This window comes from Nothobranchius furzeri, chromosome 10, assembly GCF_043380555.1.
Source record: "Nothobranchius furzeri strain GRZ-AD chromosome 10, NfurGRZ-RIMD1, whole genome shotgun sequence".
NCBI classification, from domain to species: domain Eukaryota; kingdom Metazoa; phylum Chordata; class Actinopteri; order Cyprinodontiformes; family Nothobranchiidae; genus Nothobranchius; species Nothobranchius furzeri.
Genome location: NC_091750.1, coordinates 44,644,640 through 44,714,749, shown reverse-complemented (window position 1 = coordinate 44,714,749; position 70,110 = coordinate 44,644,640). Strand labels below are relative to the sequence as shown.

The 70,110-nt window shown below is 43.2% G+C and overlaps 4 protein-coding genes across 9 annotated transcripts in view; 2 read left to right on the top strand and 2 right to left on the bottom strand.

The window, feature by feature from the left end:
* The window catches only part of LOC107386362 (rho GTPase-activating protein 42), a 48,415-nt gene extending 41,345 nt beyond the window's left edge, over window positions 1-7,070 (top strand). For both annotated transcript variants that reach the window (XM_015960701.3, XM_070555682.1), the window contains 5 exons: window positions 1,449-2,123; window positions 2,213-2,369; window positions 3,734-3,805; window positions 3,896-3,975; window positions 6,818-7,070. In XM_015960701.3, the coding sequence (XP_015816187.1) occupies window positions 1,449-2,123; window positions 2,213-2,369; window positions 3,734-3,805; window positions 3,896-3,975; window positions 6,818-6,906 (1,073 nt within the window). In that variant the 3' untranslated portion in view covers window positions 6,907-7,070. The remainder of the gene's footprint in view (window positions 1-1,448; window positions 2,124-2,212; window positions 2,370-3,733; window positions 3,806-3,895; window positions 3,976-6,817) is intronic.
* A 241-nt stretch (window positions 7,071-7,311) lies between these two features.
* Window positions 7,312-23,754, bottom strand: trpc6a (transient receptor potential cation channel, subfamily C, member 6a). Of its 2 annotated transcripts, XM_054730505.2 has the most exons (14): window positions 23,545-23,754; window positions 21,495-21,814; window positions 20,093-20,225; window positions 17,843-18,143; window positions 15,247-15,432; window positions 14,074-14,238; window positions 13,719-13,965; window positions 13,423-13,644; window positions 12,652-12,916; window positions 11,290-11,485; window positions 10,947-11,147; window positions 10,772-10,828; window positions 8,089-8,164; window positions 7,312-7,767 (listed from the first exon to the last, which is right to left on the bottom strand). In XM_054730505.2, the coding sequence occupies exons 1-14, from the start codon at window positions 23,676-23,678 to the stop codon at window positions 7,637-7,639; spliced, it is 2,634 nt and encodes an 877-aa protein (XP_054586480.1). In that variant the 5' UTR covers window positions 23,679-23,754; the 3' UTR covers window positions 7,312-7,636. The 2 variants fall into 2 exon arrangements, with proteins under 2 accessions (XP_054586480.1, XP_054586481.1); XM_054730506.2 differs by lacking the exon at window positions 21,495-21,814 and having other exon boundaries at window positions 23,545-23,742.
* A 9,313-nt stretch (window positions 23,755-33,067) lies between these two features.
* Window positions 33,068-54,904, top strand: LOC107386361 (transcriptional coactivator YAP1). Of its 3 annotated transcripts, XR_008559028.2 has the most exons (10): window positions 33,068-33,437; window positions 33,797-34,055; window positions 39,223-39,425; window positions 41,165-41,319; window positions 47,436-47,537; window positions 47,824-47,927; window positions 48,047-48,165; window positions 52,288-52,388; window positions 52,613-53,021; window positions 53,628-54,904. XR_008559028.2 is itself a non-coding variant. In XM_015960698.3 (9 exons), exons 2-9 carry the CDS (start codon window positions 33,849-33,851, stop codon window positions 52,792-52,794), a joined length of 1,173 nt encoding a protein of 390 aa, XP_015816184.1. In that variant the 5' UTR covers window positions 33,068-33,437; window positions 33,797-33,848; the 3' UTR covers window positions 52,795-54,904. The 3 variants fall into 3 exon arrangements, 2 of the variants coding, with proteins under 2 accessions (XP_015816184.1, XP_015816186.1); XM_015960698.3 differs by having other exon boundaries at window positions 52,613-54,904; XM_015960700.3 differs by lacking the exon at window positions 47,436-47,537 and having other exon boundaries at window positions 33,070-33,437; window positions 52,613-54,904.
* Window positions 54,905-56,046: 1,142 nt separating this feature from the next.
* Window positions 56,047-69,102, bottom strand: LOC107386360 (Na(+)/H(+) exchange regulatory cofactor NHE-RF4). 2 transcript variants are annotated; one of them, XM_015960697.3, is made up of 10 exons: window positions 68,971-69,102; window positions 66,831-66,846; window positions 66,362-66,426; window positions 66,063-66,274; window positions 62,084-62,288; window positions 61,845-61,981; window positions 61,535-61,739; window positions 61,261-61,457; window positions 60,308-60,463; window positions 56,047-60,210 (listed from the first exon to the last, which is right to left on the bottom strand). In XM_015960697.3, exons 1-10 carry the CDS (start codon window positions 68,984-68,986, stop codon window positions 60,178-60,180), a joined length of 1,242 nt encoding a protein of 413 aa, XP_015816183.1. In that variant the 5' UTR covers window positions 68,987-69,102; the 3' UTR covers window positions 56,047-60,177. The 2 variants fall into 2 exon arrangements, with proteins under 2 accessions (XP_015816183.1, XP_054586479.1); XM_054730504.2 differs by having other exon boundaries at window positions 68,977-69,001.
* Window positions 69,103-70,110: the final 1,008 nt, after the last annotated feature.

Below are 70,110 nucleotides of genomic sequence, written 5' to 3'. Positions count from 1 at the left end.
ATCTGGTCACAGACTTTATTTCAACAAAAAGATAAGAAATGGGAGGGAGAGAGATTGTGTGTGTGTGTGTGTGGGGGGGGGGGGTGTCAAGAATGTGTGTGTGAGTGGCTTGTGTGGGTGTGTCTGAATAAGTGAGCATGCAAAGAGGCATGGAGTAATACAGATTACATTCACTTGATTAAATCAATGATCAAGAAATAATAGACATAAAATTTCCATAACAGTAAAAAAAATCTAATAAAAAGTCAAAATGGAGGTGCAGGGCACCCGGCGTTTCTGAAGCTCCAGATCGTTATGCAGTTAAAGCTACAACAGCAAATTTGGACAACAAATTAGCTTCAAACATTTTTTCCTTCCTCTCAACAGAGTTCTGTAGTTCTAGCCATTGTGGAGATAAAGAAAATAGTCTAAAAACCTCCGTCAGTAACACGTTTTCAACTGAAAGCAGTCATTGGACCATCCAGTTGTCGGCCTCAATGAACCGCCGCGCTTCCCTGGGTCCTCCACTCATCACACACTCACGTATTTATCAACAGAACACCGCCGGTGTGAGGGGTTCTCCGCTCAATAACATCAGAGAAGGAGAAACAGCCGGCTGCTACCGCTTCAATTCTAGTACAAATCATCAGAGTCTCAGAAAGAAAAACACCATTTGAAGTCACGGCAACAAAAGGCGTTTAGACCTAGAAAACGGCGACTGGTGTTTAGCGCTATCTGGTTTCCTCTGGTAATGCGGGTTCCAGGTTCCAGTAGGGACGATACCCGAGGGGAGGGATGAGTTCCTTGATTGAGTTTACATTCAAAACCTAGCTTGTTTTGAATCGCTGAATCAACATGACCAATGAGGACGAGGGTTTTACAAAGGTTTCAGGTTTTAATTGGAAAGAGACCACAGCCTGTCAGCGACGTGACGACGGTTAATGAGCTAAAGTCTGGGAGCTCTCCGGCTCTTCTCCCATCAACAGACATTCCAGGAAGTGAAAACAGGAAGTGGGCCCAAAGATACTGGTGGTCACGTTCTCTAGGATGAACTTTAATTTTAAAACACTGAAACAAAAACTGGATTAATATTCCTCTTCCATTTCTTCTTGTTTTTTAACCGTTTTCTCGCCTCATTCTGAACACTTTTGAGGGTTCTCTCTGAAATTACGGAGCAGTGCTGCAGCTAAATGAAACTTAGTAGTTTTCACGTATTTTACTGAAACTAAGGTCTAATCATGAAGGTGATAAATGACAGAAAGGCCCAGTGAGGTTAAAACAAAAGCAGTGAAATTAATGAACAGCACAGTTTTTTCCTCGAGGCGGTTTTTTATCTTAAGGATTTTCTTTTTGCATTTAAACACTTTGGAAACATCTTTTCCTGCATGTGTCTCTGTCATTTCTTCCTTGTATTATTATTTTTGTGTGCCTGTGATGTTTATCTTGAAATAAACTGTCCTTCCCCTCAGGTGACACGTTCAGTAGCAGCTCCAGCACTCCGATCGGCAGCCAGGAGTCCTTGTCTTCACACTCCTCTGAGAAGAACGTGTTGTCTCAGACCTCTCCTCCGTCATCTCCTGCTGCTGAGACCGGCTTACCCACCACGATGCCGTTGTCTCCTCCTCCAGAGTCCTTCTGCTCACCTCCCAATGGGGAAGACCAGAGGCAGCCTGACAGCTCCCTCTCCACCCAGCTCACGCCTTCCTCTTCGTGGATCTCTGCTCCGCTCTCTGCAGCCGAGCAGGCTTCCTCTCTGTCCTCTTCCACATCCTCTTTACTCTCTGCAGTGGAGAGGTCCTTCAACAGAAACTCAACTGTCTCCTTGTCCTCTGTAAAAGAACCAAGATGTCCTTCTAGAGAGTCGGCGTCCATGGCCTCCACCCAGACCTCCTCTCTGAAACAGGACAGATCTGTTCAGAAAGCTGCTTCTGTCACCTCTCTGAAGAGCGCTCATTCAGACAACCCAAGAGATTCGCCGTGCGCTACCGTCATCAGAAACAGAGGGACCGACTCCACCTCTCCTCAACAACACAGCACTGCATACCGAACTGCCTCCTCGTCCTCGTCCTCTTCCTCCTCATCATCATTGTTTCCCTTCCAGCTTTCTGCATCTTCCTCCCTCACCTCTCTGCACATCTCTGAGGGTAAAAAAGGAAATTCTTGGGTTAAAATGGTCCTTTATTTTAGTAATGCATGTGACTTATTCTGGTCCCTTGTGTGTTTTTTTTTAAAGATTACAAAAGCTGTCATGGATCAGTGCAGAGCCTCATGTCGCTGGACCAACAGGAAGGAACACACACGCGCAAAACACACACTCGCTGTGGTTCTGATCTGAATCCAAAACCCTCCTCAGCTACAGCCAGCAACGGTTACTCCAGACCCGTCTCACTGTGAGTGTAGTTCCTAGTAAACATGCGCTCTTTTCATCCTGAAGATTTTTATGTTTTTCAAGTGTGTGTCTGGGTTATAAATTGTGTATAGCTTAGGTATTTGTGGATGACTACTTGCACAGTCTCAGTTTGAAGAAATTGATTTTTCCTAAAAAAAAAATATATATATCTGAAAAAATAAAATATTAAGGATAGAAATGAAAATCATTTCTGACACGTTTTCATGCAGAAGAGTTTCCTCTTTTCTGTTCGGCCTCCTTTAAAAGCAGCTCACCTGTTCAGACTGGCTTTGGTGTGACTTCCTGTTGGTTTGCTGCTTGTTGCTGCTCGTGTTTCTACCATTTTTCATGACATCGGTGGGAACGAGCCCCTGTTCCTCGCTGCCGTCTCTTCATGCTGATTTTTCTACCAATTCTGTTTTCCTTCACATTTTTCCCATTTTTTATTGCAATATATTTAAAAAAAAAAAGTATAAACATTTTTTTGTTCTTGCGAAGCGCCTCGTGATTTTAATCTCTAGAGGCGCTATCCATCCATTTTCATCCGCTTATCCGACTCACGGGGACAGCAGCCTAAGTCGAGCGGCCCAGACTTCCCTCTCCCCAGCTACTTGAGCCAGCTCTTCCGGGGGAATCCCAAGGCGTTCCCTGGCCAGGTGAGAGACACAGTCCCTCCAACGTGTCCTGGGTCTCCCTTTAGGTCTCCTTCCGGTTGGACGTGCCCAGAAAACCTCACCAGGGAGGCATCCTAACCAAATGCCCGAGCCACCTCAACTGGCTCCTCTCGATGTGGAGGAGCAGCGAGTCTACACTGAGCCCCTCCCGGTTGACCGAACTCATTTCAGCCGCTTGTATCCGCAATCTCGTTCTTTCGGTCACTACCCAAAGCTCATGACTACAGGTGAGGGTAGGAACGTAGATCGACCGGTAAATCGAGAGCTTCGCCTTCTGACTCAGCTCTCTCTTCACTACGACAGACCGGTACAACACCCTTTAGAGGCGCTATATAAAAATAATTTGTTCTGTTGCTAAATGTATAGACTGATGTTCAGTCGTGTTTAGTTCTTAGTTCTGTCGGCCATGAGCTCTGTTTCTCTGAACAGAAGCTGTTTAGGACAATAGTTCATAATTTTTACGCAAAAACTCTTCAAAATGGTAGAAAAATCCACATGAATTTAAAGTAAAGGATCTCAGAAGGAGGTTAAAGGAGATGTAAGAGGAAGATCTGAATCCAAGAGTAATGTACATGTGTGATAAATCCTGAATGTGTTTCAAAAACAACTTACACAGTGCTTTTCTGTTAAAAACAATGAAAAGTGTCTGACTTCTACACTTAAGATAGTATTTTGTTTATGTGTGATGCAGGTTATCAGCCAGACGTCCACAGCGTGAGAGCTCAGTGTTCTCCTCTGCTCTAGACATCTGTCCTTCTGGAAGGTTTGTTCACTTTAAATATTTTCTATGCACCACCTGTGAGAAAGGATGTTGTTTTATTTCTTTAGCCATTAACGTTGCCACACCTTACAGGGACGCCAAAGCGCTGTATTCCTGCGAAGCAGAACACAGCCATGAACTGAGCTTTCCACAGGGGGCGCTGTTCTGCAACGGTAGGGTTTCATTTCATAATTTGGTTTCCTGGCTGGTTTAGTAACAGTTGGGTTTAGGAAAGGTTGCTCTACATTCTAAATGAGCTCCAGTCTCAGCAGGACAACAGCGAGTTTAGATAGAGTTCAACCTTTTATGATCAGGTTAGAATCACAGAAAGAAAACTAGAAAAGATGCTTAGGATAAGGAGGTCTCACTGGATTTCCAAGCATACTTTTTTTAAATCAAAAACATTTTCAGGCCTGGTTCACACTACACGATAAAAAACTGAGGGTGTTTTTCTGCTCACCATCAGACTCCTTAAACCCAAACCAGGTCTGTATAACTGTCTCTTCACCCGCTCCAGCTGCAGCCCCCTGCAATGAATCTGCGCGTTTACAGTAGTACAGACTAGAACATGTTCGCCGAAAGATTTGTGCAACAATCAGATTTTTATTTTACTCCCACAAAATGCAAATTCTCACTCAGAAATTACAGAAATCGGGGACAGTTTGCCATCAAATTTAAAAGCCGTTATTTAAGCCGCCATGTTTGAAATCTGGCTATTGACAGCTTGCTGGCTAATAATGCTATGAGTAAACAGACACGGCAGAGTGTAAAGCCTAGTTCATGCTTCTGCACCGGTGTGGAGACTCGCAACGCCATCATCCATCCTTGCAAATGCTCTCCAGCAGGCTCGCAAGGATGGACAGAGTCGAGCCCACTTTTCTAAACATCCGTCCAACGAGAGACGGAGACACAAAGCAGCTTGGAGAATACCTCAAAAACTCTAAAAATATGAACGTTTTATTCACCCGTGACTGGAGGAGTGAAAATATACGCAGCAAGTGTTTTATTCGTGGACAGAAATGCACCATCTTGAATGCGATACATGACAGGATACCACAGAACATACACTGCACCCTCTTGTCCTGGCAGGGAATTGCTTTGCAACACCCCCCAGGAGACGGAGAAGTCAGGCCCGAGACCAAAATGTCTCTGTCCATGCGTGTGCGTCTCTGCCTTGTGGAGCTGATGCAGAAGCATGAACTAGGCTTTAGCTTTCATGCTCGCTTGTTATTGAAAATCTGACCAAGGTCATCTGGCCCCCATTCATCAGACCTGCTAACTTGCTGCTTTTCCAGAATAAGTGATGTTGTTGAAACCTAATATGGCATTCACATGAATCATATAGATTCGAAGAGCTTTACTTACAGCGGGGAAAAGAAGTATTGGACACATCATCATATTTATCAGCAAGGGTGTTTCTAAGTGAGCTATTGACACAAAATGTCCACCACACGTCAAAATCTGCTCAAGTATTTGTTCCATGCAAAGACATCTAACATTTAAGTCCATAAACTGAGTTATGTGTAATAAAGTGAAAAGACACAAGGAGAAAGTATTAAACACATGAAGATACCAAAGTGCAAAACGGCCCAGATAGAAAGCCAGGAGATCGCCTGAAATCTGTCGGTATTTAGAGAGAAACCCGCCCCCTATCAGATGGATATCAGCTGCTTTAAACCTGATTGATGGCCTATAAAGGCTTCTCGTTACCCAGGAGACACACAGGAAAGACTTCATGGTTGGTCGAAGCATCGAGCTCTCCTAAGATCTTCGTAATCTTATCGTTGAAAAGCATTCTGATGGGAATGGTTATTGGAACGTTTCCAGAATGCTGAATGTTCTGTGAGCACCGTGGGGGGTGTTATCCAGAAATGGAAAGAGCATCGGTTCACCATAAACCGGCCACGATCAGGTGCTCCACATAAGATTCCTTTCTGAGGAGTTCAAAGGAAAATCAGGAGAGTTCTCCGAGAGACGAGGACCACTCGGGCAGAACTTCAGGAAGACCTTAAATCAGCGGGTTCTGTTGTTTCAAAGAAAACTATAAGCAATGCACTGAACCACCTTGGCCTCCATGCACACAGCGAGCGGAGGCTCGACTACATTTTGTGAAACAACATTTGGAGAAGAATGTGGATTACTGGGAAACCATAGTAGGGTCAGATGAGACCAAAATAAAACTTTTAGGCTGTCATTCTACACTCCATGTTTGGAGAAGAAATGGCACTGGCCACCACCCAAAGAACACCATACCAACAGTTAGGTTTGGGGTGGAAGCATCATGGTGTGGGGCTGCCTTTCAGCTAGGGGGACTGGCAGACTTCATATTATTGAAGGCAGGATGAATGGAGAAATGTACCGGGACATTCTGGATAAAAACCTGCTGCCATCTACCAGAAGGCTGAAAATGAAAAGAGGGTGGACATTTCAGCAAGACGATGATCCCAAACACAAGGTTGGTTTCAAAGAAAGAAAATCAAGTTGCTTGAATCAGTCACCTGACCTAACCCCCATAGAACATATATATGGAGATCAAAGTTCATAACAGAAGCCCAAGGAACCTTCAAGATTCAAAGCGTTTGTGGAAGAATGGACCAGAATCACTCCTGAGCACCGCAGACGACTGGTCTCTTCATGCAAGAGGCGTCTAGAAGCTGTCATCACCAACAAAGTCCTTTCCACGGACTAATAAATAAAGTGTGTTAAATACCTATTCCCTGTGTCATTTCACTTTATTTATTAGGACTCAGCTTGTTTACGTAAATGTTCTGATTTCTTTGTATTAATTCAATATTTGGCTGGATGGAAACATCTGGTGGAAATGTGTCAGTAGCCTCTCTGATAAAAATGCTGATGTGTCAAACATGTATTCTCCCTGCTGTGTTTATTTATTTGGGGGGGGGGGGGGGGGGGTCTCTCTCAACGTGATCGGGTCTTATCCTGCCGTGTGAACCGGGCCTTTGGTTTAAGGCTGCTGCTTCATTTCACTGATATATTTTTACTGTGTGGTTGCAGTGTGTCCCTCCGTAGAACCGGGTTGGCTCCAGGCTACATACAAGGGCAAGACGGGTCTCATACCTGAAAACTACGTCACATTTATCTGAGAAACCTGATTACCAACGTTCCGAGTTGGCAGATAAAGCTGAGGCTCTTTTAGACTACTGTGGTGGAACATGAATTATCTGTCTTTTATCACGCTGTGTGTAATTATGTGTTCTTAAAAAGCATCCATTCTGTCTCACTTAGCATATCCGTTCTTTTTATGTGTTTGTGTCCAATAGTACCATGTATTTAGTAAACGTGTAAAAGGTACATAGAAGCAGTATTTTTATTAATCTTAATAATTAATTTTGTGTCTGTGTTCACACCTCCTGGAATAAATGAATTGTTTATTCTTTACTTCTCTGCCAGATTTATTGCTGTCTGAATATAAAGTACATAAGAAAAATGAGTGTTTTTGCAAAGGTTACTATTTTGTATGTAAATCTAAGAACTTCACCAACTCAAAATGCAGTTTTAGGTATTTTGGGTGTTTATTAAACTTTGATAGAAGAAAAACAAGCAGCAAGAATCACGACCACAACACAGACGTCCTAACGTGGCAAATAGAACAGAAAGTCTGAACTAACGGTACGAAGATAAACCCATGAGTTGTCCTCACGCTGTGGTGAGCAAAGGCAAAGCGGCGCCGGATGCCGTTAGAAGCTGAAAACTTGACCTTTTGTCTCCACATCTTACTTTTGAACGTTTCTTAGTAATACTGTATACCTAACGCAGAGATTTTCTTTAGAAACGCCACAAAATTACATCTGAACATTTCCACAGAGCTGTGAGTCAGGATGAAGATGGGCCGATCTGTCCCAGCCTTCCCAACAGTACATCCAGTGTCTCCATGTTCTGGGACTTTTCCTCCAGCAGCTCGTATCTCAGACTAGAGATGTCCTGCTTGATATCTTTCAGCTCTCCTGGACCAAAACACACAATAATCAACAAATAAAGCTTACAGACTTCATTTAGCACTTAAAGCCTGCATATCAAATGTAATAATTAAAGAAGAACACAAAAAGACTGTTCAACTATCAATATAATTTCCCTATTTTTATTAGACAGATAATCAAAATGACTGTAGAAGTTCCCAGAAACCTCAAACGGACCCTTTTAGAGCACGAGATTCGTAACATCTGAGTATGAGATGTATGGAAGCACAAACTGATCCAAACATTTGTTTCTAAATGTATAAAAACGAAAGTTTAGTTCCAGATAAAACAAAGTTCATGCAACTTCACCTTCAGTGATCTCGTCACTCTCTCGGTTTGCTTGAGCTTTGATGATGTAACGCTTGATCAGGCGCTTCATGATCTTCTGCAACAAATAAAAGTGGTTTGAGTAAATAATTAGCTATTAGCTATCAGGCTCCTCTCTTGTGGAACCAGCTCCCAGCTTTAGTCCGTGAGGCAGACACCTTGTCTACTTTTAAGACTAGGCTTAAAATATTTTTATTTGATAGGGCCTATGGTTAAAATCTGATGTTAGCCCAGATCTGGACAAGTGGGGGAGTAGAGGGAGGTGGAGTGTACAGTCGGTAAAGATGGCTCTCCCTTGCCCTGCCTCCAACATGTCTCTATCTAAAAGGCTAAGTTACCCAGAGTTATCTCTGTAGTTATGCTGCTATAGGCTTAGACTGCTGGAGGACATACTGACCACTTTCCACACTCGACTACTTTCTTCTACAATCTGCTCTTTAGCTGTATTATTTCCTGCTATTTCAGCTGTTTACTTTATTTTTTCTCTAAGTGTTTTTCTCCTCAGAAGAAGCTACAATGATGTTCTGCTGAGCTGTGGTGGCCTCATGGAGCCATCGGCTTGAACACTGTTGCTAACTACTTAAACATTCTCCCTCTCCTGATAATAACATTTTACTTTCTATGACATTGAATGTGCTACTACTAGTTTACCAGTTTAATAATAGATTCACTAGGATAAATACAATAAAGTTTATCTCTCACTAAACAGAATATTTACTAAGAAATCACAATGTAACCATAGAAACACTACTTGGTATATATGTTGTGTGTGTGTGGACGTGTGTTTGTGTGTTGGTGGGCTGGTGTTGGTGTGTGTGTGTGCTCTGTCTTCTCCATCCCCAGTGTCGTGGTGGATGGCTGCTTATAATGAGCCAGGATCCTCTGGAGGTTTCTTCCTGTTAAAAGGGAGTTTTCCTCTCGGTCGGATGGCCGCTGGCACCGGAGGGCTGTAGAGTACCGAGGTACCGATTCTTTCAGTCCAGAGGTGTCTCGGGTCACGACAGATGGATAAAACCGAGCGTCTTGAAATTAACTCTGAAGGAGTTTGCGTCAGCTTTGTTCTGCAGGAGCTATCTTCTTGTTCTCAGCTTCGAAAAAGGTTTAAAAAGGTTTTGACAGACGTGTCAAAATCCTTGTGGTTAAAGAGGTTATTCAAAAGATGGCCGGTCTAAAGCTTTTCCTCTAAAACTCTTGAACTGTTGAGCTGTTTGAACTGTTTTGAACTGAACTGAGGGAAAAACCAGAGTAAACTAGTTTAATGGATTGATGTTATCTTGTATTGTCAACCAAAAGTTGACAAGTCTCTTTGATTCGGAGACCAAGAATCTGGGCAAAAGGTTAACTTATGTGTCATGCGTTAACTTACTTTTACTCTGTCCTTGTGTGAGTGCAAATGTTGATGACCTCATCCAGTAAACATGCTAAGCATATATCATTAAGCACAGTTCAATGAACTTTGCATTGTTTATAATTATTATAAGTAGCAATAACAAAAGGTTATTTACTGATTATTTTCAATTTAAAATCTTCTTTCTTCTTCTTCTTGGAATAAAGGAGTTCATTTAAAAGAGTTCCTCTGTGATGGACCTCGGAGGAGAAAATGTTATTGTTTATGTTTTATTATCTGTCAGAGCTGCAGTCCAGCTGGTGTGAGGGAGGCAGGCTCTGATTAAAGGGACTACACGGGAAAATATTGTAGGATGTGTCATAGCCAGGGGTAAGTTGACCTGGCTGTGGATCTGACCTGTGGGATCTCAAAATCAGGCCATTTCGTGATGCTACAATGGTGTTTTTAGTTAAGGGAATTTTTGACCTTGGAACTCTATCCGCCCCATTTCTTTCTTCTTGTTGAATCATGACGTCTAATGTTAACCAAGTGGGTCCTGCAGGGCTTTATATGTTCTTTTCTCTTTTGTTGTTCAAGTTCTGTAGAACAGAGCACATTATGTTGCTTTTTGAGATCTTTTAGCCTGCTTCATCAGTGTTGACGAAAACACACCAGACATCACGTATTGTGTCCGATGGAAAACTTCACATCACCTGACATCTGATTTGACCAACGTGTTTCTCCTCTAAACTTTGACATCAAAGAAACTTCTTCAGCAGCAGCTCCTCCTGCTTGAACCCCCACCACTAATGTTGGAGAAGTTTGAGTGGCCCAATTATCCCAGGATCTATGTCGTTTGGGACGTTTTGCCCCCTGGCAGGGTCACCATGGCAAGTCGAAGGATGAGACAAACTGTGATTCAAAAGATCCTTTATCAGCCTAAAAGTAGAGAATGAGAACCCAGCAGGAAGGTGCGGGGGTCCCTCCCTGGTGCCGGGCCTGGGACTGGGGCCCTGGTGGCCTGGCTTTCACCCGTGGGTTCAGCGTGAACATGGTTATTTTTCCCTCTTCCAATGATTCCAATCTTTTGAAAATCACACGATCGTGCCCGATTTTAGATCACCTGATTGGATCAGAATAGCTTGACTTTCAATTAAGACAACAGGCATATGTGTTGCTAGCTTAAGTGCAACACCATTACAACACCTCTGTCCCACACTGAAATAATACAAATATAAAAATGGTACCGTTGCACCTTCCACTGTCTTCCTAAAGTCAGTTTTCACACAATGAATATTGAACTCAGGAGACAAGTGAAACATCAAAAGGAAGACATACTTGATATCTTGTGCCGTTGTCAGAACTTCCATATACTGATTTTTTTCTCTCCCCAAGCTGGAATGTTAAAATAAATTCATGTTATCTAAACACATCTTCAAATCTTCATCAGCTTCAAGTTGGATTTACAGCCTGCAAGGCAGCAGAACGTCTGGTTCCTCCTCAGATAAAGTACCTGATTGAGTTGTGTCCCTGGATTCTTCTCCCTGCTTCTGTGAACAAGCTGCTTGAGTTTGGACTTCATGGCCGTTACCAGCCTCAGTGTGGATTTGGGACTGGGAACCAGATTGAAGGGTACAGGAAGCGTTCTTCCTTCTTCAAAATAGGAAAACCAAAGTTTGGCTCGAGCAAACTTCCACTCAACATCTGCATCGTCCTACAGAAAAAAGGAATGTAAAAGGAGAACAACGGATTTAAGAAATAAATTAAAACTTCAGTTTTTAAATGACGCATAACAACAGAGAGTTTTTATCTGATAAAGATCTGAATTCATTAATAAAAACTAACCTCTGACATACCTCTATCTCCTGAAAGGAGCTGTTGATCATAGCGATGAGCATGTTGAGCAGCACTATCACCATGGTGACGTTGTAAACCCCGTACAGTATATAACCAATGTTCTCAATGAACTTGTGTCCATTGTTGATCACCACAGATTTGACCTCAGACAGTCCAAATATGGCCCAGAACAACGTCTTGAAGCTCTCCTCCAGACTAAACATGCAGAGGGGAAAGGGAGAAAGAACAAAACGTTTCTTTACATTTTCTCTAACGGTGACGGAAAGTTAAACTACAGCTCTTGAGAGATGTGTATCTTAGCGGATAAACCCTTGTTGTAGTCCCATTTGTTCTAATGTTCGTTTATAATTATCTATTTAAAATTATCATTTGAATTGGTTTGCTTATGTAATGTTTGCTGGTTCACTCACAACAGATCAGAAAATAACCGATAATCTCCCTTTTCCACATGCTTGAGATTTAAAGATGCACAGTGTGAGAAAGAAGTCAGGAGGACATCCTGTGGTCAACTTTGGTGAACAAAAGGTCATTCTCACAACCATTTTGTGAGTTTCAAGGCTGTTACGGATCAGGACCAAGTTAAGTAGCAGTTAAGTAGATAAATAGATTTCACTAATTTTGAGTTGTTGCTAATTGAAAAAGCAGCTTGAGATATTTTTTTGAACCGATGATTGATTTTATTTGTGTAAGGAAGGTGGATGGACAACAGAGTAATACAGATGACCATACTGATGTGTGTAATAGAATCATACAAATGTATCAGAGAGTCATACACACATCTAATGTGCAGGGTAACACAAAAAGGCGTAAACACTTGTTTCTTTTGAGGCCCTATGGGAGATCACCGGTTGGCTATAGCATATTCACCGTAAAGTTCTACGCATTGTGTCTTTAAATGCCTGTGTGTTCTCGTCTGCTTGCACCGCAGGTAGCCATGGAGTCCCAGTCTTCTATCTCAGATCCTACTGCAGGGCTATTGAATTCCGGGCCTGAAGGGCCGCTATCCAGCACGTTTTAGTGGTTTCTCTGCTCTAACACACTAGATTCAGTGGTTGAATCACCTGTGCGGCAGCTCATCAAGCTCTGCAGAAGCCTGTTAATCACCTGCTGATTGAAATCAAGTGTGTTGAAGCAGAGTTAAAACTAAAACCTGCTGGATACCGCACCTCTAGGTCTGGAATGGAATAGCCCTACTGGGTCTAGGAAAAAGAAGCTGGTTGTGGTGCTGCTGGAGGGTTCTTCCTGGTAAAAGGGACTTTTCCTTACTGTCACTCACCATTTGCACTATGCTGCTCACATTGGTTTGCTAACACAGGAATGGTGGAAAGCATGTATAGAGGTGTGCAAAGTGGATGTCTCACGTGGTGAAGGCATCATTCTGCTTCGCTCCCAGGTAATAAGAGTACAGGTTGAACATGCCAATCATAAACGCCAGAAAGACTAGGAGGAAGATGACCATGAACTTGAAGATGTCTTTGACGGTTCTCCCTAAGGAGATCTGGAGAGGACCAAAGCTCTCATTGGCTGGAAGGATGTAAGCAATCCGAGAGAAGCTCAGCACCACTGCGATGGCGTAAAGGCCTTCCGATATGAGCTGAGGATCCGATGGCATCCAGTGGATACGTGCTGCAAAACAGGGATGAACCGCTTGGTAAACATCTGGAAGTCCACTGGGATTAATCTTGTGTTTATCTTTTTGGTGTCAGAGAAATAACATAAAGAAAGGAGAGCAGGTGAAAAATATACCTTTACTCATGAGATCGGTTTCTGGTTTATTTTTTAGTTTCTATATTTAAAACACCTCAAAAAATTACAAAAGATGGCAGCAAAATGGCTGAGCAGATTTCTAACCAGTTTGGTGTCTAAAGGCCGATATTTCTTTTGGATCTGCAGCATTTGCAGAGTGAAAGACAAACGGCTGTGCTCAGTAACACTATTTTTGACTAGCGGTAGCAGCTGTGAGTCTTTTATTTTGTGTTTAGGATATTTTGTAGAATCGTCCTGTCGGTCCTGGACTGAACTGGTTTTAGGGTCTGTCTGAAAGAAGTTCGGCTCTTATGGTGGACTTGGAGGTTTGTTTTTCGTCTGTGTGGCGTGGTGTGCTGCTAGGATTTGTTCAGCTGTTTAATCACCTTTGGTGAAGTATTCCACCTCTGGAGGCAGTTTGTCGAGAGTTTTGTTGTGCTGGTAAACAAAGCTCTGGGCCAAATCAGCTCGTTTCATAGCAGAGAAGCGACAGCTGAACGAAGCCAAAAATATGGCCAACATCCCAAAGTCCAGGAAGTTCCACAGTTCAACCAGGTATTCTTCTGGTCCCTGACTCCAGATCTCTTTCACTTCCGCCCAAATCATACCTGTAGCAGCAGAAGTAAGGAATGATTTATTTATTTTTGTTTTGTTTCTAGTGACATTATTCTCGTCTTCTCACCCATGACCCAGGAAATGATGAGGATCTCCATCCAGGTGAAGGGGGTGGTGGTTTTACGGTAGAGCAGCAATGGATCAGACTTAAACTGGAGACCTCCAGGTTGCTGCTGATGGTGGGTCATGTTTGGCAAAATGGTGGTACCTGCAAAACGGTCAGCGGCGTTCAGGATCAGCAGACCCAGAAATACTGTGAAGGATGAGGCATGGGCCACAAACTTCATGAAGGGGCTGCGCAAAACTTTTCCCACCTGATGAGGAAATGAAAGGAGAGAAAATGAGATATTGATTAATATGTTTCTATTAATATTTACCTTTAGAGTTGTTACGAGTGTAATCTGTGATCCAGCGTTCCATACTCTGCTGCAGGGAGTGACCCAGTAAGCCACAGCCAGTCCAGGCAGTCCGACAGCCACGGCCAGAACCACCAGCAGCTTGACAGCGGTAGTTTGTTGTCTCAGACCAGGCAGGTTCTCATACCAGATACTCAGCAGCTGCTGCTGACAGTTCGGATGAGCTACGAACTGAAGGGCACAAATGGAGAAGAAGTCAGATTTCTAACTTCAGGGTTACTGCTCCACTCCCGTTTGGTCAAAATTAAAATCAAAGAAAGGATTCCTATGTTTGTTTTTAAATGAAAGGATTATCGTCAACACTCTGGTTCTTGTTATCACTTTAAAGCTGAAAAGGGACCAATGAGCTTCAGTCTAACGTTGAACTTTAAAATGATTTAGTACTTCATCTCTTCAGCCCTACAGCTCACTCTGAATGACACTTTTTCCTGTCACTTCTGTCTCAGCTGTCCGTTTTCAATTAGATGTAACATGATCAGACACTGTTGCATTCTTTCATGCTATTTCAGCTTTATTTTCTCTCTGTTTTTTTTTTCTCCTCTGAAGAAGCAACACTGATGTCCTACTGAGCTGGGACCTGCTGGGGGTGTAGGGACTAAGAAGATCACCAATGTAAGATGGTGCTTGTCCATGTAAGGCCCTATAGACCAGAACCAGGATCTTGAAATGAACCCTGAAGTTGACTGGCAGCCAGTGAAGCTGGAGGAGAAGCGGGGTGATGTGGGTGTGCTTGGAGGACTTGGTCAGAAGCCGAGCACAGGCGTTCTGAACCACCTGTAGACGGTTCAGGGAGGTTCTGCTCAGACACGTGAAAAGAGAGTTACAGTAGTCTAAGCGTGAGGAGATGAAGGTGTGGAGAACTGTCTCAAGTTCAGAGCGAGAACCAATTCCTGGCTTTCCACTGTAAGCATATATGGGGCATTAAGTAATAGAAACGTTTTGCCGACAAGTTCCCTTCCCACTGGGAGCATTTCAGACACAAGACGGCACTAAAACCGTTCCACGCAGCTTGTCCTGCAAGGTCAGGAAATGACATGAGGACTGCAGGACCATGCATGATTCCAGCAGTTCAAGTGACAACAAGCAAAGAGGAGGACAGCAGCATGCAGTGGTGTAGCAAGGTCTAGCTGGGCCCCCCAGTGCAAGTGTTGCCACTGCCGACTTGGAGAGCATACTGACCTTTTTAAGTTCATATTTAATGGCTAGTTTGAGTCTTGTGAGAGGGGGTCGACCCGCAACATCGAAGGTGTCTTCGCAGAACGTTTCTCCATTCAAGATGGCCTCCACTTCCTCTGTGCTGCGACACAGATCCAGAAGACCCACTACATAATCCTTACACTGGTTTGACAGACGACTGTAGTCATTCTACGTAAAAGAGGGTGGGAGAGCAACATTGAGATAAGATCTGACCTCAGTAGAAAAGGGTTGTTGTAATTTAACAGTAACTTTACACAAACAGCAGCAAAGAACATATTTTTTCTAAATGAAAGAAACTAAAAACAATCATTGTTAGATTGAATATTGTTATAAATAAAATAAGTGCATAAACTAAAAGTCCGCCTGTTGTTCACATTCCTATTAGCTTTAGCCTTCAGCACAGCTAGCTTCTTCAAGAGAAGCCGTTGCCTCAAATACAAGGCAATGGCATGGGGACACTGGGATCGGTTGGCTGGTATCTGACTTGTGACATCAGTTTAAACAAGTTGTTTTTGTACAATGTATTAATTCACTTTATTAATGGTGCATTAGAGAGTTTTCCTTTCGTCCTGATTGGTAGTCTGGGTGTAACTTGTTTGTTTTAATTGAGATATTTTTGTTTGTTTGACACATCTCTGCATTTCCGAGCCAGCCGTCTCATTTCTTTCTATAGGCTCCCTTGAACTAGATGTCCATAGGGAGCCTATAGCCTGAAAAAAGATCTGTTGGATTTACATAATTGAACCGTGTACATCGGTTGCATGAAATTAGATTACGTTTTGATTTTATAACTTCTTTATGTAATGCTAACATGTTAATAAAACAGGAACATTTCACGTTATTACAACATGTATTTAACATGTTGCCACCTCATGAAATAATAATAAAACCAAAACATAATCTAACCTCATGCAAATGAATGTACATGATGTAATTATGCATGGTGCTGTGACCATGGTCTTGATTCGGAGAAGGGTAGAATGCCTTCTGCGGGTCAGGGATGAGGTCCTGTCCCAAGTGGAGCAGTTTGAGTATCTCTGTCTTGTTCACGAGTGAGGGAAAGCTGGAGCGCGGGATGGATAGGCGATTATCTGCATCTCCATAAAGTTGGTCAGCAGCAGGAAGCGTGTAGTGCTCTAACACTTCCTGGTGGATGGCTGCGTTGACCTTGGTCCTCAGAAAACACAATGGACCAACACCAGCAGATGACATGGTACCACCCATCACTGACTGTGGAAACTTTACACTGGACCTCAAGAATCGTGGATCCTGTGCCTCGCCTCTTTTCCTCCAGACTCTGGGACATTAATTTCCAAAGGAAATGCTAAATTTACTTTCATCAGAGAACATAAATGTGGACCACTCAGCAGCAGCCCAGTCCTCTGTGTCTTTAGCCCAGGTGAGATGCTTCTGACGCTGTCTCTTCTTCAGTAGGGGCTTGACACAACGACAGCTGAAGCCAGGTCTTGCATACGTCTGTGTGTGGTGGTTCATGAAGCTCTGACTCCACTCTTTGTGAATCTCCCCCACATCTATGAATGGGTTTTATTTCACCATCAGGGAGCGGTTATCCCTGTTGTTGTACACTGTTTTCTACCACATCTTGTCCTTCCCTTCTCCTCTCTAATGATGTGTTTGGACACAGAGCTCTGTGGACAGCCAGCCTCTTTAGCCACGACCTTTGTGTCTTGCCCTCCTTGTGGAAAGTGTTGATGGTCGTCTTCTGGACATCTGTCAAGTCAGCAGTCTTCCCCATGATTGTGTAGTCTACAGAGCTAGACTGAGAGACCATTTAAAGGCTTTTTCAGATGTTTAGAGGTAATTAGCCGATTAGAGTGTGGCACCTTTTCACAATATTCTAATTTTCTGAGATGCTGAATTTGGGATTTGAGTTAGTTGTCAGTTATAATCATCAACATTAAATAAATAAACATGTGAAGTAAATCAGTCTGAAATGAATGAATCTCATATATAAGTTTCACTTTTTGAATACAATTACTGAACAGAATAAATGTTGTCATGAATTTCTAATTTTATGACCAGCACCTGTATACGGACAGATGCGTGCCTTACCAAATCATGTCCAGTGAACTGGAGGTATTACAGAGGGACTGCAGTTTGGCTGCAGAAAGCGGAAGCACCAGAGCTCAGGGTTGAGCTTCAGAACAAAGGATGCTGTGGTTTATCACTTGCTGTTTTTATGTTTGTTTGTTTTAATAATTGAGAGAAATCTCACAATAACGTTTTTCACATGATGGGGTGTTATGTATAGAATTTTGGGGGGAAATAAATAGAATTTTTTTGAAATGTGGAAAAGGTGATGCACTTTGACTCCTGCCTGGATGCGTCGTAAATCTAAATATAATGTTAAAATAAATATTTGCAGTCATGTCTGGTTAGATGAAATCACACCTATGTTGTTTTAGCCAACATGCATGCTCAGACTGGAAGCAGCCCAGTGTCATAAATCATTTTCAGAAGCTGAATGTGGTAAAAGATTGTTTTTGATAGTGTTATACTGTACAGCTGACTCAGCAGTATTAAAATAATGCACCGACTGAGTTTTTTTGCTCAGGACCTTAAATTCTTTCTCAATGTCAGCCAGCATGGCCAGCTCGTTGCTGAGCTCCAGAGCGGCCAACACTGGGTCCTCGTTGAATAGAGAGAGGTAAGCAGGACTGGCCAGACCCCTGTAGGCGTTGATCCTTGAGCGTGAGTGGCTGAACGAGTCATACTGCTGGTGGTAGTTACACGAGTCGCAGCCACAGAAGTAATCATGAGGAGGATCGATGCGGGCGCCTTTACTCAGCAGGGTATGAACGATCTCATACTCCTGACAGTGAGCTGCAAGTATGACTGGAGTCACATCATGAGAAAACCTGAGAGGGAGAAACAAAAAGTTACTCGTGTTCAAAGTCTTAAAGGTTGTACCTAAACATGTAAACCATGCGCACACAGGATCATTACATGTTCATTGGCCTGTTGGTTTTTATAATTCATTTAAAACTTTTTTTTAATGGCATTTATGGTATTTAAGGCTGGAGGTGTTGCAGCCATTTGCCCCAGCTCGGGTCTGCTCTGAGAGCCGGTTGCTGCTTTGGTTCCTGGAGCTCGGTTGAGGACAAGAGGGGATAGGGTGCTCTCTGTGGCAGGACCAAAGCGGTGGAAAGCACTTCCCTTATCTGTTAGGCTCTTTTCATCAGTAGCGTTTTTTAAATGAGGCAGAAGGCCCACTTTATTAACACAGAGGCTTAAATGTTGCTGATCTTTTATGTGATTTTATTCTATCTTTACTTGTTGGTTTTAACTTTTTTCTGTTTTAATTTGGTGGCATGCCTCGTGCCTCTAAGGTGTTATATAAATAAAAGATGATGATGATGAAATAAGCACATATTCCATATAAATGCATCTTAACATAATGCAAATGTTTTAGAAAAATGTTGGCATTAAAAATAGAATTCTCCAATTTCCAAAGGTTCCACAACCACCCATTCCTTTGTTTCCCAAGTCCCGACCCTGGTCCTCAGGACCCACTGTCCTGCATGTTTCCATGTTGCCCTGCTGCCACACACCTGACTTAAATGAATGAGTGATTAACAGGCATCTGCAGCACTTGATGTCCTCCTGAGGAGGCAATGTAAATCAGGTGTGCTGAAGCAGAAACATACAGGTCAGTGTGCCACGAGGACCAGGGTTGGGAAACACTCCCTTAGATGTTTCTGTTTGAGTGCAATGTTGATTCCTCCAGATACTGAGATTTTCTTATGGCAACAATGAAGTTTAAATAAGAAAAGTTTGACTGAAGAGTCAGAAATGAATTTATATTTAATCAAGTAATTTGTGTTTGTTAAAGACACCGTGTGAAACGTTGTCATATTTTCCGGTCATTCTTGAGCCAGTGTGTGCTAAAACGACCCTTAATGAAATGTCACTCAGACCCCACGGCCCTCTGGCCAGAATATCGCACTTGCAACACCTGAGTGGCGGGCCGTCACCTGTCTGAGCTGACCTGCTTGGTGCTGGGGTCTGCTTCCGGCACGCTTCCTGCATGATTTAGATCATGAACACATGTTGATTTGTTAGATTTAGTGATGAACTGCTCCTGTAGACACTAATGAAGGCTGGAGGGAAATTTCAGCTGTTAGATAAGGTGTCAAAAATACCAACACAGCGAGGAGACACGTTTCACTTCTAGGTTTAATAACAGACACTAGGAGGTGATGAAAGCAAGCCAAAACTGCAAAGTAGCCCATTAAATACCAGTGATTCTCAGTTGTTTTGTCACTTTTTGCCTATGTTGAACTAGCAGTTGTGTTGTTCTGTTAGTGATTTTGTTGCAGAGATCTAGAGGTTGCTGGTGGCCTGATCATCTGAAGACGTTTAGGAGCTTCCAAGCACATGTGGCAAGGCGGAGAAGCGAGGGCCCGGGTGGGATTTGATCCCCAGAGTCCTGGGTGAGAGTCATGCGTGCTGACCAGTAAGCCAAAGGGACACCCCCTCTGGCCAAGTAGCCAGGGCGCATGATCAGTCGGGATACAGTGACGCTCACCCTGTCACACCCAGCTTTGTGCACTGATTTTCACTGAAGCACCACAGTTAAGTACAACTCATTAGCAGGATTAGAGCTGGCAGATTAATGCGGTTGGTTTAAAAATACAAAACAAGGATAATTGCATATTATTCTTATCTAATTCATGTCATGTAGAAAACTTGTTTCAATAGATTTTTTGGTACATTAGCCCTCATGAAGCCCACATCTCACCTCAGAGAACTCTGACTTTTTGTGCTGGAGTGAGAGTTAGCTCGGGAGTGCCTCTATCAGTCCTACCTTGTTCCATCTTCATCGTAAGCATAGAAGTCATCCATCATGTCTACTTGGGCGGGGCTCGCTGTCAGACGATTAGCGTCTCTGAATGAAGGATGACTGAGCAAGGCCTCTGTGATACGGATGTAGCCCTTGCCTAAAACACAAACAGAGACAACCTGTTTATAAATCAGGCCTTTTGTTTGATGTCTGCTCTGTGAAAAATGAAACCTTGCCCTTGTTCCTTCAAGATTCAGTGTTTCATTAAAATATCAAACTGATTCAACTGAATAAACCCGACAACCTCAATGAAATGAAGAATGAACATATAGAACATCTTTACCAACTAAAGTAGACTTCAGAAGTTGGTCATTAAGCCCAGAAACATCTAGTTAATGCAACATGGCTGCTTCATCTTCAGGAAGTTAGAATTTTGTTGACAATTTATCTATTTTTTCCCTCACATTTATTCAACAAATGGTTTTGTTGTGCCTCAATAACACAGCAAGGCTTCTGTATTTATGGTTTTGTTTGTAGACTTTGAAATTGCTTTCTGTCTAACAGACACACTAGAAATTGGTCGCCCCTGGGTCCCGGGTTGCTGGGTTCTGGCCTCGGCCAGCTTGGGGGTGGGAGGCTGCGGGCGGGCCTGTGGGCTTGCCATTGACATCTCCTGGGACTCTGCTGGCTGCTAGTTGTGATCCCCCGGGGCGATCCTCTGCGCCTCTCGAGAGAGGGCAGGGGCTTTTCTGGTTACAGTCTCCCTGGGGTCCTTGCACTCTGGGGCAGCTCCTGGAACTCTGGGACTTGGAGCTCCCTCCGTCTCCTACACATCTTTGGGGGCAGATCTGTGGCCCCTCACACTCTCTATTGGACGCTCCTATAGAGAAACCTTACATAAACAAGCACGTGTACACACACAGGTGCTCACATGGTGCTCTCGTAAGAATGGACTTGGGCACGTTCAACACATGCCTTAAGGCTGTGGTTGGCACTAAATGCACTGTGATTTATTATTGTGATTGTTCAGTAAAAGTGTTGATTTTATATTTCCTCATCAGGCTGATGCAGTGATAGCTTGCTCCTGTTGTATTGTTGTGTGTCCCTTTTCTGCAGGTCTAGAAGCAGACTCTTGTTCATCATTGATTGTTTATTTTTGTGGAAACCCCCCTTCCTTTCTCTTCCACCTCTGTCTCAGTGTCTGGTCGGAATTACAAAGCATTCAAAAAACAATAACAATAAAGTGGGATAAAGGTGTAGGTGTAGTAAAACTGTTGTTTTTTGAAAAGCTAGCCCTAACTCTAACCCTTTTTTCCACAAAACCTAAACTGTGATCTAACAGAAACAGTGACAGACATCAGAGATACTCCTACAGTTTGTTGTAGTACATTATTCTTTCTGAATGGGATTTATTGGTAGGTCTTACTGATGGCTAAGAGGAGGGCATCACCCACTCTGGCTAAGTCTGTCCTCCCCAGCAGAAGCTCCGTCACCTCCAGATGTTCATTGGCCACAGCCAGCTGCAGGGCATTTTGTCCCATGTAATCCACAGCATTGACGTTCAGGTTGGGCATGTGGAGCAGCATGCGGCGCACCTCTGGAATGTTGCCGTATTCAGCTGCCTCCAGGAAACGCTGCTCCACCTCTGACAGACTGAAGGAGGGAGCAGAGAACATGTAGGCTGGACCTCGCAGGGCCTGGCGTCGTTTAGCAGCACTGAGGCGACAAGTGAGCTGCCTGTCACAGCTGGAGAATCAGGGGACAAAAAAACACCGCTTATAATCTCCGTGTTTATTTACACACACATTTAGAAGTTCTGCTGGTCATGTTAGAGTCTGGTGTCCCCCTCCTTTCATTTATTTTTATTTTTATTTTTTGCTTCCAAGGAGGCAGATGTTCAGTTTTCAGGAGAACGTAACCACTTCAGGTGAATGTTGGACTCTGGTCCATGAATTATTCAGGCATCAAAGGGTCCTTAAGTCAAGCAATGGAAACATAACATAAACTCCCTCCGGGTCGGGGGAGAGGTCCTACCTCAAGTGGAGGAGTTTAAGTATCTCGGGGTCTTGTTCACGAGTGAGGGTAGGAGGGATCGGGAGATCGACAGGCGGATTGGTTCGGCGTCTGCAGTGATGCGGACGCTGAGCCGATCTGTCGTGGGGAAGAGGGAGCTGAGCCAGAAAGCCAGGCTCTCGATGTACCGGTCGATCTACGTCCCAATCCTCACCTATGGTCATGAGCTTTGGGTAATGACCGAAAGAACGAGATCGCGGATTCAAGCGGCCGAAATGAGTTTCCTCCGTAGGGTGGCCGGGCTCAGCCTTAGAGATAGGGTGAGGAGCTCGGACATTCGAGAGGGACTCGGAGTAGAACCGCTGCTCCTCCGGATCGAAAGGAGCCAGTTGAGGTGGTTTGGGCATCTGGTCAGGATGCCTCCTGGACGCCTCCCCGGGGAGGTGTTTCGGGCATGTCCTGCCGGCAGAAGGCCCCCGGGTCGACCCAGGACACGTTGGAGAGGTTACATCTCCAATCTGGTCCGGGAACGCCTTGGGGTCCTGCCGGAGGAGCTGGTGGACAAGGCCGGGGAGAGGACGGCCTGGAGCTCCCTAGTTGGGATGCTGCCCCCGCGACCCGGACCCGGATAAGCGGAGGAAGACGAAGACGAAGACGAAGAAAAATTACATTTTTATATGTATAAAGGGAACTTTCAGCATGTTGTTGGAAAGCAGGAAATTACCAAATCAATGTATTCTACTTTCTTTAGTAGAATTACTGAAACACAACTAAAAACCTTCAGACAGGAAATGATTTTCTCCAACGCAGTGACATCTTGGTCAGATAAGAAGGTCAGCTCAAAGTGGTTGATCCTCCTTTCAGGTGTTTGCTGGGTTTTTTCTACACTGACTGTTTATCTGCTGCAGTAAAGCTTCTTTTTGATCCGCGTTTCTCAGTTTTAACCACACAAGGCTAATATGTTGTGATGGTCAAGAGAACACCTTCACAAACACTCCAGAACCACTAATGCATGTAGCCTTGCTGCTTGGACGCAAAAATAAAGTTTGGATAGTTTTGGTTTTGTAACGAGAACATCTGTCATCATCAGAGCTAAGCTCAAACTCATCTGAGTTACTGAAGCTGAATCCCAACTGTTACATTTGTGTTTCTTCTCCTTTTTTCCCAAAAGGGTAAAAAATAGTGTAAAGTAACAAAAAAATCACAAAAAATGTAAACATTTATTTCAAACTTTACTGAAGCAGAGTTTCTATTAACAAGTGTGTGTGTGTGTGTGTGTGTGTGTGTGTGTGTGTGTGTGTGTGTGTGTGTGTGTGTGTGTGTGTGTGTGTGTGTGTGTGTGTGTGTGTGTGTGTGTGTTATATTTATTATATTTATTATAAAAACAAGTCCGGGTAACTGGTTTGGTGATTTTATTTGACTAAATGACCTTTGAGCGTGTAAATAAGCCTGAGCTGACCTACCCCAGACATCGTCCAGCGCAGCAGAACTCCTCTCCAAAGTCATCGTAGCTGAGCAGGTTGTCCCGGCTCCGGGCTCTGGAGCTGCAGGCATCACCAGCTGGACAACTCCCAGCAGCCAGCGGTCTGTGGTTCATCCTGAGGGTGATCTACTGAGGAGGATCAGCTCCCTTCCGCTTCATGTGAACGAGTGATCAAGTGCCTGCCTCCTTCACTTCTCCATCGCCCTCCCCCTCTATTTATTCTCTGTCCTTCAGAAAGAATGTGTCCTTTTGGATCCCACTATACTTTTATTTATGTCACAGATGTGGAAGGACCAGACACACACAAAGTTTCTGTCTCAGTTGTGTCAGCTGAACACAGATTTTATTTTCTTTGTCCTCTCTCCTCGTCAGCTGGTGGAATTAATAGTTGCACATTATGAGAGGAAGGAAAATGTCTCTATAAGTTGTATCACTGTGTGTGTGTGTGTGTGTGTGTGTGTGTGTGTGTGTGTGTGTGTGTGTGTGTGTGTGTGTGTGTGTGTGTGTGTGTGTGTGTGTGTGTGTGTGTGTGTGTGTGTGTGTGTGTGTGTGTGTGTGTGTGTGTGTGTGTGTGTGTGTGTGTGTGTGTGCAGAAGTGACTAATGGCTGATGAACTGCAGATGAGATTCCTCAGGGTTTAAGTTCCCAGTAGACTTTGCTTCCTGTGTTCTCCCCATTTTCCACTGATCCCAGTTCAGTGTGGGAAAACAAACACACGTTCATATTTAAGAGAATTACAGCGTGGCACCTGGTTTCCAGTGGCTCTTCCTGCTCTTCCAGACTCAGCCCCTCACTTATAGCACATCTTGTTTTGTGGTTTGGGGCTGGATCTTATGAGCCTCTGTACCGACACCCTTAACATCCGAAAATCTGATAACCGGCCTCTGGTGTGTGATGCTGAGGGTGAGAGTAGCCATTTAAGGGCCTGACTACTGAAGATTGCAGACTCTGACACATTTCCTGAGAAAACGACAGTCTGTGCTGGGGATGGTTGGAGGACTTAGTCAAAACACTGACAAATGACACAAGTAGGAGTTTTTGTTAAGACTTCCTCCTGAGAACAGAACAGACCCAAGATGTAAACACTGTCAGCCCAAGCATACACAATCTCATTGGAGGACACGGACGACACAAACACCTGTGCAGTTATTATTTTTTGTTTCAGTTTACTTTTGCGCGCGCACGCCAGACCACACAGGAGAAGAGTTCCTGTAACATTATCATCAGACTTGATGATCCTTTATCAGTACACAGACACAGTTTTAGTGTGTGTGTGTGTGTGTGTGTGTGTGTGTGTGTGTGTGTGTGTGTGTGTGTGTGTGTGTGTGTGTGTGTGTGTGTGTGCGCGTGTGTGCGCGTGTGTGTGTGTGTGTGTGTGTGTGTGTGTGTGTGTGTGTGTGTGTGTGTGTGTGTGTGTGTGTGTGTGTGTGTGCGTGTGTGTGCGTGTGTGTGCGTGCGTGCACTGGTGAGTTAAAGTGAGTAACGAGACAGAGGTGGGAGATAAGAGCCGGTACCACAGATTCTGGTCTTGGTTTTGAGGTAATGTGCTTATAAAAACACAAACTAAACAGTTTACAGGGAGAGGTTTGGAGATGTTACAGCTGCTGTAAATCAGAGGTGTCGACCAAAAGAGATGGCTAATATCTGCATAACGAATCTCAAACTGCTTCTTCGACTCGTCACCAGCTGAAAGACTTTGTTTTATTTCTACCACAACATGCTCCTTTCCTGTAACAGATTCCAGGATGACAATGTGTCCAAATAAGCTGAGGAGATATTATCTGAAGCCTTGGAATGTCCTGTTGTCTGGAGTCCCTGGAGAATCGTGCCTCTAAAGCAGAGAGACTAAAACCTGTAATTAATTTAATTTTGAGTTTAAGTTTGTATTTAAACCTAAAATGTTGTTGACTCAGCTACATCACCTGGATAAATACTACCTCATCATAAAGTATCTTTAGTATTTCTCTTATCCGATGGCACCATCTAGTGGCTGACAAGCATTTCACACAAATAGTCTCTCGACCCATTTTTTTAAAAATGGGGACTTCACGTTTCTTGTTTATGAATGTGCTTCTTTAGCTGACAAAACAGAGCTAAAACACGTAGTTATTAGTATTATTCTCATGCCATGTTGAATTTTCATATATTTATATTTTGGAGACTTACTTGTCCATGAAAAGTTCATCAACTCTGCATCAGCCGAGGTAATCCTTAAATTTGAAGCACGTAAGCGGTAGTTTAACGCTATTGGTTAGTTCTGGTCGGCGCTCAGTTTCCGGAGCTCTGCGAGGCAGGGGCGTGCTGAAGCAAAAAAAATAAAAAAATAAAAAATACATTGCACATTATATTACAGTACATGATGAACAATCACTTTTACAGATTTCTGAAAAATCATACATAATTTCTGAAAGGGGAAAACTCCAGAAAGTCACTTTAATAATGCCTCCAGAAAGAATGAAACATTTTGTGCACATTTTATAACTTAAGGCCTGTGGGCCCACTAATAACATCTTGACAGCAACATTAAATATTTACTATGGATTAGGGATATTTGAAAATATTGATACGGTAAAACATTGTGATTTTTTTCTGTGATATTGCATCAATATTCAAAAGCTGTGTATCAAAACGTGTAAGAATTTACAATCATTTGTGTATTTTCTTTTCTTTTGGTGCAATTCAAACGCTGACCACTAGTTGTCAGCAGTGTGCAATAGGATTTGTTTCCACCATTTGTCGGGTTCCCCTTCCCTGCTGATGTTTTGGAGGTATTCCTTGTTTCTCTTTTTCCCTCCGCAGGGTGTGGCAGGCAGCTCTCCCAGCTGTTTCTCATCAGCTGCATCATCAGAGGAGCATGACTTCACCTGGATGGCGCCAGATGGTTCCACTACTCTCGTGATAACCGCAGGGCTCCCTGACTTGTACCTGCAGTATCCTTGTGACTTACTCCTGTGTCTTCCCTCCCAGAGATCCTGCACCAGACCAGGGGCGCCTCCAGAAAATTTTGATAGGGGTGGCCAGATGGGGCCAAAGAAAATTTTGGGGTGGTACACCAAATTGGTCCTTGTGGTAACTGGTTGAATTTAGTCTGTGGCAATGTGCTGCGTTGCGTCTTTATTTGTTTTTATTAAAATAACAGTACTCATCCAAAACATTTAACTTAAAATTTACAAACACAAACATTTTAGAAAAATATGTGTCAGTTATTTAAAATTTTATCCCAAATTTTATTTAAAAAAGCATTTTTTTAGGTGTGTGTTGCTGTGTTCACACACACACAAAAACTATGGAGATAAAAACTTATTTAAAATGGTGAGCAGCAGAAACATGTGTATTTTTTTATTCTGATTATTTCTTTACTCATTGATTGTAATATTTTATTTTGCTTTACAATTATGTCTTGAATAAACAACATCAATATATGGTTTGACTGAACATTAATCTATTGATTAAACAAGTGTTCAAGATTTTTAAGCCCTGCTACCAGCATAAGGGCCAGATGTGGACAGGAAAGCATGCAGCTGTCTCTGCTTCTGTCTTCGCGAGGGAACTGCAGATCTGTCAGAACTGGTTGTGTGTTCAATGTGATCATATTTTTTTCTCCCCAAACACTGACTCACATATCTGTAAACATCCAAGATGGTCAGACCCCTTACTCCATTAACCAGGGCATTTAAATGGTGAAGAAAGTGAACAGCAATCATGCAGCAGCACATTCCTCTCAGTGTCCAGCTGGAGGCAGCATGTCGCTTTTTGGGAAAATGTAGCTGAGAGTGCTAAGGGAACCTCTCCACTGTGAGTTTACAACCCTGGTCAGTGGGAGGAATAAAAGCCTGATGATGCAGCATCAGGGCCCTCCCATCTGGGCAGCATCATGCTTCTGTCTGCACTGTGTGCAGGACGGTGACAGAGAGGCTCATTAAGCAAGACTGTTTGGTTGATCTATTAAAGTGATGGTGTGTATTTTCCCTGGCGATAGGGGGCAGAACATTCCTAAATCATTGCAAGTAAACTGTATTTTTGTGTTCGAATAACCTTACCAACGGATGACCATTAGGGTCAAAACTCCCTGGGAGCACAACCTCCAGCAACATGATGAGAACATCAGATTCGCTTTTGTCCTGGCCGTGGAAGACTGGACCAGCTCTATGCCCTTAGGGGGGTCCTGGAAGGTGCGTGGGAGTTCGCCCAACCAATCTACATGTGTTTTGTGGATTTGGAGAAGGCGTTTGACCGCGTCCCTTGGGGGGCCCTGTTGGGGGTACTCCGGGAGCATGGGGTACCAGGCCCTCTGATACGGGCTGTTAGGTCCCTGTATGACCAGTATCAGAGCTCGGTCCGCATTGCCGGCAATAAGTCGGGCTCGTTCCCAGTGAGAGTTGGACTCCGCCAAGGCTGCCCTTTGTCACCGATTCTGTTCATAACCTTCATGGATGGGATTTCTAGGTGCAGCCAAGGTGTGGAGGGCATCTGTTTTGGTGGCCTAAGGATTGAGTCTCTGCTTTTTCCAGATGATGTGGTCCTGTTGACTCCATCAGAATGTGATCTCCAGCTCTCACTGGAGTGGTTCGCAGCCGAGTGTGAAGCAGCTGGGATGAGAATCAGCTCCTCTAAATCTGAGACCATGGTCTTGAGTCAGAAAAGAGTGGAGTGCCTTCTCCGGGTCAGGGATGAGGTCCTGCCCCAAGTGGAGGAGTTTAAGTATCTCGGGTTCTTGTTCACGAGTGAGGTAAAGACGGAGCGCGAGATCGATAGGCGGATTGGTGCTGCATCTGCTGTGATGCAGGCGTTGTACCGCAGCAACAGACACATAGTGAGCTTTACACCAAAGAAAAACAGATAAGACAAAAAAATACAAGATCTAGATAAGATAAAACAATCAGATAAAAAGACAAAGGACTGTTCTCATATACAATATGTACAAAGCATTCAAAACAGACTTAAAACTGTATTTAGGTGCTCAGAAGCAATCGCATTGACCAGAAATTATTGATTGTGATGAATTATTGAAGGTAGATAATGGAATGTAGGTAGTGAGCTTCCAGTCTTTGTAATCAGCAAACTGGAATGAGGAGCGGCCAACGGAGGTGCGAACTTTGGGAATAACCATAGAGATTAAGTTACTGGAACGTAAATTGCGCTGGTTGTTGGAAGTGATGAGTAATGAGCGAAGATACGAAGGTGTTGATAATTGTTTTTCTCAGTTACAGTTACATCCTGCCCACCAAATCAAGAGAGCTCTGTGATTGACCTGCTGATGCTCCTTTGGATCCCATTGGAACACTCAAACCCCTCCACCACATTTAGGCAGCAGCCCACTCTGGGTTTTACGTAAAATAAAATAAAAACATATTGGTTTAGATTTATCCACAGTGACAATCTCCAATATGCATCATATAGAATAAAGTGACTGTGAAAACAGTTTACCACTCAAACATGTCTACTAATTTAGCATTGACAGATATACCTTAAGGAGAGGATAAGATCTGACAGGATAAATGTAGCTTCAAAGTTTATTCTGGGATGAAAAATATCAGTATAGGTCTTATTCACTCGTGTGACCCCAAGGTGGCAGAAAAACAGAGACACATAAAAACTGGTGAAACGCTGTCACCTAGTGGTCAGTTATCTGAATTGCAGTTTGCTGTCTAGTCTTTTTAATTTTACACGATGCATGTATTAAAACATTAGGTCAGACATTTAAAAAAAGGCTTTGTTTTATTCGTTGTTTGCTGATTATGGTGAAAACATACACGATTATCAGTATAAACTAAAGCCTGATTTATGCTTCTCCGTCTGCGTCAGTGCGGAGACACGCAACGCCATTATCCGTCCTTGCGTAGGGCTCGCAAGTACGTACGGAGTCGAGCCCACTTTTTTAAACATCCGTCGAACGAGACTGATTACGCAAGCTTGTGATTGGTCAGGACGCCGCTGTTTACAGCTCCGCCATTGCGCCCTCAAAAACATAAAGAGAGCCGAGGATAACTAGCGGCAGGCACGGAGAAGCTTGAAGAATACCTCGCGAAAAAACTCTAAAAACATGAACGTTTAATTCTCCCGTGACTGGAGGAGTGAAAAGATGCGCAGTAAGCGTTTTATTTGTGGACGGAAATGACAGGAAACGTGGGTTTAGAGGTGGCGAGCGCATGAAGTGGAGAAGAATGAGAGACAAATATGTCCGTGTTAAAAGTCTCTTATATACACAAAAAACACAAAATAAACACACTATCTTGGACCGATGCATGACAGGATACCACAGAACAGCGCTACGCCCTCTGCTGTCCTGCCGGGGAATTGCTTTGCAACACTCTCCAGGAGACGGAGAAGCATGAGAGCAAAACGCTTCCGTCAATCCGTGCGTGTCTGTCCCTTGCGGAGCTGACGGAGAAGCATAAACCAGGCTTAACCCCTCACACATCAGAAGTGTTTTATACTCACAACAGCTCACACTGGTTTTGAGTATCAGCTGCTCACTGTCTGCTAAGGCAACTCTTCCGGACAAGTTCAGGGAGTTGGAGCATATCAGTCAGACTCTGGGCAGTGCATCCGTCAGCAGGACAGACAGTTCTGGATCAGCCCTGCAATCCTAGAGCCAGAGGTTTTGGGTATTCACTCCATGAAAATGAAACTTTAGTGTGTTTTAAGAGCTTACTGAGTTCTATGACCGTTATGGTGTCTCATATAGTGGTGGCTCCATAGGATGTGCACATTGCAGAAGATTTCTCTTACGTATTTAACTCGTGAGACCTACTAAGTTCAGATTCTTGTAAAAGGGGTGATATATTTATTTACTTTGTATTTGTATTTTGTATTTGTATTTATTTTTCCGTCATAACAATACATATAAAACACATGAAAAGGAAAATAATTATCAAATAAAGATCATAATAATAATTGTCACAAGTACAAATTCCTCTTGTAAATTAAACACTTCCTTTAGATATAATTTATGGTTTTTAAGATATAGGCTGAAGTTAAACTTATTTAAGCCTACCTATTAATCCATTACAAAAAATCAACAGTGTCATAAATATCAAAAGTAAATAAACATGTAAACAATACAGTCATTACATACATCATCCTAATTTCAACAAAATCAATCATGAGGTATAAACGAGCGACTAAACTCATTTTGATGTACTTGGTAATTATGTAACGCATTATTTTTAAAACTCTTTTTGAATATTTTCAACGAGCATGAATTTTTTAAATCTATCCTCGAGGCTATTCCATAAACTCACTCCTCTTACTGAGATACATCTTTTTTATTGGTTCTAATATTCCTTTTCTTTAAATCCCAGTTCCTCTTAGACTATATCCTCCTTCCCTTTGTTCAGACATCCTTTGGAGATAAGGTGGAAGTTGAGCCTGATATGCCTGATATACTAAAGTCAGTGTATGCAGGTCAATAATATCGTAAAATTTTAGAATTTTTAAATGGATAAAGATAGAGTTTGTTGGTGCATAATAGTTAGCATGGGAAATGATTTGAACTACCTTTTTTTGAAGTAAATATGGGATAAATATTTGCTCTGTAATTATTTCCCCATATTTCAATCCCATAGCTCAGATATGGTAAAATAAATGAGTTATAGAGTATCTGAAGGGATTTAATATCTAAAATAAATCTCATTCTACTCATAAGTCCTATATTTTTTGATATTTTTAACTTTATATCATCTATATGAGGCTTCCAACTCGGTTTTCCATCTATAGTAATTCCTAAAAATGTATATGTGTGTACTTGTTCAATTTCAATACCATTTATTTTTATAATAATTTCATTGTTAATTTTCCTGTTTCCAAATATAATGTACTTTGTTTTGGCCACATTCATAGAAAGTTTATTCCTGTCAAACCATCGTTTTAACACTGCCAGTTCTTTTTCAACTAAATCAACAAGCTTGTTTAGGTCGTCACCAGAACAATAAAGGCTGGTGTCATCTGCATACAACAAACAATTTACTTTATCTAGAACTGCAGACACAACCTTAGTATACATTATGAATAATTTAGATCCCAAAATAGACCCTTGTGGGACTCCGTGGGTAATGAACTCCTTTCTTGAATCAACATTATTGATATGCACATACTGGTCTCTTTTACTTGCCAACCAAGCATAAGCTGTGCCACGAATACCATATCTTTGTAGCTTTTGAAGAAGAAGTGTATGATCTATAACGTCAAAGGCCTTACTTAGGTCAATGAAGACACCCAAGGTATATTTATTTTCTTCCACTGCAGTTGTAATATCTTCAATTAAGGCCATTACTGCCATCAGAGTGGATCTCTTTGATCGGAAACCAAACTGTTCATTCAACAAGTTGAATTTTTTTTACAAAATCATCAAGTCTAGCGACAAACAATTTTTCTAAAATTTTAGAAAATTGTGAGAGAAGCGAAATAGGTCCATAATTTATGAATAAGTGTTTACTTCCATTTTTATAAATAGGGATTACTTTTGCTGTTTTCATTTGACTTGGAAAAACACCAGTACAGAATGACAGATTGCAGATATATGTAAGGGGTTTGACAATGTGACTGATAATTTCCTTTACTAACTTCATATCCAAATTACAGCAATCAGTTGAACTTTTGTTTTCAAATTTATTGACTATATTTATTATTTCAATGTCTTCTACACCCCTTAAAAATAGCGAACTGGGGTTACATTAAGATGTGGACTCAGTAATATTTTTTCATCCACTTTGATAAGTGACGTGTAGACATGATTGTTCCAGGAAAAGGTCAGTAGACCTGCACAAGGTCACAGAGTCAGGAATAGATTTTAAAGAGCAAGTCACCCCCAAATCTACTTTTTTTGCTGATAAACTAAATAAACGAGTGTCTAATCGTGCTGCAGACACGTGTCATCAATAATTTGGCACTTCAGTGCATCTTAGTTAAAATTTAAATATTCTGCCTAAAACTGTCATTGTTGTGCCGTTGTCAGGTAAAAACTCTGCACTGTATTTGAATCTAAATCTGCCACCGCTATTGGCTAAGAGGTATGCTATGATGTAAACTGGTACATTATGATGTCACAATGCTGTCGTGAGCCTGTGTGTGTGTGTATTTGTTAGCGGCTCCGCCCTCTCGGTCTGCCTGGCAACAGCATTTGTTGCATTTTTCAAACATGAAGTGGGAGTGGAGTTAGAGTCTGGAAGGGGGTGACTTGCTCTTTAAAGTTAGTAAAAACCTAAAGTAGATTTATATATATATATATTTTATTGGTTTTTGTCAGTCTGGACTGTATTCATCAATCAGATATCAGGAGCTGCAAGTCAAAGAAATAAAGTTATAAAATAATAATTAATCACATAGAAATTACCATAAAAAGTATGTATGAACAGTACTACACTAAAAACAAGTAGTTGTATTTTTTTAAATACATTTTCCCTCTTGTGCCCTGCAGCCTGTCGGGTCACTGCTGCGTGCCTGCCAGCAGGGGGCAGCACACACCGGCAGGGTCAGCCTCATCACGGGGCGGATGTTTTCGGCCCCCACCCCCCCATCCCCTACACTGGACCGCAGGCCGTGGCTGGGATCATCTGGGCCTCTGCTCCAGTAGGAACAGATAAAAACACAAAACAACGATAAAGTAGATCAGACTTTTTTTGGTGTTTTCAGTGCATCTTGTTTCGTTTGCTGCTTTATTCAAACTCCCAAAAGTTCCCGGAGATGATTTAGCTGCCTGCTGCGAGTACTTGCTCTGCGACTGCGGCAGCTTTAAACCCCGCAACCCCGCCCCTCCGACACTATCACATGAATCTGGACCGACCGAGCGCTGGATGGGAAAAGTTTACAAGTCTCGGTGAAGCGGCTCTTCTCCAACCAGCGCGTGCTGCCCCGGTTCTGGAGGATCTTTGGGTAAAAGTTTCGTGTTTTCCAGCCTGCGGGAGGGGGGTGGGGGGAGACGCGGTGGCTGCGTGAAGGTATGTGGGAGGCATGTTGTGCTCTGCTGAGATTGACTCGGTCCGTGTTTTTGACCTCTTGGTTTCGACTAGTTTAGCTGATTCTCGGTGATCTTATTCCAGCTGAGAGGTCCGAGCTTCCTCCGGACAGGAGACGCTAAAGTTCTGCTGGGTGGGGGTTCTGTCGGGCTGGGGAGGGAGGGGGTGTTGAGGCAGTAAGTGTAAACAAATCTGATCCCAGCGCCGCATGCAGACGCGTCTCCTCCTCAGATCTCCGCTGTTCACTTTACTCACACGAAACGAACTTTTCCACAGATTTTCTCTTGAGTTTCGACACCAGAACAAGTAAAAAAAAAAAACTGTTGACATGGACGCGCACCGTGGCGGCGCGCCTCCAGCGGGGCAGCAGGTCGTGCACGTCCGCGGGGACTCGAAGACGGAGCTGGAGGCCCTGTTCAGCGCCGTGATGGACCCCGGCAAGGCGTCCAGGCAGCCCCAGTCCCTGCCCATGAGGATGAGGAAGCTGCCGGACTCCTTCTTCAAGCCTCCGGAGCCCCGGGGACACTCCAGACAGGTACTGGTTAAACTGGTCACGCAGAACCATGCACATGGAAAGAAGCCAGTACCAGCATGTCTGTGGGGGTTATCTGCAACCTCTTCTGTCATTTAGAATTCTCCTTCTGAATAAAAACACCTTCTAACTGCATGAAGGTTCCGAGAGTCACGGAGAAAAAAGTTGAGTGAAATTTAGGCCTTTGAAGTGAGTCGCATATACATTTATTCAATGTTTCACTAGAGTCTAGGACATGCTTCTACTTCAAAACAGTCATCATTTATTTATTTATTTTCCCCTGATAAATCTCAAACTGGTATTTAGATATTTTGAGTTTCATATGTATGAGACTCTTATTTTGAAGGACAGAAGGAAGTTCTACCAAAGAAGCAGCCTGAAAATCATGGCTTGCATTAATAGAAAATGCCTATTTTGTATAGTTCAATGAGTGAAACCCTATCATCTAGAATGTATCTAAGTAATTATTAGTTTTGTGCAAAAGTGAGCATATTTCTACTTTTGTCTGATAATATTTCAAAATGTAGCATTTTATTTGGTGGTTTTGAGGGAAAAACTGTCCAGACTCTGGATTTAAAAGGTGACCCAGGGTTGCAATGACACCATCTGTGTTGCTGGGGGAGATTTTAATCATGCATGTAAAACATCTAGCCTAGAAATGTAGACACACCATAGCAGTAGCAGGTCGGTCTAGCCACGCCCCATTGTAGCCTCAGTAGGTCTACCATTGGACCAAACAATGTTAGGTTGGGCCAATCACAGCGCTCAGTTTGTAGAGAGATGTTGGACGGGCTGATGGTGCTTTCAATTTACCCCGGAATAGTGACATGACTCTTTGACAGGAGCCGTTCAGAAGAGAACCGTTTACCTCTAAGAGCCGTTCGAAAGACTGGCCTTTTTGAACAAAGTGGAGCAATCTCCGGGGACGGCGGCGCAACGTGTCCCACCGATCTTAAATTTAAAGTCCCATTAGTTGTCACACACACTGATGTGTTTGTGAAATTTGTTCTCTGCATTTGACCCATCCCCTGGGGGAGCGGTGAGCTACAGACACGGCCGCGCTCGGGAACTATTTGGTGGCTTAACCCCCCAATCCAACCCCTGAGTGTCAAGCAGGGAGGCATTGGGTCCCATTTTTTCAAAGTCTTTGGTATGACCCGACCAGGAATCTAACCCTGATCTCCCAGTCTCAGGGTAGACACTCTATCACTAGGTCACTGAGCTGTGTTTGTGTGGACAGTTCAAACAATTTGATTAGTTCATGAATGTTATCACTACCTTGGAACTCCGAACTGGGAACCGGGAATGATGTCATACTCTTGTTGATGTCATTCTGGTTACCTTTGTTGGAGAAGTCAGGATTCCAATACGACGATGCCCTTGAAGGCAGTTGTTTTGTCAGCTCTACAAAAACAGATGACTACCAAACACATTTGCAGCTCATCTGCTGCTTAGAGTTGGAAGCGCTTCATGTAACATTGATTTTAGATGCACACTTATAAGTGTGTCTTGTAAAATAAACACATTTCAACCAAAACATGCTCGTGATGACATGGAGAGCTGCCTGCCGTATAGGATGGTGATGTTGGGGTTCTAAAATGTTCCGACTTTCCGACTGGGAGGTCCAACTTTAAAGGATGTTTTAACCCCCCCACCCACCCCCACCCACTGTCTTCATGGGTGACCCCACGAGGAAAGTTGACCATTGAGCAGGATTGCTGGTTTATCCCTTGAGGTCCATGTGGCAGGGGTGAGGTGGTGCTCACTCCTGCCACATGGACCCAAGGGATAAACCATCAACCTTGCTCAGTGGTCAACTTTCCTCGCGGGGTCACACCCATTAGGACAGTGGGAGGGTTAATGGTAAAATCCCACTAGTTGTTACGCAACTTTTTCTCCGCATTTGACCCATCCCCTGGGGGAGCGATGAGCTGCAGACACGGCCGCGCTCGGGAACCATTTGGTGTTTAACCCCCCAATCCAGCCCTTTAATGCTGAGTGTCAAGCATGGAGGCATTGGGTCCCATTTTTTTAAAGGCTCTGGTATGACTCGACCACAGTTTTAGTTGGTTTTTCCAACTCAGAGTTCGGGATTCCCAAGTTCTGAGGACAAATTGAATGCACCATTAGCTCCAGAGTTGCAATGAATGGTGTCAGCTCAGGAATGACGCTCGTTTGAAACAACTTTGGCATCAACATTTGACGATTTAGATTTGGGCATTTCTCTGCAACGAACAGATGGAGGTGCTTAAGTCCTTTATTTGGATGTGTTTGCTTATTTTTCAGCAGTAGATCCCGCTCCACGACTGAGTTGTCAGCCGGTCATGGCCAGACTATACATTCACACGCATAGGAAGCATAGGAAGGCGAGCCAGGCTAGAATCCATCCATCCAGTTTCTGAACCCGCTTTGTCCACTTAGGGTCGGGGGGGGGGGGGGGGGGGGGGGGGGGGGTCTGGTGCCTATCTCCAGCGATCAATGGGCAATCAGGCAGGGTACACCCTGGACAGAGAGCCAGTCCATCGCAGGGCAACACAAAGACACACAGGACAAACAATCAAGCACACACACACACCTAAGGACAATTTAGACCGACCAATCAACCTAACAGTCATGTTTTTGGACTGTGGGAGGAAGCCAGAGTACCCGGAGAGAACCCACGCATGCACAGGGAGAACGTGCAAACCATGCAGAAAGATCCCAGGCCAGGAAGCGAACCCAGGACCTTCTCGCTACAAGGCAGCAGCTCTAACCACTGTGCAGCCAGGCTAGAGTCCATCTAAAGCATTGTGGGATTTGCACACAGATAAAAAGAGCACAAAGGGACCACATCTGGCCCCAGAGTCACAGGTTGTAGACCCGAGTTAGGCCCATGGTTCACAACGAGGCAAATGCAGTTATCCTTAAAGTCGGTGCAGAAAACAGGTTTTTACCCAGCAAGTATAGAAAAGTGAAAAGACACAACACGAGGATGCAACACTTTTGACTTTTACTGTGTTGGTCCAACCTGAAGAAAAACAGGCGCACCTTTTTACCTGTTATTACTGTTGCTAATCTTATTATTCAGTATTACCTCGTAACTCTTATTGCCTCTAAAGTAAAATCATTTTTCACAGAAATCTTAAATTAGTTCTTGTCGAGAACAAAGTTTTAACGTTTTTTTCTGGCACACAGTGTTGTTCCTTTATGAGTTACCGTAATAGCTGCTTATATTGTTCGTATCAAAGAGCCCCTATTGCAGATCAACAGTGTGCTGCCCACAGATGAGCCTGACTTTATTAACTCCGTAAACTCAGGTGTGGTCACCGCTGATGGACTTTAATAAAGGCAAGAAAAACGTATTTAACTGTCTGTTAGTTGCTGTTTGCTCAGAAGTAACCGATGAATAGAAGACTAGCAGTTCACACATGCCTAGTGAGCATTATGTCTTCATCCATTGGCTGCTGTAGGACTAGTGTAACATGCAAGGATGTCATGGGAGTGTAAAAAAACTCCCTAACTGAAAACGGTGTTGATGGCTGTATAATACATTTGTTTTCTCGTACTACGAAGTAAGCGGCTCCTACACAGGCACAAAGGTACTCATTTGCCACAGTCTGATTGTTGTTCCTAGGAGGGAATCTAACAAAAGTAGTCTGCAGTCTGAAGAGTCGGAGAAAAAAGTTTTTCTGTTAAGACTTTAAACTGCTAAGCATCATTTCCACGCCTGAAGTGACACCTTTCGTCTTTGTTTAACTTTCTAACATCTGACTTTTTAAAAGATGGAGGAGTTGGATTTAACTCTTCGTGCTGAAACTGTGCAAGAAGACACGTGTGTGTGTGCGCATGTGTGTGTTTGTGCTTGCATGTTTTTGTGCTTGCATGTGTGTGTGTGTGTGTGTGTGCGTGTGTGTTTGTGCATGCATGTGTGTGTGTTTGTTTGTGTGTGTTTGTGCTTGCATGTGTGTGTGAGTGTGTGTGTGTGTGTTTGTGCTTGCATGTGTGTGTGTTTGTTCGTGTGTGTGTGTTTGTGCTTGCATGTGTGTGTTTGTGCTTGCATGTGTTTGTGCTTGCATGTGTGTGTGTGTGTGTGTTTGTGCCTGCATGTGTGTGTGTTTGTTCATGTGTGTGTGTTTGTGCTTGCATGTGTGTGTTTGTGCTTGCATGTGTGTGTGTGTGTGTGTGCGTGCGTGCATGCGTGTGTGTTTGTTCGTGCATGTGTGTGTGTTTGTTCGTGTGTGCGTGCGTGCATGCGTGTGTGTTTGTGCTTGCATGTGTGTGTGTGTGTGTTTGTTTGTGTGTGTGTGTGTTTGTGCTTGCATGTGTTTGTGTGTGTTTGTTCATATGTGTGTGTTTGTGCTTGCATGTGTGTGTGTGTTTGTGTGTGTGTGTGTGTGTGTGTGTGTGTGTGTGTGTGTGTGTGTGTGTGTGTGTGTGTGTGTGTGACACAGTCAACGCTAAAAAACATCAGACTATGTTGCCTTCCTGAGCTGCTTCTGTACTTTGTCTTCAGGTTGTTTACAAGGAAAAACTGTGGAAACTCATCAGATTTGGTGAGAAGAAGGAGCAGAGAAAAGAATCGTACTCCATCATTTGGTTCTTTTTTGCACACAGTGAAATAAAGATTTGTTTTCCTTTTTTTTGCTGACAAGTTTGGGCTAACTCCGTAGCCTCCCCCGGAGCAGCGCCGGTGTTGGGTGCGTAACGTTACTTCTAACTGTGTTTAGCCGAAAGTTGTCAGCCAAAAAGGTAAAAATAAATCTTGTGCCAAAAAGAACCAAATGATGGAATTTGATAAACAACACAGAGTGGATGTTCCAACGATGTTTAAAGAATCACGCTTTCAGGTTCTGTTCTTGAGCTCAGGGTTAAAGTTACTCAGGGGGTCCTGGAACTCCTGTTTTACTACTGGGAACTGGTTTAGATTCCCGGGACACCTTTAAGTAGATCGTTTTGGTTTAGATAAGGTCACTAGTTTGGTATTAAGTGATAAACATGTTTTAAAACACGACTTTGTCATTCATGTGAAGGAACTGCTTCAGTTCCAGCTCCTCTGATCTGTGGCCTTTTCACCTCTCCTAACGTTTGTGTCTATCTGACCCATCTGTCTTTCTGCACTGCTGGTTTGTGTTTCCTATTGCAGCGTGTTACCTCACTGCAGAGTCGCTAACCCTGCTTCTTTTCCCGTCAGGCCAGTTCAGACGGAGGTGTGTGTGGCTCCCTCGCTCCTCATCACGTCCGCGCTCATTCCTCCCCTGCCTCCCTCCCCGTCAACTCCCTCACAGCACAAGCAGATGCAGATGTAGCTGCCACTCCGATCATACCCGATGACGTGCCACTCCCCGACGGTTGGGAACTGGCCAAAACGCTTACTGGCCAACGGTATTTCATCAAGTAAGCATCTGTTACTCTGCAGGTTTCCTTAAAGAGTTTTTCCTTTAGAAAAATCTTACCATGAAAACGTTTTGGTTTAAGGAACAAGTTCACAGAAAAGCAGTTTTATTACTTGTTTTATTTTTTTTATGGTCGGTCACGCTGAGTTTAACATGTTGTGACCGCACTCAGGAACTATTTGGTGGTTTAACCCCCCCAATCCAACCCCTTAAAGCTGAGTGTCAAGCAGGGAAGCATTGGGTCCCATTGGTATGACCCGATTGGGATTTAGAACCCAGATCTTCCGGTCCCAGGGTGGACCAAAGGTGACAGATCATTTGCTGCTGTGGACCCCAGACTCTGGACCTCTCTCCCCCTGAGCCTGAGATCAGTGGACTCAGTGGTCTCCTTTAAAAAGCAGCTGAAACTCACCTGTTCAGGCTTTGGCGTGACCTTCATCTCCATCCTCTCCTTATTCTGGTCTTTCCACTTATTCCGCCTTTCCCGCGATCCACTGATTTCCCTCTTTCCTGTTCATTTTCTCTCTACTTTTCCTTACATTATTTATTTATTTTTAATCACAGGGGAAAAAAAGTTTTTCTCATTTTGAACAATTTTTTTATCTATTTTATCTTTTTTTTTATTTTTACTTTAGTCTTTTTTTTGTTTTTGTTTTTTGTTTATGTGAAGCGCCTCGTGATTTTTATCTTGAGAGGCACTATATGAAAGATCGTTTTCTTTCTTTCACTCTACCAATCAGTTTTATATTTCAGCCCAAGAGCGTTATTATATCTCCATCTTCAGGTTAAAACTCTGCTCCACGTGGATTTAGAAGCAGCTGTGGCTGATGGCTACAGGTGCAGGGTGGCGTTGTCTGTACGGTCCTATGTGGCTACACTGCTCTGGACTCCAGCTGAGTCTCCAGCTGGCACAGCCACTCACCTGCTGATATGACACGTTATGGCTCAGCCGCTTGCCTCCTTAAATCCTCCAGCATGCTGCAGTTTCTGTGTTTACTCGTTCTCCTGAGCAGTGAGTCTGCTGTGTGTATGTATTTGTGTGTACACGTGAGTGTGTGCACGCTTGTCGACGACTCGTTTTTCCAACCGAGAAGCTCAGAGAGCATGTGGGGGGGGGGGGGGGGTGCTGTCAGTCCCTGCCTCAATGCAGCTCTCTCGGTCTGCCAAGCGACGCCCCATTTAGGCGCATTTTTCCAACAGGAAGTGTGGGTGAAACGAGTCTCACCCATGGTGACTTACTCTATAACTTCTAGTTCCTGAAACAGGAGCGCCAGAGCTTTTTCCCCACAGAGATCGACTCACAGGCCATTAGATTATAGTAGAGACCACTACAGTTGTACTGGAAAAACAAGTGAACTTGGTCTTTAATAAATAACCAATAGAATGTTTAATTTTAGTTTGTCAGGTGACCATTCATCCTAAAACGTGTTTTGTTTTTAAGTAAAAGCAGCAGATTTATGTCTTCCTCTAATAACTTGTTCTCAGTAAGTGCAGTTATCACCACGATTAAAACTCATCCATCGCATTCAAACAGGAAATGGCTCAACTAGTTCTTCTAGCAGTTTGGTTTCATGCGAGCACATTTCCTGCCAAAGGTTTACAGCAGCCTTGTTTGTCTGTATGAGTGTAGACTCATCTGGTAGTGCAGGTAAAGCAGGTCTGAGGCAGACCTCTCCTTACCTTTCAGGTTCCAGTGGTTTAACAGATGCAGATGCGTTTAGACATGTTGTGTGTTTGCAGTCACCTGGAAAAGACAACCACATGGCTGGACCCCCGGCTTTCACAGCTTCAGTCCACTGCAGCCCAGCACCCCATCTCCTGCGCCCCAATCCACACCCACTCCTTCAGCAACCCAGCTCCCACCACGCAAGCACAACACATCCATCCAGAGACAGGTATCGCACCAATCTGCTCTCATTTCTGCCCCGCCTCACCATCCTGTTTCATGCTAGGCACAAATCAGAGATTTCCTTCTTTGCGGCGCGGGATGTCTTTGGGTTTCCTTCCAGTCTCTTCGTTTATACCTCTTGGGACGTTGGTGGGAAATAAGTAATAATTAGTCTATAGCCATCACCCTAATGCCTTATGGAGATGCTGAACTAAGTTAGGTGTTTTTCTAATTGTCTGAATATTTAGATAACAGTCTTTTAAAGGGTCGGTTCATGCAAATTACGAAAGAGAACCTGCTAGACTTGCATTACAGTGAATTATGATGCAGCACATAATTATTGTTTAAAGAGAATAAGTTCACACGTTTAAAGCCAGATTTGAACCAACACCCTTTTGAAGAAAAATGGCAAAGGGTTTGAAAAAATAGTTTCAGCCATTACTGTGATTTTGCTTTAGGGCTTCCCCGTAGGAAGAGTGGTGAGATAAGAGCTGAAAAATCAAGAAAAACGTCTAAAAATATTTAAAGAAAAATACTATTATTTATATATTTCCAAGAAAACATACCTTGTGCTCAAGAACTTCATTTAGTTTTAGTCTTGAATAAAGTTCTTTTTAATTTTACTCACAATTTAGTCGACTAAAATAAATATAATTTTCTTCTGATGCAAAAATGCTCAACTTCTGTGAAGGAAATGTTAACTACTAGGGATGTCCCGTTCCGATATTGATATCGGAAATCAGCCCAAAAAATACTTATCGGGCTGCATTAGCAGTCCGTTCAGCTTTAAAGTCCATTCCAGCTCTTCTGTCCACCAGCGCCCAGATCCAGCATGCAGAGTCCACGTGATCAGAACAGTGTGTGTTAGCAAAGCAAGGAACCATGTCGGCCATGTGGCTGCACTTTTCGTTAAAGTCTGAAAAAGACAGTTTGGCTCAGTGCAACACTTGTCATGCACCAGTTTCCCGTGGTGGAACAGAACCGGGGAAGTTGAATACCTCATCCTGCATTAGAAGCAGGATCACAAAACATTGCATGAGGATTTTCTCTGTGTTTGAAATTGAAACTTTAGACACTCTACTTGTAGCGGTTGGTCAGTGAACAATATTGTGTTTTTCTCCTTATGTCCCCGACCTCAGATGTTCACATTTATGCTACTGAAGGTTAGTAAAAAATTGGTCAGTTATTTATAATTACTGTTGCTGGCTTTCGTTTTCTGTTTGAGTAATATCACTTGATCAAGCCTTTTAAACACCCCACACTATGAGACCGGGAAAAGTGTTTGATTTGTGCTGATATCGTATCGGATTGATATCGGTATCGGTCGGTACTGAAGGCTGCAATATCTGTGTCTTTCAGTACTGAAGGCTGCGATATCTGTGTCGGTCAGTACTGAAGGCTGCGATATCTGTGTCGGTCAGTACTGAAGGCTGCGATATCTGTGTCGGTCAGTACTGAAGGCTGCGATATCGGTGTCGGTCAGTACTGAAGGCTGCGATATCGTTGTCGGTCAGTACTGAAAGCTGCAATATCGGTGTCGGTCAGTACTGAAGGCTGCGACATCGGTGTCTGTCAGTACTGAAGGCTGCGATATCGGTGTTGGTCAGTACTGAAGGCTGCGACATCGGTGTCGGTCAGTACTGAAGGCTGCGATATCGGTGTCAGTCAGTACTGAAGGCTGCGATATCGGTGTCGGTCAGTACTGAAGGCTGCGATATCGGTGTTGGTCAGTACTGAAGGCTGCAACATCGTGTCGGTCAATACTGAAGGCTGCGATATCGGTGTTGGTCAGTACTGAAGGCTGCAACATCGTGTCGGTCAGTACTGAAGGCTGCGATATCGGTGTTGGTCAGTACTGAAGGCTGCGACATCGGTGTCGGTCAGTACTGAAGGCTGCGACATCGGTGTCGGTCAGTACTGAAGGCTGCAACATCGGTGTCTGTCAGTACTGAAGGCTGCGATATCGGTGTCTGTCAGTACTGAAGGCTGCGATATCGGTGTCTGTCAGTACTGAAGGCTGCGATATCGTTGTCGGTCAGTACTGAAAGCTGCGATATCGGTGTCGGTCAGTACTGAAGGCTGCGACATCGGTGTCGGTCAGTACTGAAGGCTGCGATATCGGTGTTGGTCAGTACTGAAGGCTGCAACATCGGTGTCGGTCAGTACTGAAGGCTGCGACATCGGTGTCGGTCAGTACTGAAGGCTGCGATATCGGTGTCGGTCAGTACTGAAGGCTGCGATATCGGTGTCGGTCAGTACTGAAGGCTGCGACATCGGTGTTGGTCAGTACTGAAGGCTGCGATATCGGTGTTGGTCAGTACTGAAGGCTGCGATATCGGTGTTGGTCAGTACTGAAGGCTGCGATATCGGTGTCGGTCAGTACTGAAGGCTGCGATATCGGTGTCAGTCAGTACTGAAGGCTGCGATATCGGTGTCGGTCAGTACTGAAGGCTGCGATATCGGTGTTGGTCAGTACTGAAGGCTGCAACATCGTGTCGGTCAATACTGAAGGCTGCGATATCGGTGTTGGTCAGTACTGAAGGCTGCAACATCGTGTCGGTCAATACTGAAGGCTGCAATATCGGTGTTGGTCAGTACTGAAGGCTGCGATATCGGTGTTGGTCAATACTGAAGGCTGCGATATCGGTGTTGGTCAGTACTGAAGGCTGCGATATCGGTGTCGGTCAGTACTGAAGGCTGCGATATCGGTGTTGGTCAGTACTGAAGGCTGCGATATCGGTGTTGGTCAGTACTGAAGGCTGCGATATCGGTGTTGGTCAGTACTGAAGGCTGCAACATCGTGTCGGTCAGTACTGAAGGCTGCAACATCGTGTCGGTCAGTACTGAAGGCTGCGATATCGGTGTTGGTCAGTACTGAAGGCTGCAACATCGTGTCGGTCAGTACTGAAGGCTGCAACATCGTGTCGGTCAATACTGAAGGCTGCGATATCGGTGTTGGTCACTACTGAAGGCTGCGATATCGGTGTTGGTCAGTACTGAAGGCTGCGATATCGGTATCAGTCAGTTCTGAAGGCTGCGATATCGGTGTCGTATCGGAAGTGAATAAGTTGTATCGGGACATCCCTATTAACTGCACCCACTCAAAACTGTAAAAAAAAAAATTCTCATTTCACAATTGGGATAAATAAAACTCTTTAATTGTTTCAATAAAAATAATTAGTGTTGTGTACCAAAATGCACACTGGCAGTTTGAAATTGGACCTCTCATTATTAATAAAGTTAATCATCCATCTATTTTTCTCCACTTGTATGGTGTCGGGTCATAGAGGCAGCAACCTAAGCAGAGAGACCCAGACTTCCCTCTCCCCAGACACCTGGGCCAGCTCCTCCAGGGGAATCCCAAGGCGTTCCCTGGCCAGCTGTGAGACAGTCTCTCCAGCGTTTCCTGGGATTTCCTTTAGGTCTCCTCCCAGTTGAGTGTGACTGGAAAACCTCACCAGGGAGGCTTCCAGGAAGCATCCTAACCAGATGCCTGAGTCACCTCAACTGTCTCCTCTTCATGTGGAGGAGCAGCAGATCTACTCTGAGTCCCTCCCAGATGACCAAGCTTTTTTTTTTTTAACCATACTTTTCAGACAAGATATTACACAACTTATAACCAGGCAAATCATGACTAGGATAAAAATAACAGGTGCAAGACATTTTAACAAGAGTTGATACCAATTACCAGTAGTCAGCCAATTCATCACGTTCCAGGATCCTCCAGTCGATTCTTTGGATTTCAGGAAGTTGCTAGAGGGGGAAAGTTAATGCACGCAGCTCTAACTGTGGCAGAGCTGAGGTCAAAGGGCTTGTCCGTGGACTGGAAACTGTAGTTTGAGCAAAACAACGTCCTCTTCAGGATGGTGTTGCATTCTTGTGGTTTTGAAGTGGGGAAAGGTGATGCAGAAGAGTTTTACCTAACACACCCTATCTCTAAAGCCATTTTTACAAAACAAAGCTGTCGATTTGCCGCAACGCTGAAGCGGCATCAGGGAGCCTTTGGTCGTTTATAAGTGGTCAGGTCAGACAGACGTTTACCGCAATATTACGTCCAAGGGGGGGCGGAACAAATGCTGCAACATTCGCGCATGGAGCGTGTCTGGGATCACACGAAGAGACGGGTGGATGTGAGAACGCCCACGTCCACAGAAGATCTTTGGTTAGTTCTCCCAGATGTTTGGACCAACCTACCGGCCCAGTTCCTTCACCAATGGTGTGCATGTGTAGCTGGAAGAACTGGGTTCACACCACTGGTTTGATTCTGATTTCTCTTTTGTTCATTCACTGCTTTTTGTTGACTGATAGAAATAAACGATTAACACTTGAGTTTCTGAAAGCATCTTTGTTGGCAGCATTTGTTCACACCTGCCTAAAACATTAGCACAGTTATTGTGTATTGTATATGTGTCTAATCTAAAATGCATCAGCAGAGTTAAACCATGGAAGAAGTGCATGAATATAACCAGGAAGGAACCGTTTCTGAGGTGGTGAGACCACAGGGCTGAGAGCACATTTCTTGGTAGATCTGATCTTTGATGACCTTTAACCTTCATGTTTTAGTTCCTGCTCCCAACACACCTGATTCAGCGCTGTTCAGCACTTCCTCAAGTTCTCCAAAAGCCTGTTAGTCATCACTAGGGTTTGGGCATCTTTTGATTTTGAACGATTCCGATTCCAATTCCTCGTTTCGATTCCAGTTCCTATCGATTCCTGATTCCGATTCTTTCAAGACATGACATGTTTTACATGAGCTAGCTAACCACAGGTCCTACTTGATGAAACGATCTTAACTTCATGAATTTTAATTCTATGAACAATAACATCACCTTCATTTAGACAAAAACATGTTTTGGAGACAAAAAGAAAAAGACTTGCAGCACAACCAGTGTGTTTGTTTCTGACCACAACCAAAGTCTGGAAGAAGCCTCTGGGATGAGAGGCTAAATGTCTCCAACGTATCCAGAAACGTCCAGCTGTTTTCAGCTACAACTCTCAGGATGATCATGTCCAGGATGACTGAGAACTACACCTCCATGCTGCTGCAGCATTCAGTCAGAACAGGAAGTGAAACTTAAATGTAGCTGCTGTCAGTAACGATCTAACAGATTTTAAACATTAAAACTCAACAGAAACAGTTCAGAAAGGAACTTAAAATGTTCACAAATTTGTGTGTGATTTTTTATTATTAATATTATTATTATTATTTATTGTGGCAGAAGCTGGTGTGGTCCATCACAGAGAAGCTGCTCTAGCATGATGACTTTAATTATTCTACAGGTTATTGTTCAGCCTTCTGACGCTCACACACACACACACACACACGAGTGTTGGTGAGTGGCTGCGTCCGACTGCTGACGCTCCGTGTGTGTTTTTATTTCTGCAGTGAGACAAACTCACCTCACACCGTCCAGAGTTTGTTCTTTAAAGCTTCTATTAAATCCACCGTGTTGACGTCTTTTAACACGTTTCCTCTACGCTGCAGGAGTTAAAGCTTACATTATGGAGTAAAAGTTCGGCAGATGCATTTGTGATCAGCTCTGAAAAGTGTTGATCACAATTTGCAGATCACGTTTATGTTTCACGGAGATCGGCTGCGGATTCCTCTCCCGGTCGGCATTCTAGGAATCGAAATAAAAAACTTTGAACGATTCCAGGAAAAACTAACAGTTGGAACCGGCTCCAATCGATGTTCGATGCCCTCACCTTGATTTAAAAGTAGAGACATGTCTCAGACATGCAGGACAGTGGCCCTCGAGGCACAGGATTGGACACCAGCGCCGTGTCAACTGATCCTAAACCAGGCTGTGGCACCTCTGTCCATCAGCACCACACTGCAGAGATTCTCGCAGTATCTGATGGGAGGAACTGTCCAACTAGGAAGTATTCATTCTCTTTCGTTGTGTAATTTGGTTGAACGGACCCTTTAAGTAGAAGCTTCTCAATCTCTCTTTTACCCAGCACCCTGGTTCTTTCTAATATTTCATTCACACACACAAACCTTCACTCTTACTAATAAAAGTTATGCAAAATGGCCGAACATTCAAGGACAGGAACCAGATTTGACTCCATTCTCTCCATCTACCATTTGCCTTCTCACTGTGTACTTTCGCTGCTGTTCAGGTCCACTGCCTGAAGGCTGGGAGCAGGCTGTGACTGCAGATGGAGAGGTGTACTACATCGATCACATAAATAAGAACACCACATGGGTCGACCCGCGTCTAGGTAGCACACTATATCAAATTTGTGTCTCCTGAATTGACAAGTCTTCTTTGTCAGTGAGAAATTTTTATTTTTCTCTCCATTGTCCACCATCACAGGCTGTCTCTTTGGCAGCAGAAACAGAGATCGCAAAGTTATTTGAAAAGTTCTCCTGTAACTGCTGAACTGTCATCTCATCAAAAAAAATCACACGTTAAAGAGACAGACTAGTATATCTATTTATACATGTATGTATTTTATAATAAAGTATGTATATTTTATATATATGTCTTTATATTTTGTGTTGCAGCTCAGAAGATGAACCCAGCCATCCTTGGCTTGGCAATGCAGCAAAGGCAAGAAAAGGAAAGGCTCAGATGCAAGCAAGGCCTTCCTCCTCAGATCACACCACAGGTCAGAGGTCAAATAAAGTGGCACTTTAGGGAGTTTTCCAGAAATTCTTACAGTTAACTTATCTAAACTATGAGTACTGTATAAGGTAATAAGTGCAGATGCTGGTTTTATTTTGGTAGGATGCAGCAGGAAGGAACCAGATTCCCAGGGGCATGGACCACGACAGGAGCGCACAAATGCTGGTCCCATCGGTGGATGCCAGAATCCGAGCCCTGAACCAAGAACCTACTCTCAACGGGTGAGTGTTAGTCACTACAGCTATAGAGTTACTCAGCTTTCCATCGGATGCGTAAGCGGCGAGCTACATGATGGACTCCTTTTCCCTGCAACCTCAGCGGTGCGCCCCTTCCTACCCTTCCTCCAAACACACCCACATCACCCCGCTTCTCCTCCAGCTTCACTGGCTGCCAGTCAACTTCAGGGTTCATTTCAAGATCCTGGTTCTGGTCTATAGGGCCTTACATGGACAAGCTTCATCTTACATTGGTGATCTTCTTAGTCCCTACACCCCCAGCAGGTCCCTGAGGTCCAGTGATCAAAGCCTAGTGGTTGTGCAGCACCAGGCTAAAGGTCAAAGGTGACAGATCATTTGCTGCTGTGGCCCCCAGACTCTGGAACTCTCTCCCCCGAGCCTGAGATCAGTGGACATATCTCTGGACTGACCCTACATGTCTCTGGTCTGACCCTAAATGTCTCTGGTCTGACCCTACATGTCTCTGGTCTGACCCTAAATGTCTCTGGTCTGACCCTACATGTCTCTGGTCTGACCCTACATGTCTCTGACTGACCCTACATGTCTCTGACCCTACATGTCTCTGGTCTGACCCTACATGTCTCTGACTGATCCTACATGTCTCTGGTCTGACCCTACATGTCTCTGGTCTGACCCTACATGTCTCTGGTCTGACCCTACATGTCTCTGACTGACCCTACATGTCTCTGGTCTGACCCTACATGTCTCTGGTCTGACCCTACATGTCTCTGGTCTGACCCTACATGTCTCTGACCCTACATGTCTCTGGTCTGACCCTACATGTCTCTGGTCTGACCCTACATGTCTCTGGTCTGACCCTACATGTCTCTGGTCTGACCCTACATGTCTCTGACTGACCCTACATGTCTCTGACCCTACATGTCTCTGGTCTGACCCTACATGTCTTTGACTGACCCTACATGTCTCTGGTCTGACCCTACATGTCTCTGGTCTGACCCTACATGTCTCTGGTCTGACCCTACATGTCTTTGACTGACCCTACATGTCTCTGGTCTGACCCTACATGTCTTTGACTGACCCTACATGTCTCTGGTCTGACCCTACATGTCTCTGGTCTGACCCTACATGTCTCTGACCCTAAATGTCTCTGGTCTGACCCTACATGTCTCTGACTGACCCTACATGTCTCTGACCCTACATGTCTCTGGTCTAAACCTACATGTCTATGTTCTGACCCTACATGTCTCTGGTCTGACCCTACATGTCTTTGACTGACCCTACATGTCTCTGGTCTGACCCTACATGTCTCTGGTCTGACCCTACATGTCTCTGGTCTGACCCTACATGTCTTTGACTGACCCTACATGTCTCTGGTCTGACCCTACATGTCTCTGGTCTGACCCTACATGTCTCTGGTCTGACCCTACATGTCTCTGACTGACCCTACATGTCTCTGACCCTACATGTCTCTGACCCTAAATGTCTCTGGTCTGACCCTACATGTCTCTGACTGACCCTACATGTCTCTGACCCTACATGTCTCTGGTCTAAACCTACATGTCTATGGTCTGACCCTACATGTCTCTGGTCTGACCCTACATGTCTCTGACTGACCCTACATGTCTCTGACCCTACATGTCTCTGGTCTAAACCTACATGTCTATGGTCTGACCCTACATGTCTCTGGTCTGACCCTACATGTCTCTGGTCTGACCCTACATGTCTATGAATGACCCTACATGTCTCTGACCCTACATGTCTCTGGTCTGACCCTACATGTCTCTGACCCTACATGTCTCTGGTCTGACCCTACATGTCTCTGGTCTGACCCTACATGTCTATGAATGACCCTACATGTCTCTGGTCTGACCCTACATGTCTCTGACCCTACATGTCTCTGGTCTGACCCTACATGTCTTTGACTGACCCTACATGTCTTTGACTGACCCTACATGTCTCTGACTGACCCTACATGTCTCTGGTCTGACCCTACATGTCTCTGGTCTGACCCTACATGTCTATGACTGACCCTACATGTCTCTGGTCTGACCCTACATGTCTATGACTGACCCTACATGTCTATGACTGACCCTACATGTCTCTGGTCTGACCATACATGTCTATGACTGACCCTACATGTCTTTGACTGACCCTACATGTCTCTGGTCTAAACCTACATGTCTCTGGTCTGACCCTACATGTCTTTGACTGACCCTATATGTCTATGACTGACCCTACATGTCTCTGGTCTGACCCTACATGTCTCTGGTCTGACCCTAAATGTCTCTGGTCTGACCCTAAACGTCTCTGGTCTGACCCTACATGTCTCTGGTCTGACCCTATATGTCTATGACTGACCCTACATGTCTCTGGTCTGACCCTAAATGTCTCTGGTCTGACCCTACATGTCTCTGGTCTGACCCTACATGTCTATGACTGACCCTACATGTCTCTGGTCTGACCCTACATGTCTATGACTGACCCTACATGTCTTTGACTGACCCTACATGTCTCTGGTCTAAACCTACATGTCTCTGGTCTGACCCTACATGTCTTTGACTGACCCTATATGTCTATGACTGACCCTACATGTCTCTGGTCTGACCCTACATGTCTCTGGTCTGACCCTAAATGTCTCTGGTCTGACCCTAAACGTCTCTGGTCTGACCCTACATGTCTCTGGTCTGACCCTAAATGTCTCTGGTCTGACCCTACATGTCTCTGGTCTGACCCTACATGTCTATGACTGACCCTACATGTCTCTGGTCTGACCCTACATGTCTATGACTGACCCTACATGTCTCTGGTCTGACCCTACATGTCTATGACTGACCTTACATGTTTCTGGTCTAAACCTACATGTCTCTGGTCTGACCCTACATGTCTATGACTGACCCTACATGTCTCTGGTCTGACCCTACATGTCTCTGGTCTAAACCTACATGTATGTTTATCGTGGCCAGCATAGCTGATTCTCTGGCATCTTGGCCAAGTTTCTCTGAACAGGAATTGTATTTAATCGTATTTTCTCCATTTATAGCTTGAATGGTGCAAGGAATATTATGCAAAACTGACCTTGTGCATCCTTTTGGCTGCCATGTTGGTCTCTACTGCTTAACATAAAAAAAATCAGTCTGTCCGTTTTCTGTCTGATTTTGGTTTATGAACTGTAGACATGGACAACACTGTTGGTACCCTTCAGTCAACGAAAGCCTCAATGGTCACAGAAATAACATTAATCTGACAAAGTAGCAACAAAAAAACATTGTTATGAAATTTAAACAATGAAAGTCAGACATTGCTTAAACCCATGCTTCAATGGAATTATCTAAAAATAAACTAATGAAGCAGGCCTAGACAAAGATGAGGGAACCCCTCGAAAAGACATGTTAGCTCAACAGTTACTGATGGAAAGGCCTTCCACCTGAATGGATTAGAGTTGCATTGAATAGGGCTGTAAGAAAAGGGATAAAAGGCCATCAAGGTATGATGTGGCTGACATGAGAATTTGTACTTCCAATTCCAAGGCAAGGGTGAACTTTCAACTTCAGGTTAGAAGAGAGGCTTTTCCTCAAATGGAAGAGTTGAAATATCTATGGTTTTGTTTCTGACTGAAGGCAGGAGGGAGCAGGAGACTGACAGGTGGGTCGGAGCAGCGTATGCTGACACTGAATCCGTTAGAACAAGAGCATGAACACAGATGGCTGAAAAGAGATTCCTTCACAGGGTGGCGGGGCTAAGAGTGGTCCTGTTGAGTAGAGCGGCTGCTGGTTTGGTTAGAAAGCTAGCATCCATATGCCTTCCCTTATTGGATGTTGATGAAAGCAATGAGAGGTGTTTTGTCTAATATAAAGAAAACACTTTAATTTTATCAAAGAGCATGAATGCACTGGTAAAGCATGGTGGTGGTAGTATGATGGTTTGGCTCTTGTTTCTCTACAGCTGAGCCTGAAGAGCTTGACGTCATTAATGTCATGCTTGCAGTAAATCATCAGTGATTCTTCAGTCTGTGTTTTGTCTCTTCAAGTTAATAGAAGTGTTGTTGAAAGACAGAAAGTTATTTATAAACTTCGTCCTCTCAGATATGTAAACGGGATAAATTCCCTATAGATCTTTTGAGTGTTGATTATTTGTTTTCTCCCACAGGGCTCACTCTCGTAACGAGAGCACCGACAGCGGTCTGAGCGTCAGCAGCCTCCCACGCACATCAGATCACTTGCTGAGCTCCGTGGATCATATGGACACTGGTAGGACACACGAAATGTTGTAATTAGGAGTTTGTGATGGGACTGCATCAGACAAAAGCTAGAGTTTTAGGACCTCATCATATTCCTCCAGGACAGTAGCTTCAATTTTATTCCCTGCTTGAATTCAAACTTTCAATTTAAAAGAATGAATTAAAAAGTACAAAAGGGGAACTTCCTCTTGTTTGTGAAAGATTTAAAACAAACTATGGATCCAACTCGTTTAGGTGACTCCAGCGAGCCTTCGTCAGTGACCATGCAGGAGACGATGCCCGTGCTGCCAATAACTGAAGGTGAGGAGCTGATGCCCTGCATCCCCGATGGTTTGAATTCAGACCTCCTGATGGACATGGAGACCGTTCTCTCTGGGCCACACATGGACAGAGACAGCCTTCTCACCTGGCTATAGATGTCCACCACCTGCTCAAGTATGCTTTAACATTACATGACTGAGAAATTCTGGAGGACTTTTGGATTCAAACTTGGTACAGAGAACAAGTTTCTGACATTCACTCCCTGAAGAATGAATGAGAAACAAATGTAGACTCACAGAAGATGGTGGGCTGCTGGTTTTCTCCTTTTTGGGGTCTTGTTAGATGGATACACCAGTCGTTGACATGATGGTGTGTTTAAAAGGTGAGTTTTAAAACATTACGCCCATTTTTCACATTTATTGGCAGCAAACCAGGGTCATATCTAGAAAAGTGTTGCTTTTATACGAACTTAACCACATAAACCGTGTTAGGAAAGAAGTCTCATATCTACTTTGTTTCTTACATAACCTGCAGGAACAATCAGCTAAATTTAGTTCTAAACAATCACAAACTTTTGAATTTGTTACACATGTTCACAGACGTAGTCCTCTCTGTGCATTAACACTTGAAACACCCGTTGATCCCATTCGTTACTCAAAACCCCGCATTTAAAATATGACATAAAGGTCATGGTCTGAAATGAGCCAAAAAGATCGAAGCGAGTATTACCAACAAGTGCAGATTTGTTTAAATGTGTCTTCTCTCAAAAAAGCGGCAGACAAAGGATGTCTTCTGAAAACAAACACATGATCCAGCTCAGTGCAGCCGATTCCTCCGGTCGTTAGTTGGTTTCAACTTCTGTCCCTTTTTCTGCTCCAGTGAATGATTTTTCTATAAATGACTAAAGTGTGTTTATTATTATTTACCACAGTTGTAAGACGGTTTCTGAGAACTGCTGCCTATCAGAAGGTTGCTTCATTTTCTGTAGGTCAACCTGCTTTTCTGGAAACAGCGACCTCTAGTGGATGCCTGGGCCTCCTTCCTCCTCTAACCCCTCATGTGGACATTAAATTCTTCAGTTTTTCTAGTGACGGCTTTAAACATTCCTAAGATCCACTTCCTTTTTGAAACTTTAACTCATTTAATGACTCTTTTGTTTTTACCAGCTGTGGTAAACACTGTTCCCTTGTCGTAGACCACACACCGACTAACCCCCTGACTGATTCTCTGGAGTTTTGACGCTCTCCTTTCAGTCATCTGTTTGTTTTCAGCTTTTAAAAGCGATTTACTTTGTTTCTGCCTGGTGATGAAGCCACTACAGCACCGTGCTCAAGAGAAATCAAGCTCTTCAAACCAAAACGAGTTAAATGAGATGAGGTGAATGGCACGATCCTTTAAAACTACAAATCTGTACATTTTAAATTGTACTTCAGTCATTTAGAATTGTGAAAAAAGAATTATGCATTTAAAACTATTTGTTATTTGGTTGCCCTGGTATGGAATAGCATCTTTTTGGGGGGGCACTCATGCATTTGTGGATTTCATGTGATGCAAGAACAATCAAGGCAGGATTTTAGCGGCCTCCACTGACAAACAAGTGTTTTTATTATTATTAAATTGTTTGTTTACCACAACTTTACAGAACAACGATTCCTTGTGATCTTTGACATTAATAAATCATCACACCAACTGTGCTTTTAGATATTGTATTCTAATTTCAAACTCAATCAGGTGCAGGCAGAGCTCTTTTCTTCTCCTGTAACAAGCATATCGTCTGTTTTACCTGCTTGTTTTTGTTCTTTCTTGCACTGTGTCTATTTTTGAGTTGACTGTTGAGATGTTAGCTTTTGGTGAGAGCATTTCTCCTAGCCACCTTTCTTGTTTTTATTGTATTTTAAATATATGCATGGAGGAATAAGCTTCACCACATCCAGAATGGAAAGCCGGTCTGCTCATCCTGATCTAAGTGCCAAAGACGTGATCACACACACTCTCACACACACACACACACACACACACACACACACACACACACACACACACACACACACACACACACACACACACACGATGAAACACACTACCTAGCCTTTTATTTATCTTAGCATGCATGACACTTGCAATGTACTGTTTGTTGCATATAATGACATTTATTATTCTATTCACAAGAGTTTTGAAGCTATCAAACCTTTTTTACTTGTTTATGCATGATTTTCAGTGTAACCATTTTTAAAGGAGTTTCTGTTTAATAAACCTTTAAATACACCAGAGTACATTTTTGTTTTTCTAACATGAGGTGTGTCATTTATATTGTACAGCTAACCCTGACCCGCCTGGACGTGACACAGCTGAAGCAGCAAAGGTGTAACCGGATCTTTTCTGCACTAATGTTGAAGGATCGCCGTGAAACTGTTCGTCTTTGAAGTTCGTTTTTTCTGACGAGCAACAAAGCAAACTGCATTAGAGGCCGGGCAGATCTCAGGAGGAACACAGTTTATAAATACATAAACATCTTTTATATATTTGACATACCTGACGAGCTCTTTCAACACAAAACCAGCTACGCTAAAGCCTGCCCGCTCAAATTACAGAACATATTGTGTGTAATTATATAGAAAGAAACCAATTTAACTTTGTTACAAAGGCACACGTGTCTTGAGATGGCTATATCTTATTGGTATCTGGACATGTGGGGCGGATACTTAACTTTTGTGTTCAGTCGTGAGACTTGGCTCAGACAAACTCTATGGCTGTTAACTTCAGCTGGAAACCTGTAAAATTTTACATTACAGTGGTCCCTCATTTATCGCAGGACTTATGTTATAAAAATAACCTGCAGTTGTCAATTCGGGAAGAAGTCGGCTTCATTTTTCGTTTGATAGATGCACAGCTTTGTTGCTGGGGTTACACACACATGAAAACACACCAGAATGTCAGGTTCTCCACAGTTGTACTTTTAGCATGGGTGAACAGTTTTGTTTGCACACACTCACACACACACACCAGCATTTCAGTCTCTCGTTGTCACATTGTAGAGACTCACGTCTCCTCCTGTATTTGAAGACGCAGCGTGCACTCCTCTCCTCCGCACACGTGCACGTCCCAGCGCACCGCCACAATGTTTTAAGGCTGTAAAACCCCTCACTTCACGCTTTATACCCTCTTCTCAGACAGGCGTTAACAGTTCCCGTCAGACAAATGACCTGCATGTCAACCACGCCACTGTAGGGGGTTAAATATGTTGCTTTTAAGCTTAATATATTACCTTTACTTGTGACCAATAAGCTGGGATATTCTATATAAATATAGGATATCAACCTTATTAGTCTTTGAATGTTTAATCAGAAGATTCTAGGATTCTTTGTTTATTCAGGGATCTAACAAACTTCGTATCAATTCAGTCAGGTTTATAAAAGATAAGAAATTTATTTTCTAAACAATTAAAAACATGACAAGTTAACTAAGACGACTGTGATGGATGAATCTAAGTGGATGGGATGTGATGTGTGGTGACTGAATAATGTGTGTTTGTCAGAACCTTGTATCTAGAAGAACTGAGTTCTGGGTGTGAAAAGAATTTGGTTTGCATTAAACTATGAAGTTGGTTCTTATCTAAACAGCATCAGACGCAATCGTGTGTCTACCTCACCCTTTCTTTGGAGACCCTCTTCGCGGATCCGGAGGTCAGGGAGGTCGGATGACCTCTGGGCACCGAGGTTCAGTAGATTAACCGCAGCACCGACCTCCAGTCCAGAGATGTCGCCGGGCACACAGGTTGCGTCTAGAGCGGCTGTTTCTGAATAGCTGAAGGAACCGTTTTGCTGTGTCACTGCAGGCAGCTTTTAGCTTGTCATGAGATGTGGTATGAGCAGAGTTTTCCTCCGATGGCCAGTCAGAGTTAGCTCAGCTAACAGGATGCTGAATCTCCCAGAATGATGGAATGATGAATCACTCCCCAGTGATTCTGTTTTAATATTCTCATATGATTTACTTGGCCAGTGGGAACGTGCCATGTTAAGAGGTGTTAACAACAAACCCTCAGAGATTCACACCTTCTTTCAGATGCAGGATGCTCTGGTTTGTGGCTAAGAAAATATCAATGTGCAGTGACGTTACTTTAACTTTAATTTATCTAATGAACATTGTGTCTGAGTGCAGATGATGATTCACTTGTTAAACAAAACATTACTGATCATCATAATATTAATTTCAACTTCAGTAATTCAAGCGCAGATTAGTCAACCTTATTAATTTAAGCACAGATTAAGCAAAACGTTATTATTCATCAACCATTATTGTTCATTCAACCATATGATTATTTACTATTATAACGGTTCAGTCCTTTATTCTGTGCATGACAGCCTAGATAAGCAGACAGGCTTGGCAGAAAAGAACCTTGAGAGGGGAACATGATGTTGACAATCTGAGTGTAAACACGCAGTGTTGAACATTTTCCTGTGGCTTGGAAGATTTAGAGACGCACAGAGGCAGATTCATGTCTGCAGATGACCGGTGGCATGCAGGTCAATCTGTAGGTGAAAACTGACCATTCCTGGATGTTACACCACCTTAGTGCCATTTTAGGTGTACGACTCACGTTTCTACAGTAAGCCGCAGCTGAAGTTCAAGCAGCAGAAAAGGATGGATATAAAGAACAAGAACGAACACATCCCTTACAGGAATAAACTTCTGAATGAGGCTGGAGGTCGGTATTTTCAGAAATGTCTACGATCAACAATGTAGATCCCTACGACCTCAAAGGAAACAAATGAAGCTCAGACGTTTCATTACTGCTGAAAATAAATCACTTGAGCAAGTGTAGCATTACTTCAACCTATTTATAATCAAGTAAAAGTAAAAAGTAGCCGTTCAAAAACATGAATCCACTAACACACTCTAGGTTTTCATTTCTGCATGAGCCTTAATTAAACAAGTTATTATCCATATCAGTTACAAGCAGGTACAGAAAAGGTACAATCAGAGGTCGCGTTAGACATGTTTGTCTTCATTTTGATCGACAGAGTTTAAAAAACAGCCATGATTGTTTCCTCCCATAATTTTCATTTCTCAAATAATAAATAAAAGTTAACAATTTTATTTTCATTCATTTGTCATTAAAGGGACAATGTGTAGTTTTTGTTGTTAATCTCTGGAAACATCCATCAAAATGTTGTTGAAAATGAATGAAATGACGCCCAGTGGTTGAAAAATATTGGCGGCTTCTTAACATATAACCAAAGTAATCCGTTTTAAATTACATGTGAGTGGGTCTAAGTCTTTGGGCGACGCCATATTAGATGCCATGTTTGCCTCTACAGGAGCTCACGAGGACAAAACACATTTACGGATTTGTTACAAAACTTTGACCATTAATAAACGTTTTACATATTTACCTCTTCACTCACTGCCAGTGATGAAAGGGAGTCTGATGGTCTTGGTATTTTGCTGAAGTTTACACTCCCCGGTCCTTTTTGACCCTAATGAGCATCTGTTGATAAGGTCTTACTCCAACACAAAAATACAGCTTACTTGCAACAACTTAGGTATCTACTGCCCCCTATCGCCAGGAAAACTACACACTGTCACTTTAATATTTAGTCTAAACAAGCTGATCAGTGTGTCATTTTATTATAATAATATATATTCATGTTACAATTAAACGATTTCACTTAAAGTAGGAACATTTTACCTGCTGCGTTGTGGTTCTGCTGGTCTGTGACCCACAGATGCTCCGAGCTGCTCTCACAGCTCCTCTGTCAAAAATTAAAATATCCAGTTAACGCGATCCCTGCCTACAATTAAATTTTTGCCTTCTTGTGAAGTTAGCATGGCAGCCCTTCACACAACAGGAGTGTACCATTTTCTGCAATTTAATAAGCTCACAACACACAAAGTGACCGGTGCTTCCTTTGTTCATACACCTAGCTATCCCATCATGCAACACGCTACAGCACCCGGTACGTCACCTGACAAGGACTGATTCTCTCATTTAAACACTCTCAATGTTCAAAGTTTGTACTCTTGGATGCAGAACACAATGCGCTGTAAAGACTAAATCCGCGAAACAGAGAGCCCCTGAAAGGTGGACCGCGTTACAGCGAGGGACCACTGTACTGTCCTGCTTACTTGTGCATCCTACAGAGCTGCGTGTGTCAACCATGTTGACATATTTATCTGCAGTTAGCTGAGCTTATTGACAACTGACAGATAACAGCACTGGTGAATAGGATGCATTAGCATCTTAACCCCCAGCCAGATGCATGACATGGATGCATGATGTCACACAGGTCAAGGGGTCCACAGTGGCTTTAAAACACATTGTGAGATTCAAAATTACATCAAAATCCTTTTAAAATTGCATTTGTGATGTAAAAACTAAACATTCAAAACTTTTAGGGCTCTAATTGTTACTTCCTAACTATTTAACCTCATAAACACGACTTTTTAGCTCATTATGAATTTTAAACAAAAAAAACATTACAGTGGGGTGCAAAAGTTTGGGCAGCCTCTTTGATCTTTTCCTGTATAAATCGCTGGTTAAGATAAAAAGTTTCAGACTATATATCATATAGGAGACACACATAGGGACATTTTAGAGGTGAAACTAAGTTTATGAGATTTGCAAAAAGTGTGCAGTAATTGTTTAATCAGTAAAACAAAATTGTGTGTGTGTGCGTGCGTGCGTGCGTGCGTGCGTGCGTGTGTATTTGACTTGGGTCAGATGCTTCTAAAACACATCCAGTTATCACCAGATCTTGTTGTTCTGTCAGAAGGAAGGTGGTGAAAACTGCTGCCACCTAGCAGTCAGACTTTGCATTGCACCTCACAAACAAAATAAAGTAGATGTTTGCATAAAAACAATCCTTACACTGCCCTTATATATCCACTTTATATGTAAACATAAAATGTGGCAATATTCCAGTGTATCATTATTTTCTTACATCCCTACTTATATTAATGTAATATCTGTTATTGGATATAACAGCAATTTAAATATCAGACTTGATATCAGCTGAGTCTGGTTCTGACCTTTACACGTGAATATAACCACATAATTCTATGTAAACAATTGTGTAAAAGTGATTGTGGCGTAAAAGTTTATAAAATGACTTGCAGAAATGGCTATGCTTTGGAGATTGAAGTGTTTTCTTATGTTAAACTCCATTTCTCTGAACAGAAGCCATTCAGTAAGTTAGTGATTAAAACAGTTATAAGTATTTAAAGAAACACACGCAGACTTCCTGTAATTCAGCCTTTTTTAGGGAAAGTGAAGTTTGTTGTGGAGTGTCTGTTGAAAATAAATTCATGCATTTTACCCAAGTAGGCAGTTTAAATACCACCACTAGTACAATGTCAACTGTGTAAGAACTCAAGTGTAGCTTATTTCATTGTTTTGCCGTTAGTGTTGCTCTTGAGACCCATTCCTTTGCTGTTCTTATGGGAAGGAATTAAGAACGGATTCTCTGGTTCAGTTTTGTTTGAATCTCAGAAGGCCGGTGGTGCTGGCAGAACTCCTCGTGATTCCCCATCACAGCTACTCACAAAACTGAAATCTCATAACCATCTTCTTCCTGCCGAGGTACAAACAAGAACATCTGATTAGAACTGTTCACTGCTAAATCATAAACTAACGGTATTTGTGATTTATTCGTAAGCATTGGTTTCTACCTCTCCATTTGTGGCATCAGTGGTTGCTGAAACAGCAGAGACTCTAGGAACACACGACTCTTTACTTTCCTGAACTTTGGCAGAAGTCGGTTTATTGTTTTCCGTCTCTTTGTCAGCGGCATCGTCTTCACAGAAGAGAAGAGGAGACAGACCCAGCTACAGGGAGTAAATAAACAGAAAAACACACCATGTTTACACCAGGGGCAACGTTCTCTATATCCACTATACTAAAGCCTTGAGCACCCCACCCAGCTGACATTTTGGACAAGAGCCAGGGTGGCAAGAGTTAAAGCAGAAGTCTTCAGCTAGACCTTCCTCCCCGAGCCACCTCCTCTGCCTCATTCAGAGGGAATCCGAGGCTTAGCCGTGAGACCTAATCTCTCCAGCAAGAGTCTGTGGTAAGGTCCCCTCAGTGGGACATGTCTGAAGCATCTTCCATGGAAAGACTTCTGAAGGCATCCTCACCAGATGCCCCAACCACCTCAGTAGTCTCCTTCCACTGCAGAGGAGCTGAACACCAGGATTTCTCAACCCTGGTCCTTGAGGGCCAGTAACCAGCATGTTTTAGGTGTTTCTCTGCTCCAACTCACTTAATTCAGTGGTTGAATCAGCTATATATATATATATGTAAAGTAGCACTTTTCTAAGTCAGGGACAGAGCCTGGGTTTGTACCGATAAGCCACTGGTTACTCGATTACTCCTTGGCTGTGCCTGGACAATCTATCCATAAATTACTAAAAGTGGTTGATTAAGGTCAACCCTGATAGAGTCCAACATTTACTGGAAACAATCTTGACTTTTTACTTAATACCCCCCCACCCCCCAAAAGAGAAAAACTTTCAGGAAGTCTGGACAACCACAGCTTGGACTTGTTTATCAATTAGAAGAATGCAAGACTCTTGAGAGCAGTACATGCATTTTAATGTTCGTATCTGGTTCTGGCGAAACCAACCTTGGTGTAGAAATCTAGCCCTGAGGGGGTGATCGAGGTGAGGGAGACCTTCTTTCCACTCAGTCTTACTCTGTCCACAATCTCTTCATGCTTCAGAGACTCCACCGACTCGCCGTTGACCTCCAACAGGATCTCTCCATCCTTCATACCTCCCTTCTCTGCTGGACTGCTTTGTTCCACCTCACGTAGAACATGATCTAATGATTTAAAACCAGTCAAAATCAAATACTTAAAGTGGAAGAGTTTAAATCGTAGATATTTATGTTTCTCTCACATGTGTTTCCTGATGGTGTCTTCTCCAGCCGGAGGAGAAAGCCATAGCCCTCGGGTCCAGAGATGAGGTGGAGCTTCCTGGCTCTGAAGGGCAGTTTGTGTGGGACAGCCATGGCTGGAAGGATGGGCATCTTCTTTTGCATGTAGATCTTCTCACTTTCACTGTCTACCACTAGGATGGTGATGCTAGTGCCACATTTTTTCATCTACAACCAAACATCAGTTATCAGCAGGGTTGGACACAATTATCTCAGTCTTGGCTCATTCTAAATTCATTCGATTTGCACCATTTGTGTTTGGAGGATACGAACCATTCGTGTGAGGGCAGAGTGTGTGAGATGGGACACCATTGCTCCATTCATCCACACGAGGCGATCGCCCTTACACACCCCCGCCCTTTCAGCTGCACCTCCTTTCACCAGGTTCACGGAGAAGCGACCTTTCTCTCCTACAGAGCAGACAGGAGGAGCAGCTGAGCGACATCGAACTGTCTTCAGCATGAAACACATCTAATCTTGTATGTTGGACTTGTTGCTATCACAAGTGTTACCTTCCAAGGGTGAGAAGCTGATACCCAGACTTGAGATTTGATCCTTGGTGATGTGGCAGAGCCTGGGCGGTTTGCAGCCTTCCTCCTTGTGGACTTTGACCAGACTTTGAAGGTCGCGACCTTGTGAAACAGCCTGCTCGTACTCCTCTCCACCCAGCACTAACAGACATAACTGTTGGCCACTGAGTTTAATCTTTCTTGCCACCTGAGTTTAAAGAAAAGGAGAAGATACAGTCACACCACCTCACTTTTCCCACGTTTTATGTTACATTCTCATGTTGCATTCTTTTTTTTTGTAAATGTGTTAAAAATAACTGACTTCTCAGTTGACATCAGTGCCCAAGCACTGCTGGGTGCTAATGCTAAACAAACAAAATGCTATAAAAACATGGACAGAGGGCTTAGACGTCGATAAAAACAAATTGACAAACAGAATTCAAACTTTTATGCTCAAACTGTCACGACTCACAGTGCTCAAGTGACATTTTCTCAAAGAGCTTTATTTTACTGTTGGTTTATTACTTGTGTCACTGCCTTACTTTTTAGATGCCACCCACTCTGGTCCAAAGCCCTGTTCATCCACGTTTGGATGGACATGCCATTTGGCTGAGACGTTCAGCTGAACCCCTTAAGTTACACCTCTGCCTCCTAGAAAAGTGCAAAGTGTATAGAACAACTAAATGCACACCCCTTGATCTGCTCCACGCTGAAAATCCGCTCTTCCACATAAATACTGCCGTTTGGCTTGTTCCTTTTCCAGTTGCGTCATGTCGCGAACTTTATCGGGATTTGGAAAGGACATACCGTAAATCCTCTAATACAGGCCCGGGCCTGTATTTGACTCAAGCTCATCAAGCTCCAGGCCTTTATTGGAAGGAGGGCCAGTATTAGAGGCAGGCCTCTATTTCTATTTGAGCAAAATGAACTAATGGTTCGCTGGAGTTTTTGACAATTAAAATTGCGCCCACATTTTCAAAGTTAAACACATTTCTTTTAACAACGGTAGTTTCTGCTTCAGCCATCTCCCCCCTCCCCCTGCGCAGCGGCCACAAACTCACTGATGCGCCTGCAGCCTCTCGGAGTTCCTGCTGCTCTAAACATTAAAATAATTATTTCATTTTCTGTTCCTCACTTCTGATTACCTTCAATGGTGTCTGTTTGTTGCAACCACCAGGTACAAAAACTAACTTGTTTTTATTTGACTATTTTTCTGTCCTGTCTGTTTATTATCTTCCTGCATCTTCTCTCAATCCTAAAGAAAAACTGCTACCTGGGTTCATATATATTCACCTTATGAGTTACCTTTGAACTGCAGTTCTAAAAGATCTACCGACCGCAAAAATAGTGGAGTGCTCGCTGCTTAGCGGCCGTATCAGTGATTAGTGCGTCGGAGGACAAGGTGATGCTCGCAGCGCCCCGCTCCACAGCATGCAGCAAAACGCATCACGCATGCAGCGAAACGCGACACCTGATTGTTACTGTGGCCGTGCTCAGGAGGCAGATCTACCGACCGCAAAAACAGCGGAGTGCTCCGTGCCTGGCGGCCGCATCAGTGATCACTGCGGCACCAGAGGACAAGGTGATGTGTCCCGCTCCACAGCAGTGAAACACATCAGGCGCAAATAAAAGACAGAAAACATTAAAGGAAATGAACCGACATGAACGATTGCGTGTCAGTACCGACTCTCTGGCACAGCGCATTGCCCCCCCCCCCCCCCCCCCCCCCCCCCCCCCGAGCGCAGGAGCTTGTCACCCGCTGACAGCAGGCTGCTGTCTTTTCCGAGGGCTGCATCTTGCCGGTCATTATCACGTGACAGCGACTAGTCGATGACAGGCATAAAATGTCATAGTGAAGTACTTGCTTGTTACCACATTCCACCCGGCCACAATAAGAGACCGGCCATTGTTCGCCTCCACCGACTCCGACACCAGCCAAAATTGGAGACCCGGCCTTTGATTGAATACCGGCCTGTATTAGAGGATTTACGGTACATACATACATATATATATATGTATATATATATATATATATATATATATATATATATATATATATATATATATATATATATATATATATATATATATAAACATTCACCGTTAGCATGTGTTTGCACAAACAATAATTATTCTAAATACTTCCCCTTAGGATGTGGCACTCGACAAGGCTGCCCTCTTCTATTCGCAATAGCAATAGAACCGCTTGCAGTAGCTCTCAGGTCCAGCAGTATGCATTGCATTTTTAGGGGCGATCTAGTCCATAAACTCCTTATATGTAAACAATCTGTTGCTTTTTGCCTCAAGCCTAGATTACTCTACGCCTATAATTCTACAGCTGCTAGAGAATTTCAGGATGATTTCTGGATATGAAGTTAACTTTATTAAAGCAAAATTCTACCTATTAACTTTGCAATACCAACTGATCAGCTGGCAAGCCTGCCTTTTAAAGCCTCCTCAGGACATTTGAAAGACCTGAGGGTCCACGTAACAAAGGAGCTCTCTAAGCTTTTTGAAGAAATCTTTGACCCTCTTCTTGAACAACTAGTTCAGGATGTACAACGCTGGTCTATTTAGCCTGTTTCCCTAGTAGGAAGGGTTAGCTGTATTAAAATGAGTGCACTCCCTAACCCTAACCCTAACACTTTTTTTTAGATATCTGCTGGCAAGGGACTTCATTAATAGGCATTTTCCTGGTTCTCCCAATATACCTGAAGAAACTGATCGATAAAGTAATGACAATTAAGCCTTCAAGAAAGGCGCCGTCTCAAGCATACATAACCTATCTATGTATAGTTTTACTATAACAACAGACGCCCTTCGCACCACCTGGTCTCAAGGACTTGGGGCCGATATAAGCGGCGATCAATGGCGGTCTATTTGAAAATGTACCCATACTTCCCCAATCTGTGCTAGGCACCTCATCCTTCGATGTGAAACGGTAGACAGGGTGCACTGGTCTAGAAGCTGTTTAAGTGTAACCCTAGTTCACGCTGTTTTACTTTTATCAACGTTCTGAGTTTTTAACTCAATCTCAGCGATTACATCTGTGAAATCTTGCATTTTCCTGAACCTGCCTTGTTTAGTATCTTGCCCGCGGATTGTGCCATCTCACTTTGGTTGCCTTCCTTACTCTACTGGTCAGAAGAATCATCCTAATGGCCTCACCCCCCACCCACTCCCAGTGGATTAAAGACATGCTTTATTTTATAAAACTAGAAAAGATGAAGTACTCTCTTAGAGGCTTGGACACTGACTGTCACAGAATATGGCAACACCCTAAACTGAATGTGACCCCCCGACACCTGCACGTTTGTGGCTTTTATGTATGCACCTCCTTCGCCACTTCTATATGTGATGCACTCATTGTAATTATTACTGCAAGGCACCATTTATTTATTTGTTTGCTTATCTTTTGCTACTCTAAGATGGGGAGAAAACAATAAACAAATCATGCATAAATAAATTGTCCTTTCCAACATCCAATCAGGGTACCTAGAGTCTGATTAGCACAACCCCCAACAGGGGCCCTTAGGTCCTTCCCATCTGAAAATATTTAAGAGGCCAAAATTTAACTTTACGACTACTGGAATGAGTCAGACCCATAGGTAACAATACAAAATGCACGCTTGTTTGTTTAGGACTACATCCCAGAATGGATTGTGACAATACCTTGCTCTCTGTTTAGAGTTACTGTAGAGTAAACTACTTAAACAGCATCTGAGAAACCACCTGAACATAAATATTCACATTTGCCATGAAGCTCTGAACTGTCCTCTGGTACTTTCTGCATCGTAGTCCACCTGTGGCAAGTTCAGACCTGATTTGAAAAGGGTTACATCTTTCTATTTGAGGTCCCACAGGTGATTGCGGTGTTGTGTATAGAATTTAGTCCATGCTGGAATAAGGCTATAATATAAAATCTGGTGGCGATGATAATCTGTAGAATCCCGGAGTAACCTGTGGGGGAAAGTGGTGTTACCTCAGGGTGAGGAACGTCGTCGACATAACAGTTGTTGACCTCCAGAAGTCTGTCTCCATCTTGAAGCCCACTGCGCTGTGCCACCCCGCCCAGCACCACGTTTCTGATCACATGTCCACGACACCCACTCTCCAGCCGCAGGTTGAAGCCATACGTCTCTTTGTCGTCTTGTTTCAGGACACAGAGACGAGGCCTGGGGGCTGACCCAGATTCTGGAAGGGGAGAGGGAGAGAACTGCTGCCACACAGAGCCGACATTCCTCATAATCTGTTGCTCAGAGAGAAGAAAACTCAGAATACCTGGAGCATCGGTGAAGACCATCGCTGGGTTATCTATCCCTTCTTTTGGATTAAATGTAAATGTCCTTTAAGAGACGGAATAAAGACAAAAAATAGTCTTAAAATTAAAAACTTGTGTAAAATATCTAACATCAAAGGTGGATCTGTTCTTGTTTTAGTTCAAATATCTGCATCAGTTGCTCTTTAAAGGTATGCTGTTTACTTAATTTAATCCCATCTAATCTAACAAGCAGCTGTTGGCACATCAACATCTCAGATTACATAAAATCTCCCCTGAATATTAGGCATTACCAATCTAATCCCGTTTAGTTGAAGAATTTTTCATAACCATTTTGTTATTTTGCTATTTCACACAGTTATTGAGTTCAGTTCCGTGTAAGCACATTTTAATCCAGTTATAATCCAGTGCAGTTAAAACATTAAGATATTTCATATCAGCAATGGGACAAACGATAAACAGCTTACTTACTCTGCAGCGTTGACGACTTGCACCACACCAGGAAAAAGAGAAAACACACATGAGGTGAATGATTTGGCATCATAAAGCTCACATTATGGGAGTTTTTATCCACACATCTGGGCTTGCACAATCACTTAAATGTAATATGGTCTCAATTTAAATGTTTTTTCTGTGTCTGTAAAGATTACACAACTAGATCTCTGCATATGTGTGCTCATATTAGCCAAAGTACATTTGAAAAGCATTTTTAAAAGCAAACCAAAGCGACTCGAATATTATAGTAACCAGAAGCAACCCCACAAAAACAAGCAAAAAGGTAAATGAACAGGTAAAGGAAGTTTTTAAAAGCCAGAATGATTCAAACTGGTACTTTTTGTCAGACTGATGAAATGGTTCAGCCTCTCCAGAACAGTGAGAGCAGCATCTGAGTCATGGATGATGCGTTTACCAATCAGCCGAGACGCCGTAAAACAGGGCTTGACTTGGATCGTCTTTAGACTTTGTCCCCTTTAAAAAGAAACTGACTTCGTGATGTAATTAGATTATCTATAATCAACATGATTAGAGTTTTATAAACAGTCATCAGTTATAAAACGGAGGTTGGATCCAAAACAATAACTCATATTAATGTCTATGATAGTGGTCAAAGGAAGAACTCAACAAGAGGCAGCACCTGGAAAGCATTTTTTGGGGATTCTTTTTTTGTCAGGAAAAAAATCCCACTCATTCATGTGGAGGGGGCGTGTCTTAATCCAGCCGCTAGAGGGAGCTTTTAGATTAGATTAGAGTAGATTCTTTATCAGAAATTGATTGATTTATCCCACAAACATATTTTGTAAGTCAATGTGTCTCTCCTGTCGCTCCAACAGTCATATGAGATATTACATTTCTGCATTTGGGATAAATCCACTCTCTGATTTCCACCTGGTGACCTGGCAGGCTCCCAGAGACGTGTAAGAGCGGGCTGGTAAGACTGAATATCATCATAGAACAACCAAACTAAAACCATAAAGGCAAAGAAAAGGAAATTCATACATGCTGAGAAGATTCAAGATGAAGAAAACAAAAAGAGATCCTAAATGTGAAAAACACGTGAAAACAATCAGCAACAGAAGATGCAACCAAAGCCGGCACACTGAAAAACTAAAATATGAAACACGAACATGAGACGTAATGAGATTAACAAACCTGACGCTGATAACTCCGCACATCTGGAACGCTGACTCATGCTTTGTGAGAGGAACTGGGCATAATTCACTTTATCTGAGCCATAGTTCACTAAGTTCACTGAGTCCTTTGGTAGTACAATGTCACATCATGCTGAGTGATGAGACATGACTTATTGCTCATTTATATCTATTTTCCCCTCCTTTACGCAGCCAGAATGTCTTTTGGGGAATTTCTTGCCAAAAAGATAAAAATGGGAGGATCTCAGCTGGTAACTACAGCATAAAATGGCCTTTGACTTATTTGTAGAAAAGGAGTAAGAAATATGTAAAACCACTCTGATTTTGAGTTGTGAAATAGCAAAAACACAAACAAGTCTGTCAAAAAACCTAAATGCATATTCAGGTTTGCTCATTCCTGCCTTGCTCAGCAGCCTTTAGGAGATATGAAATGATCTGCAGCTATCACACTGAGCTGCCACTGTCCTCTGTCCTGCAACCCTTTATCTGAGCAGTCCAGCAAGTCATTGGTATCTCTGAAGCAGAGCAATAAAAGAACAAATTGTTACGACTAATGGTGAAGGACTCCTGCTCTCCCTGAGTCCGGCTCGCCACAGGCACCTCTAATCAGCTAATGGCTCATTGTTTACTTTCCCCATCAACTGTCTTCAGATTCTCCTGTGAGGTACAGGCATGGACAAACTGCAGCATGTCGGCTGATTTGTGCTGTTAACATAAAACGTGTCTGATCAGCACAATTTTTAATCAACTTTAACTTTTATTGGTTCCATTTATTTTGTTCAGATCATACAATTAGTAGACAAGTTATACAGTTTTGCACATTTTTATCAAAGCAGTTAAATAAACTGATGCAAAAAAAAGTCACAGCACATAAAAAATATAAAAACACATGATAAACTGAACAAAAGCCCAAGTATAAGTCAGACGACACAGTTAAAGAGAAGAAGATCGGTTCGCCTTACCTTTACCTGATCTCATGTTGTGTTTCTGTCACATTAGGTAATCAAAGCTCACAGTTAGATGAAGAGCTCTACGAGCAAAGACTCCTCCTCTCAAGGGCTAATGTTTAATCTGTGTAGGATGTGTCTACAAATCTGTTTCTGCTGCACTCTTCTGCAGACAAAAAGTTCTAAACGCAAAAAGAAACTGTTCCTAAATGTTCCTAAATGTTCCTAAATGTTCCTAAATGTTCCTGAATGTACCTGAATGTTCCTAAATGTTCCTGATTGACCCATACAAGGAGTTTCAGGGAACGCTACAACCTTCTGTGTGTGTGTGCGCGCGCACGTGTGTGTGTGTGTGTGTGTGTGTGTGTGTGTGTGTGTGTGTGTGAATTACAACCCAGACTGATTGTGAGGGTCGGCGCTGGAGTTTGACAAGTTAAATAAACAAACACTGCTGCAGAAATATAGATAAGTGAAAATTCAAAGTAAAAATCTGAATTAATTATTGGAGAGCACAACAAATATACAAGGACCCTTTGCTCAGCACAGTGATCCTCCAGAAAGGTTTTGTATGAATAACAATAGTGAGCAGGTCGAGCTGAGGTCGTGTTTGTATCAGTTTGTTCAAAGGAAATGTCCTTGAGAAAAGGTTCAACTGTGGGCCGCAGATGCCAGCAGGTTTAATAACTGATCCTGTGAAGCCATGACGTGTTTTAGTCGCTGATAGAAGCAACATCTGACTTTAGATCAGTCTGGGGGGGGGGGGCTGTTTGTGTGTTTGTACTGCTTTTATTACCCAGGTCTTTCTGGCATGACAAGATAAACCAAAAAAACGTTGCTTAGAAGACATTTTATCACAGAGTTTTCTTCGCTTTACTGTTTTTGCTCAATTACAAATTAAAGGTGCTCCGATTTCCTCCACAGACAAAACCATGCATGTTAGGTTTGTTGGTGGCTCTAGGATTGACTGTGTGTGGTTGTGTGTCCCTGTGAAGGACTGAGAAACTGTCGTCTCCCGCCTCTTGTTGATGGGAGTTGGGCACCAGCTCCCTGTGATTCTGGGACAGGGAGGGACAGCAGTAGCTCAGGAGATAGAGCAAGTTGTCCAAAATCTGGAAGGTTGCAGGTTCAATCCCGGCTCCTTGGACAAGACACAGC

What these genes read in the sequence shown, in the direction of transcription:
- LOC107386360 (XM_015960697.3), bottom strand. An exon ending in CAGCTTCTCACCCTTGGAAG is followed by an intron (nt 61,982 to 62,083) that starts GTAACACTTGTG and finishes TCTGCTCTGTAG; the next exon opens with GAGAGAAAGGTCGCTTCTCC. An exon ending in GACACCATCAGGAAACACAT is followed by an intron (nt 61,458 to 61,534) that starts GTGAGAGAAACA and finishes TTAAATCATTAG; the next exon opens with ATCATGTTCTACGTGAGGTG.
- trpc6a (XM_054730505.2), bottom strand. Translation starts at nt 23,678, where the DNA reads ATGAACCACAGACCGCTGGCTGCTGGGAGTTGTCCAGCTGGTGATGCC. An exon ending in GGGTCACTCCCTGCAGCAGA is followed by an intron (nt 13,966 to 14,073) that starts GTATGGAACGCT and finishes TTTCCTCATCAG; the next exon opens with GTGGGAAAAGTTTTGCGCAG. An exon ending in CATCATTTCCTGGGTCATGG is followed by an intron (nt 13,645 to 13,718) that starts GTGAGAAGACGA and finishes CTGCTGCTACAG; the next exon opens with GTATGATTTGGGCGGAAGTG.
- LOC107386361 (XM_015960698.3), top strand. Translation starts at nt 33,849, where the DNA reads ATGGACGCGCACCGTGGCGGCGCGCCTCCAGCGGGGCAGCAGGTCGTG. An exon ending in CCCGGGGACACTCCAGACAG is followed by an intron (nt 34,056 to 39,222) that starts GTACTGGTTAAA and finishes TTTTCCCGTCAG; the next exon opens with GCCAGTTCAGACGGAGGTGT. An exon ending in CTCCTCAGATCACACCACAG is followed by an intron (nt 47,928 to 48,046) that starts GTCAGAGGTCAA and finishes TTATTTTGGTAG; the next exon opens with GATGCAGCAGGAAGGAACCA.